Genomic DNA, 69,902 nt, shown 5'->3' with positions numbered 1-69,902 from the left:
GGAAGTTTGCTGTTTAGTGTCCAAAATTTGTTGACTCTCTAGATGTATTTTTATCATTGATTTCCAATTTAATCCCATTATTCTCCCACTCTTCATGATTTAAATCTTCTTAGATTCATTGAGACTTAGTTGAGGACCCAGAACCAGCTCCATGTTGGCGAACATACAACGTGCATGTGACACAATCGTGATGTGGTCACACGTGGTCATTGACAGTGTTGCTGAGAGTGTCTATCTCGTACCTGACTTTGTTAATTTGTTTTATCGGTGGTTGCAGGGGAGGGGGAGAGTAGTCAGCCTTCTTTAGATTACAGCCTGAGTTCCTCCCCAAAGCATGCTTTACATGATGCGACGGTTTTCTTTATTACCCTAATAAAGAAATTGACCATCACTCTGCTACACCCACCAGCCAATTGCCGGAAACGATCATTGTCACTAGTAGAGAGATGTGAATGGGGAATCTGGAAGGCTGGTCAACCTTAATTGCTCCATTCGGAGCTAATCACTCATTGTTTAGTTGAGACATTGGTAGTTAAAGCAGCCTCCACCTGTTAGTCATATGTAAATTCTTGCTGATTGGCTATTATTGGCATTTCCTGCCTAAAGGCTATGGGTATATCTCATAACCTTAATAAAAGGGAGAGCCAGGCCAGAGCAGTGGTAGTCCTCCCACTAGAGGTGGGCTCCCGCCTGGCCCCCAATATTCCCAAATTAATGCTTTTCTAGTCTCTTTTCATTTGTGTGCGGCCTTCTCCAGAACCCAAACCCTGAACCGGAACCCTGAACCACGTGGGACGTGAAAGGGGCTCCCACAGCCAATCAGGAGCGAGTATGCAAATTAACCCAACAAAGTTGGCGGCGGCCACATAGCTGGAGTGAGCAGGAGGCTTGGGTTGCCCCCGGTGATGGAGGAAGCCAAGCTTCCCGCCTGCCCTGGCTGGCCCTGCCCTCCACTCAAGGCTACAAAGTTTCAATTCTAGAAGATAAATAAATCCCAGATACCTGCTTCAGCCAGCCCTGGCCTCCGCTCAAGGAGGCGCTGGGAAAAAAAAAAAAAGGAAAGAAAAAGAGGAGGGGCTGGGAGCTTGGGTCGCCGGCGGGTGGGGCCAGCCTGCAAACAGCCATTAGCCCCTCACCCAGGCTGGCCAGACACCCCAGCAGGGACCCCCACCCTGAAGGGGGTGTGGCCAGCCTGAAAACAGCCCTCAGCCCCTCACCCAGACTGGCCACACCCCCATGGCAGTCAAACATCCCTTGAGGGGTCCCAGATTGGAGAGGGTGCAGGCTGGGCTGAGGGGCCATTTCGTGCACCAGGCCTCTAGTTTATATATATATTTAAAATGTATTTTATTGATCTCAGAGAGGAAGGGAGAGGGAGAGAGAGATAGAAACATCAATGATGAGAGAGAGTCATTGATTGGCTGCCTCCTGCACGCCCCTCACTGGGGATCAAGCCTGCAATCCAGGGCCTCACTGGGGATCAAGCCTGCAATCCAGGCATGTGCCCTGACCTGGAATTGAAAGGTGGTTCATAGGTCGATGCTCCACCACTGAGCCATGCCAGCCGGGCTGATTGTTTTCTTTAAAGACTGGTGAGGGGTGCCCAGCACACGCAGGGCGAGACCGAACTCTGAGGCAAGGCTTCCCAGGCCCTCCCGGACCAAGCCCCGCCCACTCCCCAGCCTCCCTCTCACCAAGCCGCGTGATCACCGTGTCCACGCGGGCCTCACGGGAGGAAGGAACTCCTGGTGGGGCGCGGGGAATGTGGGAGCGCAGGACTCCTTCAGGCAGCACCAGCCCCACCCACCCAGCGACTCTAAGGCCTCTGTGTTGGCGCCTTGAACGCGCCCCGTTTGGGACAGCAACTCCAGCGTACCACCCCCTGTCACCCAGCGATCCCCAACAGGCAGGAGCGCGCCCCCAGGGGCCAGCCTTCGCCCCGGGCTCGTCCTCAATCCGCACAGCCAGTGCGAGGGAAGCAAGGTGACACCTGCGTGTCACACGGAACACGGGCGACGCTCCAGTTTCTGAGCGGGAATTCGAGATTAGATATGTGATCCGCGTTACATAACACGTCGACACAGGAGCAGCCAGTTGGAAGGTGAGTGAGTCCGTGGCCACACAGTGAAGTCGGTTTGGACGGGCAGCGCCGGACCTCGGAGCTGTTCTTGAGAGAATAACTGGGCCCAGTCTCTCCTTCAGGGCGGAAGGCGCTTCCCCTGTTGCTCCCCTTTTGGAAATGAGCTCATCATTCCAAGCCAGGCGTCAATGCCGCCTCCTCCACAGAGCCTTCCTTGATTTCCTTCTCAGAGTGGCTCTCCCGCCCGTCACTGCCCCAGGAGAGTTTGCTCAGATCCATTTTACTGTGAAATGATGGAAATAAGTAGAGGCTCTGGAGACAGGCTCCAGCTTACAGCCTGGGTCTAGCCAAGTTGGCTCGAAGATGGTAAGCGAATCAGTTAACATTTTTAAGCCTCTGTTTTCTCCTCTGAGGTAGGGTAATGATGGGAGCTCCCTCATACACGGTTGTGGGAGTTAAATGAAGTGATATGGGGAGGTGCTGCAGGACCAGGCACAGTAGGCACTCAGCCCATGTTAGCGGCTGTGATGCGGACGGGGTGACAATGATCATGATGACTTGGTTAATTGTCTTGGATTACAGTGATTCTTTTTACCTGTCTCCCCTTTTTTAAAAAAAAAAAATATTTTTTTAATTGATTTCAGAGAGGAAGGGAGAGGAAGAGAGAGAGACATCAATGATGAGAGAGAATCATTGATCGGCTGCCTCCTGCACGCCCCTCACTGGGGATCAAGCCTGTAACCCAGGCATGTGCCCTGCCCGGGGAATCGAACTGTGACCTCCTGGTTCATAGGTCACTGCTCAGCCACTGAGCCAGGCCAGCCGGGCCCCTGTCTCCCCTTCTTAACCAGAACCTCTTAGAAGGAGGAAATGGGTCTGATTTCTGTCACAAACACCTGTTGTGCGCCTGGACCCATGGTACACACGCAGCAAATGTCTTTTAAAACGCACAAGGAGATGAACCAGAATACACCCCCAGACTCTCCCCCATCCCCCCTCCATTTATCGGCTGTGTTTGCTGGAGCGGCTGCCCGCCGGGGAGGGCCGGGGGGAATGCTGGGCGGGCTCACACCTTCGAGTTCTCACTGAGGCTTTGTCCTTAGTTCCGAGTTCCTGTGGTTTTTCATTACAGGATGCAGGGTGGGGCGGCTGAGGGTTTTGAGCCCTGCTTTGGGAGCTGGCTTTGCCCTGTAGTTAAACACCCCCACACCCACCCCCCCGCCCCCGTCTGGATGACCAGCCGGGGAAGGAGCCAAGGCCAGTCTCACACCCCTCACCATCGGTGTCCGCCCCGAGGGAGCTGGCTGGCCTGGCTTCCCCTCCTTGGCACAGGGCCACAGCCGCGTTTGTGCTGCACCCCAGGGGAGCTGTGGCCGGACAATGGTGAGTGATTTATTTGGAGCCGAGTGAGTGAGTTCCCAAGTGTTGCTAAGCCCATGGAATGGCTGTCCTCCTCCCTCGCCCGCAGCCGGTGGTTTCCGGAAACGTCCAGGAGGAATTTCATTAGTCCCGGTGACTTTCCAGGCGCTGTTTTATCCTTCCCGCAACCTTCCCAGCCCATGTGCGGTGAGCACGGTGCCTCCCGGCCTTCCGGCCACGGGCGACCGACGTGATGTACATTTTTAACGTGACAATGTGAAACTCCGCGCATGAAAAATGTTCAACTGTTCCGTGTTAGATCACATGTCTTCGTGATCGTGTCCGCCACGTGGATGGCGTGTGTAAATGTCTACACTGGCGAGATGTCCCACCGGAATGGACCACGGGGCGGGGGCTAATCTTCGGGGAGCACTCTGACTCCCCGGAGGCAAAGCATGGCTCTGAATCCCCGCGTAGTGCACCCCTGTCCAGTCTGCCCGAGGCTACGAAACAGTTAGGAAGCAAAGGAATTCTTCCTTCGGACAATGAGGTTTCAGGAAAAACCCGAACAAAGACCGTGACGCACTGTTTCTGTGAAACGCACGGGACCGGCGGGGAGCTGTCTGGCTGTGGGATATATTTTGAATGGCTTTTTCTAACACAAAGGTGCTGATAATGAGCTTGCTATTTCGTAGCTTTCTCTGTGCAGTTTTCTCGGGTCCTTTCTCCACCCTCCTTCTTAGTGGTTGCAGAGTATTTCATTGACGGATTGTTCCACAATCTATTTGTCCCAAGTATCATTGCTGGACATTTGGGATCATTATATGGTCATACAGTCCATTCATGTATCTGCCCCGCGAGCAGCAGGCATCAGCCGCCAGCCAGGCCTCCTGAGACGGACTCGGCCACCTCGGAGCTCTGTGCCTGGGGAGATCTTGTGGTTGACGTGCCAGGAAAAGAATTCTACCCACAGACTTTTCGGACATGGCACCGGCCACGGGGCAGCCTTCCCTAATGGGCGGGGACGCCTCTGAAAGCCTGCTGTCCCCTCACCCCAAAGCGCTCGGACCCTGACCTGCACCTGTGGGAGGTGGGAGGTGGGAAGCTCCCATCGTCCTGGCTGGTGAGGAATAAGCAGGAATGGGGCTTGAGCGGTGGTTGCTGATCAATACTGAGCAATCGGCTCTCAACATCTATATATATAAAAGCCTAAGTGACCATTATGACCAAACGACCGAACGACCAGTCACTAATACACGCACTGACCACTAGGGGGCAGACACTCAATGCAGGAGCTGCCCCCTGGTGGTCAGTGTGCTCCCACAGGGGAAGTGCCACCCCGTCCTGGCAGCCCACCAGCCCTGCGGCAGCCACTCACTCCCTCAATATCCTGCAGGTCCAATCTCCAGAGAACGAGCCAGGCACCGACGGATCTGAGCTGCCAGCGTGATCCCGACAGCTGGCGCCTCCTGGAGGTGGGCCTTGGGCACCGCAAGGAAGAAAGGATATAAAAGCGGCCGCCAGGTGGCTCCCGACAGCCAGCGCGAACATCAGTGGGATGGATCCAGATCCCAGGCCGGCAAGGGCGTCCTACCGCCCACCCGGAGGGCGGATCATGTCCCACCTCCCCCTGCTCAGGACTCCACCCATGCATGAATTCGTGCACCGGGCCTCTAGAATATGCATAATTGTACACGCACAGAAGTTAGTTATAAATTTCACTGGATGTATGGACGGAAGGGGCCACAGGCTACCCTGACCAGCTCAGGGGAGGCCTGCATGGTGGCCTTGCCAGCTCTAAGACCTACAGTCACCACAAGGATGGTCTGAAGTGAAAACTTGAACTAAAAGCAGTGACGGTGGGTAGTCAGGTCCTAGGCCGGCATCTTCCCTGACAAGGTCAACCTTTACCTTCACGGAGCCTGTTGTCTTTTTGCATCCATGACAGCATCTCGTTGGAATGTCCCAGTAATTTCCCTTTTTCCGGACCCGTCAAAGCACAGGCACCGCTCCGCGGAGACCACACATCCCCTCATTGTTAGTGAGTTAATTATTGACTGTGAACTACCCTGCACCCACCTAAGTAAAAGAAGTGTGCGTCTATCATTTACTTGTTATCCAATCCCAGGGGTCTCCCCGCTCTGCTTACTCCCGCCTCCCTCACCTATCAGCAGTGGAGTTCGTGTCACCCACTTACGTCTCCTCTCTGGACTGTCATGTGTAAAACGAGGTGAAAAGCCGCCATTCTCCGGACATTATCCCAGCCTGTTGAGGTTCTGCTTCCCGGCGATTGCGGACGGTTTGGCTCAAATAAACTCACAAAAATCCTTTAAGGCTTGAATGCCTTTTTACGTTAACAGGTGGGTAGGACGCAGCTTATACATCGTTAAAATCATCTAACTAAAACCAGGGCAATGAGATGCAGGTACTCTCACTGTCCCTTTGTTGGCACCCGACTGGGCCGGGGATGGAGCCCGCAGCCTAGCGCGTGCCCGGGCTAGAAACCCGCCCCTTCAGTGTCGGGCAGCAGCCTTACTCACTGAGCCGCACCGGCCAGGGCAGTTTTCTGTATTTTATGACGCGGTGGCATCGTGGGGCCTTAGGGACCTTTCAGCTGATTCCCGGAGATGGCAAGCCACGTGCTCGCCAGTCCAGGGCCCACATGCCCACCCGCCCACCCGCCCACCCGCCTCCTTTACCAAACCCTCACACACCCAGTCATCCTGGCCCAGCCCTAAATCTCCCAGGGCCGATGGCGGACGCCAGGGACCCCCTGCCGTCCAGACTCTGCCGGAACTGTCCAAACCGTTCAGTCCTGAACTCACTCGGTGCACCCACCATGCCTCACCCATTCCAACCCACATTAACCACCAGGAAGACTGTGGCCGGCGCTGGCCCCGCCCCCGCATCCTGCCCCCCCCCTGCTGCTCCCCCCCCCGCCCCGCCGTGGTCCCCCGGCCACCGCAGCCCCTTCCTCCTGAGGACTGTGAGTAACACACCACTTCCCCACCGCTGTCCTCTCCGTCTGTCCTCTTACCATGCCCGACCCAAACACAATCTTGGATACATTTGAAAACAATGAGGAGGCCAACTGGGCTCCGGAGGCGGCGGGGGGAAGGGCACGGCCCACCTTAGCTTTTCCTCCTGGGCCCTCTGCCCGTGACACCCACACTGGCATCCGCCTTCCCCTGCTTGCTGTCCAGTCCCCTCCACTGAATTCCCCCAAGTCGGCCCAAGTCTAGACTGTGATGCTTTGAGCTAAATTCCTTCAGTTTCCAAAACACTGCTTCTGGGCACTCACTGCCCCTGCAGAGCTTTACACAAAAATTTCAGTAAGAACAATTGCAACGATCCCCAAGGCCACACGGGGCAGGGGGAGGGGGGTGCCCTGTCGGAGGGGGCAGGGGGGCTGCCTGTGGGGGGGGCAGGGGGGAGCTGCCCTGTCGGAGGGGGTGGGGGCTGCCTGTCGGAGGGGGCAGGCTGCAGCTGCATCTGGGAAGCTGACTGGCCCACTGGCCCGAGGCCCCATAGCCGCCTCCTCACAGTGAGGCCGAAGGCACAGGTCTCCCGACCAAAATGCACAGGGCTCCCTGCAGCTGCTCCTGAAGGCAGTGTCCGCTGACACCCTCTGTGGGGAGCCCCGAGGGAAAAGGTGGCCGGGAAACGGGAAACGGGAACTCGAGAAAGTGATTCGGGATGTTCCCTCGAGAAGAAACTGGACGTGTCCCCAGCTGAGCGTCACAAGCTCCGGGGAGGGGGAAGGAGCTGAGCCCCGTGAGCAGCCGGCCGTGCCAGCTGGGCCTCCGCAGGCCGCTCTGTGCCCAGCTGGGACATCAGGACTGTGACCGGGGAGGCCCTTGGGGCTGTGGCGGGCAGGGCACGTGGCCCTCACAGGAGAGCACATGGGGGCGGGTCTGTCTCTTTGGGGTGGGCCACCAGCAGGGCCTTGGAACTGGACCCAGACCCCAGGCCGCCCCGGGGCAGACCAGGGACTCGGAGTCAGACTCTGGGGTCGGGCGGGGGGCAGAGGGGACAAGGAGAGGCTCTCACCTGTGCACTCCAAAGCCCAATCAGGTGCACACAGGGGTTGGTAGCAAGAAAGCAGAGGTTCACTAGGTGAGGAAATGGCCCCAAGCCGGAGCCACAGGGGAGCTAGTCCTCACAGGCCTGGCCCCCGTGGCTCCCGGGGGGTGGGTCACATAGGGGGGAACTCATCAAAGAGTTGGGGTCCTGGGCTCTGCTGATTGGTTGGGGCCAGGGCAGGGAGTGGCTGATGGTCGCATCAGGCCCTGGTGCCTGCCGTGGCATTTCTGTCTGGTTTCCTGAGGGTGTGGTCCGTCCGGAGGGTCGTCCGCTTTCATGGACCTGGGGCTGACACAGAGCTGAAGTCAAGATGTTATCTTCAGCCCTGGCTGGTGCGGCTCAGTGGGTAGAGCACCAGCCTATGGACTGAAGGGTCCTGGGTTCGATTACAGTCAAGGGCACATGCCCAGGTGGAGGGCTGGATCCCTGGTAGGGGACGTGCAGGTGGCAGCTCATCAATGATTCCCTCTCATCATTGACGTTTCTCTCTCTCTCTCCCTCTCTCTCTCCAAAATCAATAAAAATATATTTGGAAGGAAAAAAAAAGATGTGACCTTTAGCTTGACCTCACTCTGTTCCTGGGGTCCACGGTCCTGAGCCTTTGCTCTCCAGCTTGAATCTGATGCCGCAGGGGTCTCGTGACTAAGGAGGGGAGTGGCCGGGCAGAAAGGGGACAAGGTCTTGTTAAGGAGATGGCCTTTCTGCACGGTTACCAGGGGGCCCGGGTCTGGAGTCTGCAATGGGCGGCCTGGCGGAGTCGCCCGGCAGCAGCACGAAGATGCTTGCGTGCGTCACGCGCTGGCGTCGGGAGAGCTGAATGGGGGAAGGCCCATGGCCCACCGCTCCCGCCCCCGTGGCGTTTGTGGGTTGGCAGGTTAGACTCAAAGCCAAGGCGGGCGCCTTCGGCTCCACGTGTTCTCCTGGTTCGCTCGGCTGCAGGCAGCCTCCTCAGCCTTAGCTCGGTGGACAGAGCGAAAGCCCGTGGACTGAAAGGTCCGGGGTTCAATTCCGGTCAAGGGCACATGCCCGGGTCGCAGGCTCGATCCCCAGTGTGGGGCGTGTAGGAGGCAGCCGGTCAATGGTTCTCTCTCATCATTGATGTTTCCATCTCTCTGTCCCTCTCCCTTTCTCTCTGAAGTCAGTAAAATATATTTTTAAAAAAATAAATAATAAAGTGAGGGCCTTGCTTGAGGTCACCCAGTAAGTCAGCAACTCGGTGCCAGCTCAGCCCCCACCTCCACAACCCCCCTCCCCCGACACCCAGTCTTCCAGCCCCCAGCCCCCCAGCCCCCCAGTCCTCCAGCCCCTCAGCCCCCCAGTCCCCCAGCCCCCAGCCCCCCTGCCCCCCAGCCCCCCAGCCCCCCAGTCCTCCAGCCCCCCAGCCCCCCAGTCCTCCAGCCCCCCAGCCCCCCAGTCCTCCAGGCCCCCAGCCCCCCAGTCCCCCAGCCTCCAGCCCCCAGTCCCCCAGTCCTCCAGCCCCCCAGCCCCCCAGCCCCCAGTCCCCCAGCCCTCCAGCCCCCCAGTCCCCCAGCCCCCAGTTCCCCAGCCCCCCAGCCTCCCTGTCCCCCAGCCCCCCAGCCCTCCAGCCCCCTAGCCCCCCAGTCCTCCAGCCCCCAGCCCCCCAGTCCTCCAGCCCCCAGCCCCCCAGCCCCTTAGCCCCCCAGCCCCCAGCCCTCCAGCCCCCCAGCCAGCCCCCAGCCCCCCAGCCCCCCAGTCCTCCAGCCCCCAGCCCCCCATCCCCCAGTCCTCCAGGCCCCCAGCCCCCCAGTCCTCCAGCCCCCCAGTCCTCCAGCCCCCAGCCCCCCAGTCCTCCAGCCCCCAGCCCCCAGCCCCCCAGCCCCCCAGCCAGCCTCTGCATTCCAAAGAGGGAGGGAAGGTAGCCCCTTCCCCAGGGCCCTCCAGGAAAATGGGGAGAATCGCCCGCAGGAGGGTTCCCTCCTTCGGACGCCCCAGGGTGTGACTCACTCCCTCACACCCCGGCTGTCCGCTGTCGGCTGTCGGAGACAAAGCCAGGGATGGAGGCCAGGCCACAGGAAGCCTGGCGGCAGCCCCGGCAACCTTTGAAGAGCTGCTTCCTCCAGCCCAGCCCAGGGCCGGCCACTCACCCCCCCTGCCGCCCCCCCCAGCCCCCTGTCTTCGTGTTGGAGAACGTCTCCCTATATGGTGCCTGTTTGCTCCGCGCTGGCTCCCAAAATAGGAGCTGGGGAAGCAGCTCCTTCGCTCACCGAGGGAAGGGCGGTGTCCTGGGAAGGGAGCGGTCAGAGGGACAAGTGGACCTGGGGTGGTCATTAAGGGGGAGACGTCTGGTCTGTCTAGTGCTGAGGCCTCCAAGCCCATCAGTCAGCTGGGAAGGGGCAGGGGCGGGGCCAGGGCCGGTTCCTGCAGCCGCGGGAGGTGGTTGTGCTGAGGTCTGGTTCTGTCGTGAAAAGGTCCCAGAATCCTCTCTTCTTTAAATTAAGGTGAAATCCATATTCACATCCATTAGCCATTTTAAAGTGTACAATTCAGTGAAACGTAGTACATTCACATGGTTGTACAACCACCATCTCTACCTACATCCCCAAACCTGTTCATCACCCCAAAAGGACACCCTGTACCTGTTAAGCAGTTAGCCCCTATTCCTCTCTCCGCCACACCCCCGACCCCCAAACTCTGGCTGGGAGAGTGAGAGAGAAACATCAATGATGACAGAGAATCATTGATCGGCTGCCTCCTGCACCCCCACACTGGGGATCGAGCCCACAACCTGGGCATGTGCCTTGACTGGGAATTGAACCATGACCTCCTGGTTCATAGGTTAACACTCAACCACTGAGCCATGCTGGTCGGAACTGGACATCCTATATAATAAAAGGGTAATATGCAAATCAACTGAACGGTGGAAAGACCGGTTGTTATGATGCACACTGACCACCAGGGGGCAGATGCTCAACACAGGAGCTGCCCCCTGGTGGTCAGTGTGCTCCCACAGGGGGAGCACCGCTCAGCCACGAGCCGGGCTGACGTTGTCAGTTGGACATCCCTTGAAGGCTCCCGGTCTGCTAAGGGGCACAGGCCGGGCTGAGGGACCCCCCCTCAGTGCACGAATGTCATGCACCGAGCCTCTAGTTTTATGTTCTGAAGGTTCACCCATGCTGTAACATGTGTCAGTACTTCATTATTTTTTTCAAAATTGAGATATAATTTACATGTAACTTTATATTAGTTTCAGGTGTACAATATAATGATTCGATATAAGTATATATTGAGAAACGTTCAGTACAGTGAGTCCAGTTAACATCGATCACCACCCATAGCTACAATTTTTTTCTTGTGATGAGAACCTTTAAGATCTACTCTCTTAGCAACTTTAAAATATACCATACAGTATTGTTAACTATAGCCACTATTCTGTACATCACAGGTGACAGCAGGGGGCGCTCTGTCCCCTCAGGGTTAGCACAGGGCTCGGTGCAAGTAGAAACCACCATGCCAAATCAAGAGACCGCTTTATTTTTTAGGGTCTTCCATGGCATTTTTCTCCCACTTTTTGTTTGTTTGTTTGTTTGTTTGTTTTTAACCAGGGCGCCATATTTTCATTTTGCGCTGGGCCCCCCAAATGATGTTGCCGGCTCTGAGGGCTGGGCCCGGCCGAAGCAAAATTGCCCCAGTCTCTGGGCAACAGACAACAGCAGGGACCCCTGGGGGCGGGGGAGGAGACAGGCTGGTGCAGACCCAGAGTCTCTTGAAGAGAGGAAGTGATTCATGGGGAAATGAGTTTTCATGCTATAAATAGTGAGGTTCCTGGTTCTGGAAGATTCCAAGCAAAAAGATAGCTATAGGAGATGCAGTAGCGATTATTACTGACGTGAATGCCAATGACCACAGAGACCTCTTTTAAGGCTAACAACTCTGCCACTTTGAGCTGGGGGAGAGCAGGTTCGCATCCCTTTTCCGACGCTCCTGTGGGGCATGCTAGGAGCCCTTTTCCCATGCTCCTGTGGGGCATGCTAGGGTGTTAGAAATAAGGCGAGCCCCCAAATTCAGGGGTCCTGGTAGAACACAAAACATACTCGGGAGCCAGGCAGCAAGGCAACCACCTTTACTTCTACGTAGAAGGGTGCGCACACATGGCCTGGAAGCGCGTGCACACCTAGCAGATGGGCTGCTCGGGTTTATAATCCCTTACGCACGTGACCTGTCCCTTGCTCTTGGTTGGAGCTCAGGCGTGATTGGCTAATTCAAAGGGAGGGGTTGGCCTTTGCTGTTTCAAGATGGCAGCCCCCAGGGGAGCTGCAAGCCATGCAGCCAACATGGCGGCTGTCTAAACTGTTGTTTGACAGAAAAGATGACTTGCTTATTCTCACATAGGGGATGTGTATTGGGTTTTTGTCCCTGGTTTCTGACACAGGGATGTCAACACTCTTGGCCTTGTTTGAGTGATAGGAGTGTCTTGCTTGGTTCATAAGCCCCTTTCAACCTTACTGGAGTTTATGCTAATGAGGGTCCTCTTAGGGAGGCCCTAGATGGTAGCTTCAGGATGGGGGCTGGTTGCCAGAGAAACCATGCCTTGATGGGGGGAGGGTTGCAGCATCCAGCCTCAGCCTCCAGACTCCAGGTAGGAGAGAGGGGTTGGGGGTGGAGTTTCATCACCAATGGCCAACCATGTAATCTCGGGTGCGTTTGTCATGGAACCTCCATGGAAACACCTAAGTGATGGGGTGGGGGACTTCTGAGCTGGGAGCACACCCAGGTGCCAGGAGAGAGGTGCACCCCCAAATCCACAGGGACAGAAACTCCTGTGCTCAGGACTCTTCCAGGCCAGGCCTGCGCACCCTTCCCGGGCCTGTTCGTTTGCATCCTTTACATAAACCCGTAGGAGTGGAGTGTTTCCTGGAGTTTTGTGAACTGTTCTAGCAAACGGCCAAACCGAAAGGGAGGCGAGGAGATGGAAGCACCTCAACTTTGTAACCCAGATGGACAGACGTGGAGGCCTCCTGGGCATCCGAGGTGGGGCGTCCCGTGGGACTGAGCCCGTCCAGCTGGGCTCTGAGGCTAAGTCCGGGCAGTTGGTGTCAGCATTGAATGGACTGCATTGTTGGACGCCCGGTGGGGATCCGGAGGGTGGAGAATTGGTGGGTTTTGTTATCGCTGGGGTGACTTCCGCATCCCCACCTGTTGCCGGTGGAAGTGGGCTTCTTGGGGTGCAGTGGGAATAAGAATTTCCGGAGGCCCCCACGGGAGGATGAGGCATGGTGGACAGCTTTATTTCTGTGGGATTGAACCCCTGGGTTTTCAAGGCTCCATCTCCCTCCCTCCCATCCTGGGAAGAGTCCCATTCTGTCTTCAGCAGAAGTAGGATCAAAGCCAGTGACCCGAGTTTCTGGCCCATATTTGCACAGCCCAGCCGGGCATCTGGTTAGGTGAGCCTGTGTTCCAGCTGCAGGCATGCGTGTGGGCTCTGCCTGGGCATGGGAGCACGGGCCAGGGCAAGGAAGCAGGAGCAAAGCAAGAGAAACGAGAGAGAGAGAGAGAGAGAGAGAGAGAGAGAGAGAGAGAGAGAGAGAGAGAGAGAGGGAATTCTTTGTTCTGGGGATTTTAAGTAGGAGCTTATCCAATGAATCCTTCAGGATTGCAAGCACTTGCGGTGGCTCCTCCCCCTCTAGCCAATTATCTGTTCCCCAGGTTAGACTGACAGACAGGCCCCTTCCCTACGGCACCCCGACTTGACTGGGCATGCGCCCACCTCCCCTTTGTGTGACTCCTGCCCCCGTGATCTGCAGGGGATGAGCGGCGGTTCCCTGTGGAGGTTGACGCTGCAGCTTCCTGGCGAAGCTGCCCCCCGCCCCCCCACCCTCACCCCCCGACGACCAGTGCGTAGAATGTCTGGCCTCCCTGTCTCCTTCCCTGTGACTAACATGAGTAACCAGCTCGTGGCCATGGTAACAATCGGAGGCAGAAGGCCCACGCGTTTGGTGTCAGAAGTGTGAGCAAACACAGCCCACCCTGGGATCAGCGACTCCAGCATCAGGACTTGCCTCATTTGAGGAAGAAAACACTGTGTACCTCCCATTGTCAACCTAAAATAATAATAATAATAATAATAATAATAATAATAAAAGGTTACTTTACCAGCAAAACATGCGTTTATTTGGGAACAGCACAGAATTGCCATTCAGGACAGGCAAGGTATAGCCAAAATCCATGGGCAAGTCTAGAGAACAAAGGAGAGGGATGGACTTTTACAGAGAAAAGGATGGAGCGGGTGGAGGGGCTGGGAGGAGCAATTCCAAACAGAGTCCATTGGAGGAGGCCGGGGTTAGGATGAGGGGCGCTCCTTGGCACACCTGCCTGGACCTCGCAACCAGCTGGAGTTTTGTTAAACACACAGACCCTGGGCCCCACCCTGACCTGCTGCGGAGCGAGCAGCTCTGAGCAGGGGCCTGGGAGCTGCATGGTGCACGTGCTCTCCAGGTGAGTCCCCTCAGCGGGCAAGTTTGGGGGTCATCATGCCATTCCATTGAGGTTGGTGAGAAGGACCGACTCGTTTACATTTGGGGGTGCAACAGCCAAGGTCTCTGTTGCTCACATTAAGCCCCTTGACAGACCAGCGCTCCTGGCCCTCGCGATGTCCGCTTCTGGAAGCCACGTCCGCCCTTTGTCGGTGCCTGCGCGTCTCCCAGACCCCGTGCTCAGTCCTGCCCGCTCCCCGCACTGACCGGTGGCGCAGCGCCCACCGCTGGCCGCAGAGCCATCCAGTGAGCACCGCTCGCTTTGCCCTGTCCCATCGCCGGGATCTCGGCAACGGTGGGCTCCCCCGCTGGCCTTCAACCCCAAAGGCCCATCGGTGCAGCTCAGCTCCGAATTGGCTTATTTTGGTGACGATCTTATGATGTTTCTAAGCAAGACAGGAACCGATAGGGTAGTCACAGAGAGGAAGCTGCCCCCGCTGCAGTCCCCTGTCACGGGCCATGGTCGCTCACAAACATTGCGGCCGCCTCCATGGCCACGCTCTCGTATCCCAAACAGCTCGTGGTAAATAGACCGCTTGGCTTTTTCATGTTTATCTCTTTCCGAAGGATGAGGAAATGTGCGGACGGATGGGATATTTTGGGGGGGCGTTCTTAGCCCCAGAGGCTGCCAAGAGGAAGTGAAATTTTTTTCTGTGTGGGTCTCAGGAAACAATCCGTCACATTTGAGATCACTTCAGAAGTATTTGCTACTCGTAAACTTCCTGTCCCTTCCTCCTCCAACCTGTTGATTCTGTGAGATGACAGAGAGAGGGACTAACGGTGCCAACAGCGTGAAATACTGGGCGTTCCCTTAGGACCGCCGCATCTTGTTGTGGAAACGGTTTGGAGCCGGAGCGTGCGGGCCCTGTCACTTGCCGCCCACGGAAAAGTTACTCAATTTCTCTGAAGCTTAGTTTTGTTTTTCACACAAAAAAGGAATAATCATTGCAGTAGGTTACAAAAATGGTCACAGTCCTCCCGGCCTCCCCCGTGCCCACCCTCTGCACTGTGCTTTGCAGGTCCTCCCACCAGGAAGTAGCATCTAGCCCAGCTGGCGTGGCTCCGTGGGTGAGCATCAACCTATGAACCAGGAGGTCAGGGTTCCATTCCAGGTCAGGGCACATGCCGGGATTGTGGGCTCGATCCCCAGCAGGAGGCGTGCAGGAGGCAGCTGATTGTGGTTCTCTCTCATCCTCATCGTTGATGCCCCCCCCCCCTACTCTCTCTCTCTGAAATCAATAATTTAAAAAAGAAGGAGAAGAAGAAGAAGAAGAAGAAGAAGAAGAAGAAGAAGAAGAAGAAGAAGAAGAAGAAGGAGAAAAAGAAAAAGAAGCGGCACCCTGACTGTTTTGGCTCAGTGGATAGAGCATCGGCCTGCGGACTGAAAGGTCCCAGGTTCGATTCCGGTCAAGGGCATGTACCTTGGTTGTGGGCACAACCCCATTAGGGGGTGTGCAGGAGGCAGCTGATCAATATTTCTAACTCTATCCCTCTCCCTTCCTCTCTGTAAAAAAATCAATAAAATATACTTAAAAAAAAAAAAGAAGTGGCATATATTTCCCATATCTCTGAATCTGGGTGGGGCTTTTCATTTGCTTTGCCCAAAAAAATTGACGGGGAACCAGTTTCAAGGCTAGGCTCCAGAAGCCTTGTGCACGTCTGCTCTCTCCTGGAACCCTGCTCAGCTGCCGTGTGAACAAATGGGAAGGCCTACTGGAGGATGAGAGCCTTGTGGAGCAGAAACGAGCCGGGGAGGCCACCCTAGATCAGCCCGCCTCCAGCCTACCCGGCCGCTGAATACAGAGCCGTTAGTGAGCCCAGCTCAGGCTAGAAGAATCTCCCTGCTGAGCCCAGCCCAAACTGTCTGCCTGCAGAATGGGGAGCCACGTACGTGGTCATTTTTTTGAGGCCACTAGGTGGACTCCCCATGGCCGCAGGCAGCCCAACGCTTGACCTGACGAAGGTAGAACTCTTTGTGTCCCTGGGTTTGTCTGCTACATCCCCTGCCTCGCACCCAAACCCAGGCCTTTCCCCACTGAGACAGTTAGCGCACGCCATGGGTGAGTTTGCGCAGCCTGAACAACGCTGACTCGGGGCTGCGCTGCCTTGTGCTCCAATGTGGAGCGGATGACTTGAGTCCATTGCCATCAACAGCTGTGCACTGCGGTCGGCTGTGCTGGGTGGGCAGGACTGAGGATTAAAATTGAACAAGCCACTTGTGAAGCATGTGAACAGCTCCTAATAAGGAGAGGAAACAGTTACAGGGTTCATCTTCCCCAAAAGGCACTTTGTCTGAAACTCTTTGCTGGCCTGCAGAAAACCTACTGCTTCGCAGCCCTTCCCGATCTCCCCACGACCTGCCTGCTCAGACGGCTCTCCCTGTGCCGGTGACTCTAACCACACCCAGACCCTCCCATCATAGCCAACGCCTGCCCCTGCACCCTTGCACAACCCCGGGAGATTTTTGCTTCTGGCTGCAGTGCGGGCTGTAGGACGTTTCGGTCGGGGGCTGGGACGTGGGTTTGGGACCTGGAGCAGAGAGATGTGCATTCGTTTGCTGGGGCTCCATCACCACAGACCACAGCCTGGCTGGTTGGACAACAGAGATTCCTGGTCTCACAGTTCTGGAGGCCGGAGGCCCAAGAGGAGGTGCTGGCAGGGCTGGTGCCCTCCGAGGCCTCTCTTTTTGGCTTGCAGACGGCAGCCCTCCGGCTGCTGCACCGTAGGTCCTCTGTTCTTGAGTTACTAATGGCGATGTTCTCCTGAGAGGAAAGTGGTGGTTTCTGTAACGGGCCTTCGTGAGCTCCCGGGCCCCACAGGAGGAGCCGGCACCCGGGACGCTGAGATGTGTCTGCGGATTTCCGGTGCCGCAGCCTCTCTCATCTGTCTGAAGAGAACGCAAGAAGAAAGACTTGAGCTTCAGCCAAGCCGCTGATGCTGGGCCTGGCACTCAGTAAATACCCGCCAAAGGCATGGATGAGTCAGGATTTAGGTATTTCCCCTGAGGTCCCATGTTCGGGATCTTGTGGGAGGTCTACTTCCCCTCCCCAGTTCCCCGTTACCCTCACTGGGAAGCCTGGGATTCCTCTGTGATCACGTATAGCTTCAACATTGCTTCTTGTCTCGTGCTGTTAACACGCAGGTGAAGGGAGGTCCGGAGGCCAGGTGAGCCTGAGACCGGGGAGAAAGCAGGACAACTGGCCCAGGGGAACTGAGACACAGAGTTAGAGGGCCGAGCCGTTGACAGCCATGTCGTGTAAGGCAACATCATCTCTCTCCTAACCAAGGATGCTTGGGAGTAACTGGTTTGCTCTCCGCCCCAGCCACAGGGTAAATGGCTCTAATCACCCTGCTCAGGGAGACAGAAAGCAGAAACCCACTTGCCTGCCACACCCAAGGACAGATGAAGTTAAGGGAATAAATCTCATTTTGGAGCATCAGCATAAAGCTGACGAATATTCTATGGAGAGCGTCCCCTAAGACAGTGGTCTGCAAACTGCGGCTCACGAGCCACATGCGGCTCGCAAGCCGTGGTTTGCAGCTCTGTTGGCTAATGAGTTTGCCGACCCCTGACCTAAGACCTTCCCTCAACTCCCAGCCTTAAACCCTCAAAACAAAGGTCCCAGTGTGTGCTCCTCCCGAGAGCACACCCGCTCCTCTCCCTCCCCCTCTCCGTCCCCCACAGGCGTGCATCTCCTCAACTCTAAGGGACCCCCGAGATTTACAACCAGGGGTGCAGCGGGCAGTGGCTGCCCATCCCAGGCTCCCCCCTCATCCCGTCTCCAAGGCCCCCGGGGTTTCTCTTTTTCATTCCGACTTTCCCGTGAGTCCTCTCAGCCACGCCAGCTCCCCCTGCTGCTGCTCGGGTCCTAAGCCCTTCCCGGCTTCTCCGTCCCCAGCTTTAATACACGGCCTCTCAGGGGCCCCTGGACGCGTGCTGTGAAGTCTTCCCTGCGCGACGTCAAGAGCCCAGTCACGACCGGCCGCCCGAGGCAGACCGCTCTGGGCCAGGTCCCTGCCGGGACAGAGGAGGAATTCTCCATGCTCACTGTGTCTCCTGTTGTCCGCACCTGGATCGATGGAGTCCTCTGTGGGAGGGCCTGGGAGCTTCATCTGCGTGTTGTTCAAAAAGGGACAACAGACCCCAGATGGCGCCGCTGGTGCTAAGCCCCGTCACAGATGGAGGCGGACACCTAGCTTCACGCGCTCCTGCCTCCCCGGAAGGGGAGTCATAACCAGTCAGGCTGGACGCTCCGGTCAGCACCGGCAGGTCGTCTGCCTGAGAGAGCCCTGCCTCCCCCCAAAGAAAGGTGACATGCCATCAGCACCCAGCTCTTTGCTTGCACAACTTCCTGTCCCGCCCCCTGCTGCCTGTAGCAGTCTACCATTTTGGTGAGAGCGTTGTCCCCATTACGCCAGGGTTGCGGGTTCGATGCCCAGTCAGGGCACAGAAGTCTACCATTTTGCACAGCTCCTGGGAGTTCCTTTCCATTTGCCAGATGGGAGGCTGCCCGATTCGTAAATCGTTGAAGGAAGCCAATCAGATCTCTACAATGCACTCAGTTGAATTTTGTTCTTTTGTTTTTTAACAGGGTTCTGCCACCTTAAAAGGTAGCAGAATCTACCACCGAAAGAGGCAGCAGAACTTGCCACCCAACCTAGGCCTCTTTGGCATGAGGATTATTATTATTTTGGAAAACATTTTTATCGATTTCAGAGAGGAAAGAGAGGGAGAGAGAAAGAAACATCAGTGATGAGAGAGAATCATGGATCGGCTGCCTCCTACACACCCCACACTGGGGACTCAAGCCTGCAACCCGGGCCTGTGCCCTGACCGGGAATCGAACCGTGACCTCCTGGTTCATAGGTCGACGCTCAAACCACTGAGCCACGCCAGCCGGGCGGCATGAGGATTAGTTTGAGAAGCAGCAGATACAATAGAAGTTCTGCAGACAGAGCAGAAGCCACCTCTGTAAGGGCTGGGTCTTTAGAGAGGGCATCTCCGCGGGGAAGGCCGGGATGGGTCTAAGTCGCCAGGACTCTAATCAGCGGGAGGAACAGACGGACAGCTGCGTGGCGACTTGGCCCTCCTGTTTTTCCTGGTCACCTCCCATAATCGCCCCTCCACCCGTTTCTTTGTCCTCAGCTGCAGGCAGCAGCTTTCCGCTGGAGGTTAGGCACCTCAGGGGAGTAATTTCTCCCCCCTCTCCCCATCTCTCCCAGGTGGACAGGAAGTATACTTGTTCATTAATTCCTGTTTCTTGTTCTCTTGGTAATCTGTCCTTCCTATGGGGATCCCAGACGCTGGAGGAAAGCTGCTCCGCGCACAGCAGGCATCAGGAAATGCGCTTGGCCCGCGGTGGTCAGCACGGGCGCCGGCACAGCGGGCGCTCCTGGTGGCTCACGCCGCGGCAGGCGGACACAGGGACTGTCAGGACACTGGGGAGTGAGGAGCGTTGGACCTGGGAAGGCACAGACTCAGGCTGGGCACCGGGGCCCGACCCACCGCTGAGGAACTCGCTTCCAGAATGTTCATGTCCCCTCCGTGGACTCAGCGCCTCCAGAGCAGACCAGGTTTACCAGCGACTCGCGGGGGGACCCTGGCACCGGACCGGCTGCTGCCAGAGAACAGAGGAAGGTGAGGCTGGGGCCGCGGGAGGCCTGTGCCCTCACCTTCAGCACCCGCGTCCCGCCAGGGCCAGGGCACCAGCTTCGCTGAGCATCGGCGCCACGCCAAGCACCGTCCCCGCAGTATCAACCTGAACCCCCACAGTGATCCTGCAGAGGAGGGGTACCCCCACTTTACAGACAGAAGCTAACCCTCGGGGGTAACTCCCCCCCCCCTTTGCGTGTGTGGGGTAGGCAGCAGCACTGGATCACACACGCTCCCGAAGTGCAGACGCCTGGCCTCACTGTGGGCGGCCACATGCACCTCGAGGACACCAGCTGGGCCCGGCGCCCCCTCTGTGCACGGATGATGGAGGAGGCCCATTTTACAGATGAGGAGTGGAGGCTGAGGAAGGCTGAGAGGCATGCCAGAATGATAGGTGGTGGACCTGAATTCAAACCCAGGTCTGTCTCCGTTTTCCCGTGGGGAGCACCGGGCAGGGGCCTCTGGGCGCTGCTGTGAAGTTGGGGGGAAGGAGGGGATGTGTGGGAAGCCCACGCAGCCGGTCTGCTCCCTTTGAGAAAAATAATATAACGGGTCATTCAAAATGGAGTCAGAGCTGCCATCCCAGAGGAGCTGCCTTGCTGGCCTCGCACCTCAAACATTTCGAATATTTAAAGTGGGCAAACTGCCCGCCTGGCATGGCTCAGGGGTTGAGCGTCAACCAATGAACCAGGAGGGCATGGTTCGATTCCCAGTCAAGGGCACATGCCTGCATTGCAGGCTTGATCGTCAGTGGGGGGTGTGCAGGAGGCAGCAGATCAATGATTCTCTCATCATTGAGGTTTCTCTCTCTCTCCCCCTCTTCCTCTCTGAAACCAATAGAAATAAATATGTTTAAAAGGAAACGCTAAAACTTACCACTTGTCATTGTTTCCCTGTTACCCACACTCTTGGGGTTACTCAGACCCATTGTACCTGCGTGGGGGTGATATTATAGAGCAGGTGGCACCGCACACCTAGTCCCATCTCCGCGCTTAGGGACACCGTGTCAGCAGCTTGAAGTGGCCTCTGGTGAAAACATTTACACCCTAGGAATTGGCCAGTGTTACCAAATCAGGACTTGATTTGTTTTCTGCTGTGCCTATTGTCTCTGGACGTGAGAAAGTGATGAAGAAAATGTTAATAGTAAAGATTAAACCTGCAAGTGTGTCCTGGGTGAATATTATGGCACTTACATCGTCTCTCTGGTTTTACAGAGATGTCTGTAGGCGTTACAGGGCAAACCCATTACAGGAATGAAGAGAATTGGGGTCACATTCAGAAAAGCACCACCAGACTGAGTAGTCACTCGCATCATGAACAAACGAGTGAGGATCCCACACACCTTCAGCTTGTCTCACCTGCTAACGGAGAAGAAAGCATCACCCAACGTTCTCCTGGGAACGACTCTCACCCGTCAGTCGAGGGCAAGCACAGCTTGGCTGTAAGTACACGTGTTTGGTGAAAATCAATGAGAGCTTTCTAAGGGAATCAGTGGGTTGTGTATCTACATGTTTATATGCGCGTGCGTGCGTGCGTGTGTGTGTGCGTGTGTGTGTGCGTGTGCGTGTGCATACATATAAATGAAGTCCCTCCTCTTCCTCTGGTTGGTTGATAAGCATTTGGCTGGATGCTTCCTTCCCCAGGTTTGTCCGACCTTTTCCCATTCCCTCACTGTCCTGCTCTCCCGGGGGAGCCCCTCTGGGGCCACAGGTGGTCCCACCCTCTCTGCAGGCAGACCTCAGCCCTGAGCTGTCACCGGGATGTTTCTTACCCCCCAGACCACACAGCTCCCAGCCAGTGCGAGGGGGGCGGGGCCCTGGAGCTCAGGAGGGCGTGGTCAGGGTGCCCTCTCAGCAACAGGACCCCGTGGTAGCGCCCAGGGGGCCACCACCTGGGTTGGGTGGTATGTGAGTGAGACGGCAGAGTTGGAAGCAGCTGAGGGAGTGATGGATGGGACCCAGGGAAGAGAGGGGGATGCCCCGCATGGTCTGGGTGCAGGGGACAGAGGTGATGAGAGGAGGAGCACAGAGGCTTTGGTGGGGAGGATGGTGAACGGTGTGCTGAGCAGTTTGGGTTGGAGGTGTCCTGGGGACATCCAAGCTGGGAACAGACCTGGAGGCTCCCAGGAGAGGCCTGGGCTAGAGGTGCTTGCAGCCTCTGGGAAGATGGCAGGGGAAGCTGTGGGTGTGTACCCGCTGGTCTGGGGCTGGAGGGGGGTGATAGCGGGTGGGGTGCACCCATAGGTGAGCCACATGGAGCACCTAGACCGCACAGGGAGGGGTGTAGCTAGTGTGGAGGCTGAGGGAGGGGAGGTTCAAAATGGAAGGTCACCGGGGGGGGGGGTGCCCAGAGGCGCCATGGGGCTGAGAAGTTGCGGGAGGCAGGCAGACCAGTTGGCAAGCCCCTGCCAAGACCCAGGGACAGGGGTGTCGGGGGGACCTGGGATGAGAACAGTCAGCTAAGAGGGGCGGGCAGATTCCAGACCCTTTCCCAGTTCAGGGGAGCTACCACCTGTGGGAAGTGGGAGAGGAGGGGTCCCGCCTGCACCACGGGCTTTGGGCTTCTGTGATGGACAGCTGGTGCCTTGGGTAAGCAGGGAGCCCAGAGGAGCCAGGGAGAGTGGGGGAAGCCTGCAGCCCGGGCAGGGGGTCTGAGGCAGCCGACCTCAGGCCTGAAGCTCAGGAGTGGTCAGTGCTAGGGGAGCAGGTGCTCAGCCCTGCAGAGGGGGATGGGGGAGGTGGGGGCTGCCTCCACGGTGGAACCCGGGAGCCAGCACCCAGGAAGCTTTCAATGAGTGTCTGTGGAGGGGATGGGGGTGACCCAGGGACTGGCCAGTGGGAGCCCTGGAGAGCTGTCCCAGACGGGAGAGAGTCAGGGGACAGAGGCTGAGAGCTCCCGGGGGGCCTGGCCAGGGTCAGACCCTGCAACAGCCCAAGGCGCAGGGGAGGCGGCCTGCAGGGCCTGCGCTCAGTTCGGCTCCCAGCATGGGGAGGGCGGCTCGCTCAGTGCGCGGCTCCCACAGGAGCAGGGCCTCGGGAAAGAATGGGAAAGGAGGGCGAAAGGCACCTGACAGCAGAGGCTGGTGAGGAAGGAAGGGACACGCAGGCGGCAGCTGGACAGGCCGCCGTGAGAGTGGGTCAGGGCGGGTCTTCACGTGCCGTCCTCCTCCCTCCTCTGCCTCTTTCCAGTGGAGTCGCCTTGGAAAATCCAAAGGATCCTTTGAAGCTGAGCTCCTGCTGTGACATAAATCCCAAATCAAAATGGGATTCAACGTACAGGAACTGACACACACCGAGGCCTGGGGAAGCTGCTGCCTGGGGAACAGGAAGCCTCGCTGCCCCCTTCTCTGACCTCCTGGCCCAGGCAGGTCTGCATTCCAGGGCCCAGGAGCCTGGGGGCCGACGCGGGGAGCCCGGAGCCCCGACATTGCTGCCAGTGACGAGCCGAGAGGAAAACGAGGACTCAATTCTACTCCAACACATTTTATTACAAACACATCCTTCAATGCCTACTTAGGACAATCCCAAAGCACTCGGGAGACAGACCCTGTGAGCATGCCCAGTTCTCAGCACATTAGCTCCAAAGGAAAACCTCCTGAGAGATCCCCAGGCACCAGGCCGAGCCCATCCCAGGAAGAGCACCTTAGCGAACAACAGGCCACGAATGGGCAGCAACCCGGCCACATACACACAGCAGGTGCGACTCCCCACGAGAAAGATGGACGCCAACTGATGTCAACATAGGCTGTCCCCCAAAACAGTATACAGAGGTCAGGCTGCTGATGGACAATGAGTCCCCATTGAATGTAAATAGAGGCTGTCCCCCAAAACAGGAACAAAGAGGTCAGACACGTGATGGAAAAGGACACCCATAGAATGTCAATACATTGGGTGACTCGTCTCCTGGGCCCGCAGCTCCTGAACAAGGCTGTCCCCCCAAAAGTCAGGTACAAAGAGCTCAGACACGTGATGGACCTGTCCCCCAATAAGACAGGTATACCGAGGTCAGACATGTGATGGACAATGACTCCCCACTGAATGTAAATATAGGGTGCCCCCCCCAAAAGGTATACCGAGGTCAGACACATGATGGAAAATTGCTCTCCGTTGAATATAAATATCGGGTGTCCCCCCAAAAAACAGGTATAGAGAGGTCAGACACATGATGGAAAATTGCACCCCACTGAGTGGAAATATAGTGTCCCCCCAAAATGTACACACTTTAACAGCTGCTAAGGCACTTAATTTTCACTCCTTTTCAGGTTTAACCGACTTGAAGAAATGGGTGCAGACAGACTAAGATTTGAATGGAGAACATTTCTCCACGAGGCTTTTTACGGGGACACATACAAGGTAAAGTTTAGGGTACCCAACGCCCAGCAGTCGAGGAATCGAGGGCAGCTGCCGAAAGAGATGCGCACAGATACCGAACCGAAGGAGCGATGCTTGATGTTTGCGGCTCCACGGTGGCGTTAGTCTGGTCCCGGCGCTGCTGATAATGAAGCAATGGAACCGCAAACACCGAGAATCGCTGTGTTCGGTGTTTCTGCGCATCCTCTGTCCACAGCGGCCCTGGATGCCCGGACTGTGGCCCGGTCGGGACCAGACCCTTCATCCTGTATGTGTCCCCATAAGAAAGTCCAGAGGATACACCTTCTTTGTTCAAGGCTCAGTCTGGCCTCACCCATTCCGTCAAATCCGTTAACCCTGAAAAGGAGTGAAAATGGAGTTATCAGCTGTTAAAGTGCGTGTACATTTGGGGGAACACCCTGTGGGACATACATTTGGGGGACACTTCAGAGCACATATATTTCACGAGTGCCTACACAAGTATGTAATACATTAAATTTGGTTTCTATCCCAGGAAGTCACTCAGAAATAAGGAACCAAAGTCTGACCCTCGATGGGGACACTGGGCGCTGCAGCCGCGATACCGATCAGGCTGCACCTGCCTCTCGCACAGGACCCCTCTGCACACTGCGGCCGCTGCAGGGAGGGGCGGGTGGGCGGGCTTCTCTGACCCAGGCCTGGCAGAGCCAGTGTTTGTAGAAAAGTGAGCAGGGGGGCAGGTCCAGGGACGTCCAGGAGCCAGCTGGAGTGAGGCAAAGCCTGAGGACACCTGCCTGGCAGGCCGCCTGGCCCTGGCTGAGGGGCGTGGAGCCAGGCCTGGCAGGCAATGCTCTGGGGAACAGTGAGCCTGATCCAGGGTCCACCCCGGGCCTCGAGGTCTTGGTAGTTTGGCCGGACGGGGCTTCTCCTGGGATCACCAGGCTTCTGGAGACGGAGTCAAGTTTCCGGACCACGAGGGCCCAGCCCTGAGAGCATGCGTGCATGTGTGTATCTGCTCACCAACACACACACGCTTTCGTGGAGGTCCGGTTGCTGACACGTGTCCTAAGGGGCTCGCTCACAGTGTCGGCCTCGGGGAAGTGGGGTTGGCATTGCCCTGCGCGCAGCCCCAGGCCAGCGTGGATTCGGTCCAAAGAGACCAGTGGCTGGAGGGTCAGACGCGTGCTGCCATCGTGGGAGTGTGACCCTGGGGCGGGCGCAGCGTTGTCACTAACAGCACAGACGGAAGCAGCGGGGGACCCCTTCCTCGTTCCCGAGGCGCTCCCGGCCCCTCAGGTCGATGGGAGAGGAGGCCCAGGTGGTCAGAAGGCGCGTCGGGGTCTGGAAGGTTCAGGAGCTGCGGGCCCAGGAGACGAGTCACCCAGGGCCACACTCCATCCTCGGACCACCGTCTGCCGGGCCCACGCTGCAGTGGGGACGCCCGCCTGCTCTCCGAGTTGTTCCCACGACTGATGTTCTCAGGGGTCCGTTGGCTGGGGAGCCACGTTGGGAGACCAGCGCGGGGGCTTGGCTGGGAGCCCCTTTCTGTGGTCCTGCCCTGGACCCGTCCTCTCTGAAAGGCTGAGATCTGCCGGGACAGGGGCCACGGGGGCCACTTGCCCTGAGTGTCGGGGGCTGATGCCGGTCCTGGCAGCCGGGGCTGCGCGGTGCTGGGCTGGAGCTGCCGCCGCCTCCTGTGGCCATGGCGGGCCGTGGCGGATGGCTGCAGGGGAGCCAGCCTCGATTCCTTTGGGGGAGCCAGTGAGAAGGGCCTCCTGTCCAGTGGTCAGCATTGGGGGCCCAGGCTCTGAAGGAGCTGGGGGAGGGAGAGGCAGGGGGTGGCTGGCTGTTTCTCTGCCCCCGAGGCCTCAGAACCTCCGGCTGCAGGGAGACTCCTGTTTGCAGGCCTCTGGCCCACGGGCCACAAGCAGCTGGGCCGAGGCCAGGCTGACGACCCCGTTCAGGGACGCGCACCAGCTGTGTGGGAGGTCGGGGAGCCATGTGGTGTCCGGCTCTGCCCAGAGTCAGGCTCTGGGAGGCGGGGCTGCCTCAGGGTGCACTGGGTGGGCCTCGGCCTCAGCTGGTCTCAAGTTGGATTCACATACCGCCCGCCTCCAGCAGCTTCCCCGGAGGGGCTGACAGTCCTCCTGCGGGCACAGAGCTGGAGGCCTCCTCCCTCCTCTCCTGGCAGGTGGGCCTGCCTGGCACCCAGTGGTCGGTGGTCGGTGGTCAGGAGAGCGTGGAGGTTCTGACCAGGTACCTTGATGGGTCATCAGGCAACTGGGAGTGTCCTACAGAGAAGAGAGGAGGACAGAGAGGCGGGAGTGAGGGCAGGAGGGTCCTCGGAGGGCCCTCCCCCCAGGGCATCCCCTGTGCAGGCCACAAGGCCAGGACCAAAGTTTCCGCTCCTGCTCGGTCTGTTCACAGCCTAGCGTCGCCCCAGCACACACAGCGCCCGTGGTCAGGACGCCAGGGCTGGGGGCTGGGTCAGCAGAGGCATCTGTGCAGTCCAGGCTGCCTCTGCGGGGGGGGGGGGGGGGGCGGGGAGGGGAGGTAGGGGCTCCCATCAGTATTAGGTCCCCGGGGCCTGGGGCAGAGAAATGGGGCTGCAACATCCCAGGCCAAGGGGGCGACCACACCGAGGCCTAGAGCAGAGGCAGCAGGGCACACGGAGCCCGGGGACAAAAGCGGGGCTGCGCCTCACGGCCGTGGTCTGAACGGGAGGCCCTGGCCGCAGACCTGAGCCCAGGCCCGGGAGGCCGCCCTCGCTCCGACCATCGCTCACAGGACGGGCCCTGAGCAGCTGGGAGAACATGAGGGACCAACTCACGAGGAGCCACAAATGTTGGCACCAGGCCAGCACATGAACTCCTGGGCACACCCGCTGTGTGACACCGTGTCCTCAGATCCCGACTTAAAAGCACCCTGACCCGTGTCCGCTCAGGACCACTCGAGACTGTGGTCCGGGCCCTCACGGTCCGGGATGGCACCCTTAGGATTGGAGAACCAAGTCGGTGGCCACCCCAACCACCGTTTGTTTAAGAATCCTCATCTCCGCACGGTGCCGCTGACTGCACACGGAGCTCACCTTGTATTTTGTGCTTTCCTGCAATCTCTGAGTTTTCTGCCATGAACAATACTCTTATCAAAGGTAAACAGAATCCCAATTTTAAAAAGCCATGAGGGAAAAAGCCCTAAAAGACCTTCAGCCACCTCGCAGTGGGACAGGGATGGGCTCTCCAAACACAAGTGGCAAATGCCCGCGGTTGGAGTTCCAGGAGCCGGAGGACAAGGCTGTTTTGCACAGCGTCCGGCTCCAGGCCGCCCGGGGGCTGTGGGCCCGGAGCCCCACCCACTGTCGGGATTGCAGGCCCTCTCCTCACTCTCCCAGGACCTGCCCCCTGCCCCTCAGCCCCTCAATGTTACACCCACTGTGAGGTCTGAAGCACCCTCGTGTTACCACTTGAAATCAGGCATCCACTGCGTGAACTCACCATGAGGAGAGAGAGGCGGAGATGGACAGACAGCAGCCACGCCGAGACACTTCGCGTTTCCAAGTGCGCCCACGGGAGCCCGGCGGAGGGAGGACCAGGCCGTGGCAGCCCAGGAAGCAGGGCCAGCGCCAGAGTCCAAGTAGAGGACACAGCCAGTGACTAAGACAGTGCGATGGGGACTCCTTGGCTTTGATGTGGCCTTGTTGTCATGGCGATAGAGGTTTCCATTTGCTACAGGATCTTGTTTTTTTTTTTCCATAAGTACTGATTTTCTTTGGGCTTTTGTGTTTGTTGTTGTTGTTGATTTTGTTCTTTTTTAAAAATTTTCAGAAATAAAGGGTATGTGGTCAAGACAGGGATAAAGGGAAAGGATCATAAATCTTCGGGTGGGAAAGAGGGAGAGGCTAGTTAGGGAGGAGAGGGTGGGCTGTCTCAACAGGTGCAGAAACGCAGAAGGTTAGACAGAGTCGAGCTGGCCCCTGGACGCTTGTCTTTGACTTCGTCCTTCTTCTTCCTGCTCCAAAAGGCACTCTTTTGTTGCCTGGTTGCTAAATTGTTATCCCGGATAACCCAAGGGAGGAAGGAGAAAAAACACAGAAAACAGCAAATCAATGAATTGAATAATGACCAATGATGCTACCTTCGCTAAATGTGCTTGGAAAATCAGAATCCTGTCCAGCCCAGGAGAGACGGCCACATTCCCCCGGCCCAACCCGAACCAGGACTCGGTGAGCCCCTCCTGCTCTGACTGCACTGAGCTCAGGGCGTGGCGCCCGGGAGCCAGTGCTCTGCGTGGCTGAGAGGAGAATTCTGTGTTGTTCCAGGAGACCACGCGTTAGACTACTTTTCATTTCAACGGGGAAATGATTAAACAAGGGGGTTATTGATTTAGGGCGCGGCTTTTCTTACTCTTCCATTTTCTGGTCCAATGTGTTTTTATTGATTTTCAGAGAGGGAGGGGGAGAGTGAGATAGAAACATCAATGATGACAAAGATGGATTGGCTGTCTTTTGCACGCCCCGTACTGGGGATCGAGCCCGCATCCTGGGCATGTGCCCTGACCGGGAATCAGAAGGTGTTCTCCTGGTTCATGGGACGATGCGCAACCAACTGAGCCTCACCAGCTGGGCTTACTCCTCCATTTTAGTGACAGGCTCCCTGACAACGTGGCTCACACACAACTAACTCCTGCTCCTCTGCGAAGACCTTGGGACACTGAGTGGCATGTTTCTGGCCTGCTGCATGCAGGGAAGGAGTTCACCTGACCTACTCAGTCATGATACTTCTTTTAAAAAGTACTCACGGAGGGTATTGTGCTCATTGATCTTTAGAGAGAGAGTGGAAGGGAGGGTGTAGGTGGATGGAGGGAGAGAGAGAGGGAAACATCGATGAGAGAGAGATACATCCACTGGTTGCCTCTCTCACGAACCCCAACCGCGGCCAGGGATCAATCCTGCAACCGAGGTAAGTGCGCCTGACTGGAAATCGAAGTCGTGCCCCTTCGGTCCTGCGACGCTATCACCACTGAGCCACACGGGCAGTGCTCACTCATGATTCTTGAACATCTAACAGCCTCTAAGGCAGGATGATTTGAACATAATGAAAATACCTCCCTCTATTTGATACCCAAACACCCTCCAACTCAAGGATTATCGCAGTTTAGATCCCGACGCATCCTCTCCTCCGGGTTTGCCCTTCACAACCTTCAAATCATAGTCTCATGAGAGCAGATGAGTGGTCTGACTCCCTCAACATGTCACATACATGAATAGAAGGGATTTCTCCGCGTTCTGATTGAGGATTCAAGTGCAGGGCTGCACCCCTGTTATTTCTTCCCCCACAGCACCACCTGCTGGCCACAGCTCACACCAAAGGAGAAGGGGCCCACTATTCAGTGCGGGTGCCCCCAGGTGTAGCATCTTCAGGGACCAAAGCAGCTTGAAGCGCAGGCCGTGCTCACAGAGGGTAAGAGTTCGGGCCCCGTAACCTGTCAGTCCCGGTTCGGATCCCAGCTCCAACACTTGTCCTCTGGGCCAGTGCTTACCCTTGTCAAGCCTCACTTCCCACTCTGAACAGGGGACAGGGACCGTGCCTAGCTCACCCGGCAGTTAGACTCACGGAGACGGATAAAGCGGGTCAACGACCGAAAGGCCGCTGAGCCCAGCCAGCACCATCGCACGGCTGCTGTTGCTGACATCAACCACGGACCTGCTCACTCAGGGATCCAAGCGACAGTTGGATCCGTCAAGCAGTTTTTTCTCAGAAAGTTAACTCAATTAGGCTGATTATCGCTCACTAACCAACTCAGCCAATCACACAGTTGAGGTGATACTTGTCAAAAAGTTTGAAGGGCCAGTATGAAAACCTGAGGCTGCAGAACCCTCTAGATAAAACAATGTCAATAAGTCAATGAGCTTCAGGATCATTTCCCTGCACGTGAGCGTTTCACCTAATTCGCCTCCCGAGAGGCCGGGAATGCGAGCACCAGCGCCCAGACAGCGTGTCCGCGAGCGCACACTCCTCTCAGCACCTCGGGCGACACAGCAGGACTGGAAGTGGTCACGGCCCCGGAACGGCTGGTGGCCGTCACACTCACAGGGCGGCTTGTCTCCGGCCCTGGGTCCTGTCAGGTCCTGTACCGCCAGCCCCTGGGAGCGCACGGGTCTCAGGCATGGCCCCGTCCTCAGAAAGTCCTAGTGTCCTTCAGCAAATTTAACTTCCCAGGGCGCACGCTTGGCGGGTTTATAGGTAAATAACCGATAAAATGGTATTTCCAAGTGAATTTGAGAACTAAACCGCGTTTAAGGCGATGGCTTTGTTCAATCGGTGGTGAGATGAACGCCCCCCACCACACCTTCCTTCTCTGGAACCAGGATGCAGCTCGGGGCACCTCTCCCAGTCACTGTGGGCTGGTGGCAATGCCGACAAAACCGTCACTGCCGCCGCCCATTCATTTTCGTTCTATGAGCACGAAATGGGGCAGCTGCCAGCGGCCAGCCTCTTAGATCTCAGGAAACGCAAGCAGCACACGCAGCTAGAAATCCACTGGAACCTCTGGCTCACGCCCACCACAGCCCTAAATGCGCGCCCCCTGGAGGGAGGGCTCAGGGCCGGGTCAGGGGGAGAAGAGAGCCCCACCTGCTCTTAGAGGGACGGAAAGAGCAGAGCCCGAGTCTTGCTGAAGACCCGGCAGATGTCCATGACGTGTTACCTGCGGGGGATCCCCCTGCAGAAATGGCTAATCCGAGGCCTGGCAGAGACCAGGAAGCCCACAAACACACTCTCCTGAGCTTGTCTCTGCGGTAACTGCATGGAGATCCGCTCTGGATACTCGAGGACCCACCACAGGGTACGTGATGGGAGGCTTCTCCTGCTGAAGGAACTAAATGGTTCTGGGACGAAACTGCCACCACAGAGACGTGGGTTCACATGTTCTACTTGGCTGTTTACACACCTGAGGGGCCGACGTGGGTGTGTGGGGCACCCCCTTCAGGCTCCACGCACACGTGTGCGCACCCAGCTCGCATCTCCATGCTTCTGCCCTGCCCACGAGGGAGGCCTGCGATCCTCCCCTTCACTGCCCTCCTGCAGCCAGGCCAGCACCTCCTACCTTTTGGCGGGGGCCCACGGCGGGCATCTCTGTCTTCCAGCCAGCACGAGCACGCTGGGGCGGCCTCTAGGGCCCTGGGAGGGCTCTCTGCAGGGGACTGGGCTTGTCCTCTTGAGCTGTTTCTCTGGCGATGGAAGAATCTGAGGAAGGCTCTGCCTCGACTCCAGCGCTTTCTCCTATTAGAAGGAGAGGTTCAGGACACTGCCCACCCTCACTGCCCCTCCAGCCGGGGAAGTGGCCGTTAACTTGGGGTTCAGCACCAGGTTCCCCAGAACGTGTGTCACCAGCACCATGATCGTCGCATGTGGCCTCAGGGGATGGGACACCCTGTGCAGGTCATTCGCACAGACCAGGGAGGGAGAGGCGTTCCTGGGGGCAGAACCCCGCACGAGCCTCTCGGGAAACAGAGCTTCCCATGCAGCCCTCCACCTGGGTCACGGGAGGCCCCGGAAGAGGTCCGTGCTCATCTAGGTGGGTTGACAATGGTCCATCCCAGGGCCACTTCCGGGAGAGCAGGCCTCCTCACTTCCGGCTGAGCTAACAGCGGGTGGAACAGGCGGGCAGACACTGCCCCTTCCTGGCACTGAGGAATCTGGGTGAGGGGCAAGAGGGCAGGGCCCAGGGGGCCACTTGGATGGAAAGGAGTGAACACTGGCCGGCGTGCCTCAGGGGTTGGAGCATTGGCCCAAGCACCTAAGGGTCAAGGGTTTGATTCTGGGTCAAGGGCATGTACCTAGGTTGCAGATTTATCCCTGAGCTCAATGGGGGTGTGTGTGGGATGGCAACCAATCAATGTGTCTCTCTCATATTGAGGTTTCTCTCTCTCTTTCCCCACCCCCAGGTGAGGTTTAAAAAAAATTAAAATAGCCATAGCCAGTTGGGCTCAGTGGATAGAGTGTCGGACTATGGACTGAAAGGTTCTGGGTTCCATTCTGGTCAAGGGCACCTGCCCGGGTTGCAGGCTTAATTCCCAGTGTTGGGCGTGCAGAAGGCAGCCAATTACTGATTCTCTCTCATCATTGATGTTTTCTCTCTCTCTCTCCCTTCCTCTCTGAAATCAATAAAAATATGTTTTCAAATATATATACTGGAGGCCCAGGGCACGAATTGGTCCGAGGGTGGGGTGTGGCTGGTCCAACCCGATATCGGGCCCCTCTGGCCCGGCCTGCCTGGGAGAGGGAACACAGGCAGTGGGCTGGCTGGCCCCGGTCCCGGGTCGAAGTCCCGGTTGAGGGCACAAGTTGCATATTAGCCTTTTATTATACAGGATAAATAAAATGAAATAAAGATAAATGAATGAAAGCAGTGAACGTAAAGGGGAACACACTGCAGCGAACCGGGAAGGGCATCCTCATGTCCCAAGAAGAACCGCATCTGGTTCCATCCTGGCTGCGCCCGAGCAGCACGGTGCTTCCCCAGCTCCCTCCCTTTCCTCATCGATGCCTCAGTGTCCCGTCCCCACAGGGACAGGCGGAGGGTGGGACATTCTGTGCTTCTGGGGTGTCAACAGAGAGGCCTGGCAGGATTCATGGTGATTTGGCCTCAAGGCTGGGCTGGGACAGGACGATCTGAAGGCCCAGCCCCTGAGGCTCAGGCCGGGCCCAGGGGAAGGCCTGCTGGATTGAGCCCGGCAGTCTCAGGGACCCAGCTGGCCCGCCACCGGGCTGCTGCTCTGGAGAAGGGAATGTGATGGTGAGCCACCCGGGGCCCAGAGACCCCAGAGGAATGCAGGGAAGCCCAAGAGGTTCCTGTGCCTGAAGACCATGGTGCTGGCCCCGGTGTCCGGCCCACGCTTCCTTCCCCAAACAGAAACACGGCGTTCCAGGTCCTGAAACCTGGAGACACACCTGAGAGTCCTGCTCCAGTGGCTCTAAACCAGACTCCCTGCCCCTTCCCCAGGCTCCAGGCCAGCTGGCCTTCGCCATCCCTCAGAGGATGGCCCTGAGGGCAGGACGGAAAGAAACTCAATGCTTTCAGAGCTGGGAGGGACGTGCGCACAGGGGACCTGCCACGGAGGGGAAGGTGCGGGCCCACCCAACTGGTCCCTGCTCCACATGGCTTTCCCCACTCGTGAAAGAGCAGCTCTCTGTTCTGTGTTTAAGGTACTGCCGCTGAGATCAACTCACGTCCTGGGAGCAGGAAACTGGGCCTCGTACAGATCTGTAAACACGTCCTCCTCCTCTGCCTTTCCTGTAAGCATGGTCTTCAATGAATCTCTGTAAACAGAGGAGAAAGAGAAAACGATCTGGCTTTAAATAAAACGTGTAAATGGACTCATTGACCCAGGCTGGGACCTGGCCCAGAAGGGCCGGCATTTTCCTGGGACTTAGACATCACGGTGCTCATGGCCGTCATGTTCGTCACGTGGGGAATATGGGGAAGGAAGCACGTGACGTGGGCCTGGGAACCTAACACGCGAGGAGACCTGCTGAAGCACCAAGGATCAGGCTGTACCTCATCTCAGGAGAGCAAGGCCCGAACCATGTGAAACTCAGGGTCACACACCCGTGGCCTTGACAGCTCAGACCTGGGTTCCTCGCTGGAAAATGAGTCCCTGGATCGAGGCAGCAGCTCAGGCTCCTTGGCCAGGAGGCTGCCCAGGTCCCACCTAATCCGAGGGCTTTTCCGAGAGCTCACCGTGAAGTGAGCAGCCGTGAACAGTGATGACTGCAAACCGCTGGGCATAGGACCATGGACCCCGCTCGGCTCCCACCGCCCTTGTCTCGGCATCTGTTCTTCTAGTCTGTTCCTCTCCTCCCACAGCCGTGCTCCTCGGCCTTATGCTAGAGCGCTTCCCTGTCTGGCTCTGACCGACCCCCCACCACTAGGCGCACAAACTCACTGAGGGCAGGCCCCGCAACCCTCCCTGGGCTGGGAAGACTCCCCTCGGAGCAACTCAGGAAGCCGGCCAACTCCCTGGCCTCCTGCAGACACTGTCTAATGCAAACCATCAGCACATCATGCCCCTGGGTCCCAGGCCCCGACGCCTCTGGTTGGCACCTGCCCAACCTCCGCTGGTCATTTGTACGCACTGCGTTACAGAGAGCCAACTCAGGCCACAGTCATTTCTGCCCCAAACTACAGTGTGCCTTCCCCTGTAAACCATCCTGAGTGGGTGGCGAGCCAGCGGGAGCTGAGCAGAAGAATCCGGGAGAACGGTGAAGCAGCACCGTGACCCGGGGGGCTGGGACAGGGACCCTGTGGTCACTGTGACCATGTCCCTCTGCCCCTCGTGGCCAGCCATTCCCCATCACAAGGAAGGACAGTCCGTCAGCACAATACCGAAGGGTGAAGGCCACCCTGGGCCCAGTAGATGCCTCTCGGGTTACTTGACTTCCAACCACAAGGTTTCCAGCACCAAGCCTCTCCCTCCTGCCTCATTCCGGGCAGCTGCCTCGGCCCTGTAGACCAGCCTCCCATAAACACTCACTCCCATGAATCCCACCCCTTAGCGAGGCCTGGGGGCCTTCCACATCTGAGTGCCCCCTGCTCCAGCCTTCCCTCCTGCCACTGCGTGTGCCTTCCCTGCACCCAGACCGCCCGTGCTCTACCCTCATATTCCCCCAACTCCCGCCCCACTGGCTAGCCCTGTCCCCATCCGGGTCAGCAGCAGAACCCCAACTCTCACCACTGCGCGTCCTTCTATACCTCCATGGAGCTCCTCAACATCTGTCTGCTGTGCACACAGCTCTGCTCACATCCCATCAGCCCTGCTGGTGCGTGGCCACCGGGTCACTGGCTCTGTGCACCCGGCAGGGCCTACGCCACAGCCAGGTCCGTGTCATGTCAGCAGAGAGAGGACGATCACTGCGCACCCACAACCCTCTCTCCAGCCCATTGGGGGAAATCAGACACGGAAAGGGCTCAGCCGTGACCTGGATCACTTGCCCAGGTGCCTCTCTTTACCTCTGTCATATTTTTAAACTGAGCTTCACTCAGAAGCAGAGGGAGAAGGGTCTGGCAGTGGGCATGTCTGGTAAACCAGCAAAATCCAACCACCCCTCCGTGCAGAAATCTAGACCCGTTCCTGGGAACGGAGAGACGGGTGCGCTGGGAAGATGGTCTGTCCTCTTGCCCTGGGGACGCCAGGGCGCCAGGGGGCTCTCTGCCCTGAATGTGGAGGCCTGGGCGAGGAGCTGGAAGCCCGGAGCCATGTGGACAGGCGTCCGTCACCCCACGCCCCTTACATGTGGGGAGTCCAGGTCCCGGCACGCGCTTCCAGGAGGCTCTGGTTCAGCTCTTTCAAGGTGTCTATCTGGCTCCAGAGGTGCCGTCTCTCCTCCTCCAAGTCCTTCCTCAAGCGGGTGAGCGACTGGAACAGAGATCCACAATGTCTCCCACACCACGGCCCTGCGGCTCCCCTGCTGGGAAACGGCTCCCCAGAGAAGAAAAGGCCACGCGCACAAGATGGCCATTTCGGTAGGAGCTACACCGTCGGAAGGACCAACACAGCCAATGACACGGGGAGGCCAAGGGCACCGGCCAGTCGGGCAGCCACTGCCCACGTGTGGCCCCTGAGCCCTGACCACGCAGCCAGTGTGAGCTGGGAGGCGCCATAAGTGCACAGTGCACAGCAGGTTCTGAGGACGTCACAGCCGTTTGGAAAAGGAATGTAAACTGTCTCATTCAGAAGCTGCCCGGCGATGTGGCTCCGTGGATGGAGCGGCCTCCCATGCACCCGGAGTTCCCTGGTGAGAGGCCTGGTCAAGGAACACACCCAGGATGAGCGACCGATCCCCAGGAGGGAGCGTGCAGAGGCAGCCCATCACAGATCTCTCTCAGCACTGATGTGTCCATCCCCCTCTCCCTCTCCCTTCCTCGCTCTGACATCAACAAAATAAATGACGGGCTGGATAGGAATTTCGGGCTGAGGTGGTTCAACTCCTGATCCAGAATGTCCTCCGGTGGGAGGGGCAGGAAAGCCCAAGCTTTGGCTGCAAACAAACGGGAGTCCAGACCCACTGCCTCAGAGGTATGAGGACGGCCCCCAGCTCACAAAGGCATTGCGAGAATTCAATGCGAGGACACGGGGAGCACAGAGCACAGAGCTCAGCCGAGAGGACAGAGCAAACGGCACTCGGCTGTTTCCATGCACCGCCCCGACCCTGCAAAAGCAAAGTCAGGCCCGATCCGGTTTAGTGCAGCAGAGAGAGCATCGGACCACGGACTAAAGGGCCCTGAGTTCCATTCCGGTCAAGGGCATATGCCCAGGTTGCCGGCTGGATCCCCCGCTGGGGTGCTGTAGGAAGCAGCTGAAGGATGATTCTCTGTCACAATTGATGTTTCTCTCTCTCTCTCCCTCTCCCGTGTTCTCTCTCAAATCAATAAAAATGTACTTAAAAAAAGAAAAGAGCAAAGGTCCGTGAAAGGTCTTTTCTAACACATCCCCCAGCCAAGGTGCTTGTCCCCGTTAAACGCCTCTGGCTTCCTCTCGGCCTCTGGGTGACGTTCACACACAGGCTTTGGGCCCAGACGCCCATGGGGACCCCTGCGGACCTGGCTGAGCCCCAGGCTGTCAGCCCAGGGCGCACGCCCGGTGTCCTGAGGCCCACCAGCCCCAGGCCTCACCTCGCACTGGACGCTCATCTTGGTCAGGGAGATTTCCTTGGACCGTTGCTCCGCCATCATCTCGTGGTACAAGTTCTGGCAGATCCGGAAATTCTGCTGCTCATTCCTCAGGGAGGCCTGCAGCTCCCGGTTTTGGGTGCGCAGCTCCTCCTGCTCCCCCTGCAGCTGCTCGGTCCAGGAGGTGAGTCTGGGGGTGGAGAGCCGCAGGGCCCAGGGCTCAGGAGCACTCCCAGCCTCTGTCCCAGGTGTGCCCCTCCATCAAACCCACCCCCTCTCTGGGCCTCAGGTTGTCCCGTGTAAATGAGGGCTGAGCACCATCAGCGGTTCTCAAACTGTGTCCGCTGGGGTTCTCTGCTGCCACCCCAACTGCCCCACTAGGGGCTGGGGACACAGGACAGGAAGGCTCGGACCCACTGCAACAGAGCAGCCTGTGACAGCCCTTCCCATGGAAGGCTCTGCAGGTCCGCCTTTTTGGAAAAAGGGTTCTTGCACTGAAACACTTTTGAAAAACACGGAATCAGAACATCTTTGCTCTGAAACTCTGTCCTTGCCCGGCTCTTCTCCCCAGTCCAAGTCCCTTTCTGATTGCAACTCCTGAGACAATAAAATAGGAGGTTCTGGAGCATTATGTAAAGACACTGACATCCGCATCATCATCATCATCATCATCATCATCATCGTCATTACTACCCGACTGGCATTCCCGGGGTAAGGGCTCTACCTGAATCTCCATGACCAGAGGCTCATGGACTCAATGGGAACACAGAGGGGCCCTGTTTGGCCCACACAGGCTTTGGTATTGAATTTCATTAATTAGTTCGTCAATATTTTAAAATGTCAAGTTTCACATCAACACTCAGCTATCGCCCCTCTCGGAGGGCGGGGAGAAAGCAGACAGCAAAGGCCCTGGCAGGTGTGGCTGCGCAGTGACAGCGTCAGCCTGTGACAGCGTCGGCCGCGGGTTGGAGCCCCAGTCAAGGCCATGTACCTGGGCTGTGGGATTGCTCCGCGGCATAGAGGGGGGTGTGCTGTAGGCATCCAGTAGATGGGTCCCTCGCATCGCTGTTTCTCTGTCTCCCGCTCCCTCCCTCCCTCTCACTCTCCCTGAAGGTCAGTGGAAAAATGATCCTGAGATGAGGATTAAATTTTTTTAAGAAGCAGAAATAAAAGGATGACCCGGCAGCACGGGCCTGCCTCCCAGCTGACAGCCCTCAGAGGGGGTGTGTCCTCCACGGGGGCCTGGCCTGCCGCTGACACTCCTTCCCCACCTGCTGGACCTGCCGGGCCCCCGCAGGCACCTGATCTGCCGCCCCCGATGTGTGTTAAACCAGGCTGTGCGAAGGCGGCTTCCCGTGCTCAGCCTCTGGGGGGACACAGAACCTGGATCTGAGTCCTGACTGGGCCCCCGCACTCAGCATTGAAAAAACAGCTGATTTACTCGGAGCCTCTTTCCTCATCTTTTTGGAAAAAAAGATAATAGCGCCGTCCATTCTCACGATTCGCAGGATAATGTCCTATGAAGCCACTGCGAGCACCGATTCAGTGTAACTGCAAACGGTCCAACAGTTCCTGGGAGTCTCTGGCCACATTTTCGTCAACCAATCCAGACCTAAAGGCGCTTTGGTGCACATGCTCACACCAACAGCACCATAGCTCAGGCCTGAGGACCCTCAGGTGCCTCTCGGATATTTTCCCCGAGGCCCAGCGCAGCTTGCACTTGGGACACTAGACAGCACGGCAGCACTCCATTCGGGGGCCATTTCACACGGCGACATCGCCACCGAAAAGCACGAAAATAGAACTCCGTGGCCCTCAATGTCCGCGAAAGGGACGCTCATTTGCAGTGTGAGAGCTGAACCAGGCAGGGGTCAGAGGCCTGTTCCACCGCAGCTGCAAATGTGCACATCAGGAGACTCCCGTGTCCAGCCCTCTGGACAGTCCGCTGAAAGGCCACGGGGACCGATGTGGGGCGACCATGCATGTCAGCGAGGAGGTGAATTCACCCACAGGGAACGCGGGACTGACAGGGAGCGAGCACATGTCCTTCCCGGGACCGCAGGTGTGAGAGGATGGAGGTGCCCGTGCCCCACACAGTCATCACCATCCTCGTGGGGGAGGGGCGGCCCTCCAACCCTGGACCACGCTCCATCCCAGCTGTCACTAGTCCTTCCAGCCCAGCCTCCAGCTGGAGGCCCCTCCCCTTGTGACCATCAGCTGTGACCGTGACGGGGGCGGGGGGTTTGGAGAGTGGGCCTCACTGGAGCAGAGCTCAGCGGGTGCTGAGTGAGCGGGTGTGAATGAAGCCCGGCAGATGCCGCTGCAGGGGCGGAGGCGGTTACCTGGCTACCTCCTGCCGCAGCCTCTCGTTCTCCTCGGTGACCCGGGCCTTGGCCTCCTGCTCCTGCAGCAGGGCCTCCTGGACTTCAGTCCGCTGCTTCTGCTGCTCCCGCAGCTCCTCCCGCTGCTCCTCCTCGGCCTCCTGCTGGATATCGGGGAAAAGGTGAGGATGCCTCACTGGGTGCAGGCCCCGGGGAGCCGCACACTCCGTATCCCTGCACCCCACACGCAGTGAGGGGCCAAGAGCAGGGCAAGCTGAGCAAGGGAACTGGTCACCAGGAATCACTGCTCAAGGACCAGGACACGCTGGGATCCTGGACGCTCCCTCTAGCAGGCAGGGGCGCCAGGGGGGCTGCGCTCTGGAGGGCCTACCTGCTGGGCCCTGTACAGCCTCAGGGTGTCTATGAGTTTCAACAGCTGTCCTTTGAGGGCGCTCAGGTGCTGGCTGGTGGGCTTCTCATTCCGTAGTTGGATCCCCAACTCTTCCACCTGCAGAGCCAAAGACCCAGCCCGGGCCACAGTCAAGTGACAACGTGAACGTGGCTTTAAGGCTAACCGCAACCCGGTCCCCCAAAGGCACACGCGGCCACCGGCTTGCCCATGTGTTCCGGACACCACCCCCGTTACCTGCTCCCGGAGCTGCTGGGTCTCCTTCTGCAGCTCCGTGCATGTGCCGCTGCCCTCCCGCAGGGCCAGGGAGTCGCCCTGCGGCTCCCGGACTGCGCCCTGGAGGGTCTCGTGATTTCCCTCCAATGCCAGGATCCGGCCGGAGGCTGAAGAGCAGAGTGGAGTCAGAGCCCAGATTCCAGGGCCTGCGCTTCCCCGCTCTGTCTCCGCCCCGAGACGGTCATCCCTCCGAGAGGGCCGTCCCCCTGAAGCCTCGGTGTGAAGACCGGGCACGGTCAGCTGGATGGCCTGTTGCTCACAGGGTGCTGTCGCTGTCGGTTGTGGCCCCTCCGCTGGCTCATCTGGGCTCCATTGGGAGCCACCCAGAGCTTAGGAAGAAAGCAGGTGACCGTGGACAGGCCAATACAAACGTTCAAGACGGTGGAACTGCTGGAACCACTTTTTGCCAAGTTCTAACCTGACTGTCAAGTCAAGGACTTCAGACACTCACAGAGACCGCAAAGACATGGCATGGTTTCTCCCAACCCTCAGAGCGGGGGGTGTTGGGGGTCTCAGCTGGGAGTGTGGGGGTGCACGAAAATTGACCGTATGTCTGCGGAGGGTAGAGCCTCTGGGGCGCGTGTGTCCAGTACTTGCCACCCCTGGGGAAGGCCCTTCGGGAGGAGGTGTCACTGAGCAGCCCCTGCCCCGGGAGACAGAGAGCAGAGTGCACCCATCTGTCTGATGATGACATGACCGGAGGAAATCAGCCCAGGCCGCTGTTATAATGCAGGTGAGTGACCGCTGGGGAAGGCTCCTGCCATCCAGAGCTTTCAATCCCCCACGGACAGATCTAAGACAGCCTCTGGGGGTCAGCGTGCTGTCCTCTGAAGGCTCCTGGGACTGTTCACATGGGAGCTGAGAAAACTGGCAGCCCTTACTTTGTAGTTCATGTCCTGACTTCCAGGCTGCCCCACCCTTCATGTTCTCCTTGGGGAGAATGGCAATGAACAGTTCCAAATGGCCCTTGAATAAAACCCTATGGACTTGGGCTGAGGATGGGCTGACCCAGGAGATTCAGAGCCAAGGGCTCAGCTCCCTGGCTGAGGGAGAAGCTGCAGCCAGGCTGGCTCCCCAGCACCAGGGGCTGCTGCCTACCTTCTGACAGTTGGCCCAGCTCCATTCTCCGGTGGGCGGGGTGGTCCATCTTCTGGCCCTGGTCTGCCTCGAGGGCCATGTTGTCCCCCAGCAGCTCCTCAAGGAACTGCTGGGGGATGTGTCCAGGCTCCTAGTGCAGGAAGAGGGGTGGGGTGAGGATGCGCACCAGGGCACCCTCTGGGCAGGCCCTGCCCCGGGCAGCTGCCCTCACTCCCCAGGATGCAGGGCCTCCATGCACCTGCTCCCTTCCTAAGGCACAGCTGCACAGAAGTGACTCCAACACAGGGCCCAGCTGGGACACCTACAGCCACTGAGACATGCTGCCCCAGTGGTAGGTGATGGAGACACCCGAGGTCAGTGATGTGTGAACAAGGTGACGCACAGCACAGGGCTGTAACGCAAGTGATAGGAGGACGGGCAGCTCTGAGCCCTTAGCTGGTGTAACATGTCTTGGAAAGGCCTTGGGGACCCCACATCACAGCTCAACCCACATCCTAGGTGCCAGCAGAGAGCCTTTTTGCCACATCACCCACCTACATCCATCCTTTCAGGAAAGCAACACAGCAGCCAGGCCTTATCTGTTCTGTTTTATTTTTTAAAATATCTATACTAATAAAAGGGTAATATGCTAATTAGACCAGATGTCTTCTGGACGTCCTTCTGGATAAAGCCAAGGTGGTAGGGACCAAAGCAGAGGTGTTAGGGGCTATCAGGCCGGCAGGGGAGAGTAGGTAGGGGTGATCAAACCAGCAGCAGGGGAGAGCAGTAAGGGAGCGGTCAGGTGGGTAGGGGAGCAGTAAGGGTGCGATCAGGCTGGCAGAGGAGCAGTTAAGTGGCGGTCAGGCAGGCAGCCAGGGGAGCAGTAGGAGCCAGCAGTCCTGGATTGCGAGAGGGATGGCGGACTGCCGGTTTAGGCCTGATCCCTGCAGGATTGGGCCTAAACCGACAGTTGGACATCCACCAAGGAGTCCCAGATTGGAGAGGGTGCAGGAGGCCAGGCTGAGGGGCCCCCGTCCGGGGGAATGAATTTCGTGCCCCAGACCTCTAATATATTTCTTTTAAATATAATTTTATTGATCTCAGAGAGGAAAGGAGAGGGAGAGATAGACACATCAAGGATGAGAGAGAATCATTGATCGCCTGCCTCCCACAGGCCACCCCTCGGCATGGAGCCGCAGACTGGGCATCACCCCGACAGGCTGGCCCTGTCTGTTTTGAGGGCCTTCTGTGGTGCCCACTTGAGCCGCTGAGCTTAGCAAATGCCTCTTGGCTGGCAGCAGTCCCTGTGTCCGCAGCAGCATCAACCAGGAGGAGAAAGTCAGGGAAGCGACCACATGAACCTAAAACTGCCCCATCTCCGGTACACACGATGCGAGAGTGCCTGACGTGTATGGGAACACGCATACACGGGATGTGTCCATTGCTCTGAGGGCAGTTTTCCAAGCCTGGCCCCACCCTCGGTTCTAACAACTGGGAGTGGGCGGTAGCTCCTGCTTTTCCATCTCCTGTTCATTTTACCCCAACAACCCAGAACCCAAGTTTCTTGGTAGAAGGGAAGCCATGGACCTACTGCCAGTGGACGCGGTTCTGATCAGTGCCTGGCAGCGGGAAGGGTTTGCTCACAGACTCTGGAGTCACCTGGGCACCGTCTCTCTGCCCATCCCCAGCCCTGTGCTAGGTGCCCTCTCTGCTTGCACTTTCAGTCTTCACAGAGCCCCGAGGGGGAGGCAGGGAGAGTCCCTTCTGACACAGGAAGAGGCTCTGCACTCACCGACTCTATGTCCACCGGCTCTTCTCACACCGACTTTTCACACCGACTCTCCACAAACTGACAGTTCACACACCGACTCCGCACCCAGCTACTCCGCACCCTCCGACTCCGAAACCTCCGACTCCGCACACACTGACTCCACGACCACCTACTCCACGCCCACCCACTCCACGACCACCTACTCCACAACCACCGACTCTGCACCTAACATTCCACTGTCTCCATGCCACCCGCCCATTCCAAACGGCTCGAGGCCCCGCATTCTAAACGGCTCTGCCAGCGGCTCACGCCCCATGCTAACTGCTTTGGAATACTCAAAAATTGTGACACTTTCCCTACAAAACTTAACATCTAGCTGGGCACATGAAATATAAAGAAACATAAAGGTTATATTTATAGATCCTATATCATCAGTGGATACTAACCACTTCATTCTAATGTCTACCCACGTTTTGAAAAATTACTTTTTTCCCAAATTACAAAGTTTTGTCCCATTCCTTTAAGGGAACAACACATTCATTTTATTTTGTGAAGTCTTACCTAGAGCGCTCAGCTCGGGAATTCTTCTCCCCATCGACTGTGAGGAGTTCATACATTAGAACCGCTGATGTCCACCAGTCAACTGCCTACAAAACAATTTGACAGACCACTAACCAATGTGTAATTTATAAGAAAAATGAACAAAGTAATGCTGTGTATTTGGAAAATACTTTATTTATTAAAAAATATATCTTCATTGAGTTCAGAGGTGAAAGGAGAAGGGGAGAGAGAGAAAAACATCCATGAAGAGAGAAGCATTGATCTACTGCCTCCTGCATGCCCCATAATGGGGATCGAGCCCCAACCCGGGCATGTGCCCTGACTGTGTATGGATCGGTGATCTTCTGGTTCATAGTTTGACGCTCAATCACTGAGCCATGCTGGCCAGACTGGAAAATATTTTAACAATAGGATTTTGTACATAGCTTTCTGTGCAAGGAGTACTAAATTAGCCCATGCAAGAAAGACATTTAGAGAACAAATATACAGGTATACTCAGAACAGAATTTAAACATTTAGGCTGCCAGTCAATGAGCTAAAAGTGTTTTAATTATTTCTAAACTAGTAATGGTTTTACTTGGGTCAATTAAAAAACTCGTTCTTACCTTAAGATAAATTTAAATTGTTTTATGTAGATGAAATCTTTGGACTTATGATGGGGGGAAGTACCGATTATCATTTCTATTAATGATTCAACTCCAATAACTGTTATAAACTTACTGAAAGTGAAACCGGACAACCAATGGGTCCAGGCTGCTGGTCACTACGTGAGCCAATGAAGCAGAGACAGGGTTGACTCATATATGAGCATTTATTCCATTAATGCAGCAGAATGGGGAACAGCAGGTCCCCCACAAACATCTGTTGTACCCGCCTCCCCCTACCTACCCCCCAACTCCATAATCCAGCTGCTTATGTTGGGTAGAAGGACAAAGATCCCACAGGAAAGTATAAATTTCAAGCCTGGGAAAGTAGGCAAGGTATAGTGGTTACAGATTACAGGAAGGCAGGCTGGGGAACTGGCAGAGGGTGGGTGTCTCAGGGACCAGATTACAGGCAACGAGGTTGCTAATCTAGAACTTTCTCGGAAAGAAGGGTGGCCTGCATTCCCTAATTAGCTCCCAGGTCCCAGGGCTTACAACTCTCCGCCAGATTAGAACGTGCTTTCTGTAATCAGAACAGAACAATCACGGTTAACAGAGCACCATTAATATTGCTTATAATTATAGCTCGTCCCCAATATTCTACTCCTGCCTCTAACATATGAACAAAAATGAAAAAAAAATTCCACCTAGAGGGGTTACTTTTTCATAACTACCTCAATCCATTCCTCGTGTAGAATCTATTGCATAAATCTCACAGCCTTCATTTGTGGAAAGCATGACGTGATTTAAATTAATGTCCAACAAAATGAGATCTAACCTGGAAACAAATTTGTAGATGTAGTGACCTGAACTGAGAACACAGCAAATAGCATATAATTGAAAGAATCTTGATGTATTAAAAATTATTTCTCTTATCATTATGCAAATCAAGATTTCAAGAACAGTTGAATTGATGAGCTTACGCCAATGAGATAGTAACTGGATGATAAAAATTTAAACTCTGTGCTCCCAATTTTCAGGGCCAACGTTTTAGAGAAATGATGCAAAATGTATGACCTTATGGCTATTTTAAGGAAAATACATAACAGCGACACAGAAAACAGGATGAGGCCCCCTGGAACCACAGAGGAGTGAGTGCCAGCCTGGCACAGCGATGAGCGCGTTGCACACGCTGCATCTCATTCAATCATCACAAAGTCATCAAGGTGTTCCATCAACTCCCACTGACTGAGCTGTAGGCTGGACCTCGGATACGCACAAATCTTAGGAGTCATATAAGGTTTCCTTTCCTCAATTTGGTCCCATGACCTGGCCGGTGTGGCTCGGTGTGTTGGAGCATCGTGTCTACACGGAAAGGCTGTGGGTTCAGTTCCGGTCAGGGCACATACCTAGGCTGGGCGTTCACTCCCCGATGAGGGTGTGTATGAGAGGCAACCAATTGATGTTTTTCTCCCACATCAATGATTCTCTCTCTCTCTCAAATCAGTAAGCATATCCTCAGGATAGGATTTAAAGAAAAAGTGGGTCCATTAGGTCTTAGAAGGTAATTTTCAAATTTTCATTTATAAATTCTTACCAAATTCCCCTATAGGTTCAAAGAATATCTTAAAGGAACTAAACCAGCAATACCATTCTTTTATTTATACAAGCATTTTTACCACCACCTGAGGCTGGTCGGCCTGGCTCAGTGGTTGAGTGTTGACCTGTGAACCACGCGGTCATGTTTCGATTCCAGGTCAGGGCACATGCCCTGGGGGTGGCCTCCATGCCTAGGGTGGGGCGTGCAGGAGGCAGTGAATCAATGATTCTCATCATTGATGTTTCTCCTTCTCCATCTCCCTTCCTCTCAGAACCCAATATATATAAATTCCCTTAAAAAATTACTTTTATGGAAGGACAAAGGACTTCCCTGACTGGAAAGGGCAGTGGGTCTCCGCTGTGGCCCCACGTAAATGTACCTGGGGGGGGGGGGGGGTGACATAGACAAGCTCCTCTCCTGCTAGGCTAACGCCTCTGGTCCTGGTGGGGCCTCTTCCAAAGGGGCCAGAAGGCTCTATGGTGATTCTGCTGCAGCTGAGTCCAGCCCCTCAGGCTAAGTGTGGGGGATGCTTATCTCACAGGGACCCCCCTGTACACGGGCCACTCAAAGGGTCTCACCACAGAAACGCAGATGCCATTCGATCCCTCCGAACGCTTGCTGAGCAGGCCGGGCACCTGACCCACAGTTCCACCTACCTCCCACACTTCCACGGTGGGGCCACGTCCACAGGGAACTCGAAGCAGTTAGGAGTCACAGTGACTCACCTCCGCTCTTAGCAATTTCCTCGGTTTCTCTACAGGCTCAGGCTCACAGCCCAGAATCCTCTGCGTGTCACTGGTCTTCAGTACCAACTGCGTTTCCAGAATACAGCGAATCTTAAGAATATAAACAAAAGAAGGAGAGAGCCATCATTTCAAACTGTCATCACTTCAACATAGGAAGAAACAAACCAACTCTGCATGTGGCCATCACTTCCCAGGCCATTTTCCCCCTCAGAATCCTTCAGGTGCCTCCAGGATCAAAGCCCAAGTCCTCACAAAGGCCTCCGCCCTGCTCCCCTGTGGGCCCCACACGAACCCTCTTCCTGCTCCTCACACACCCCTAGGGGCTTCCTCGCCCTCCCCTCTCTCTGATCTGCAGAAAAGGAAACGAGGAAGGAGCTCTGCTCAGCCCTGTGTTCTAGAAGGGGAAACTGAGGCTTGGACTACTCAGGTCACATTGCTGTCCAGGGGCTGAGCCAGAAGTCCAGGTTGGCTGACACCTGAGCCCTGAGCCACACGGCCTTCCCTTCACATCCATAAGTGACACACTCAAGGGGCAGACTCAGTGAGCACCAAAGCCCCACTGAAACAAGTCCTGCCCCATAAGGGTGTCTCCTGCAAAGCAGGTATTCCAGTGTAGACACAGCAGGTCATCACAGCCAATTGGCATAGAAGGCAATTCCTCCCAGTGATACCAACAGCAATCAAGGCTTAACTACAACAACACTGTGCACACAGCTCGCAAAGGGGTGCACCAAGAGTGTCCATCTCAGGCGATTATGGAGGCTGAGCCACTAGGCCCTATAGGACACCTACCACCCAAGGCCACTCTATCAACTCAAGGAGACTTAGCAGCTACCCAATACACAGAAACAAACACAGGGTAGCAGCCAAAATGCAGAGACAAAGAACCATGTCACAAATGAAAGAAATGGAAGAAAGCAAAATACTGGATAGAGAGTTCAAAACCACGGTTATAAGATTATTCAAGAACTGTTGGCCCATAAAGAAACTCACTATAGACTGATTCATTTGCCTCTCAGCATAACCATTATTGCTTGTCTCATTTTTGGTGCCTATAAGTGTATTCCTAGTATCACATGAGCTCACTCATCTAGGGGAAAAGATGAACAACATAGACTGAAGAACAAGAACAGCATCGATCAAACTGTCAGACCTCAGAGGGAAGGTAAGGGAGGGTGGGGATAAGGGAGATAGATCAACCAAAGGACTTGTGTGCTTGATATGAGCCTAACCAGTGATCATGGACAACAGGGGGGTGGGGACATGTGTGTGGAGGGGTTTGGGATGGGAATGGGGGAGGGGGAGTTTGAGGACAAATATGTGATACCTTAATCAATAAAGTAATTAAAAATAATAATAATAAAAAGAATGTAAAAATTTTTTTAAAAAGATTATTCAAGAATCTTTTAGAAACCTCCGAGGAACTTATTGAGACCTTTAAAGATCTTAGTGAGAATGCTAAAAAATAAAAATAAAAAAATGGAAAAGGACCATTTAGAAATTATGTATACACCGACTAAAATAAAAAAAAATATATGGATATTCAACAGTACACTAGAGGATCCCAAGAATCAAGTCAAAGATCTAAAATGCAAGGAAGCAAAAAACACCCAACCGAAAAAGCAAAAAGAATCTAAAAATATAATGATAGTGTAAGGAGTCTCTGGGACAACCTCAAGCATACCAATATCTGAATTATGAGGGTGCCAGAAGAAAGAGAGAGCAAGATATTGAAAACCTATTTGAAGAAATAATGGCAGAAAACGTCCCCTACTTAGTGAAAGAAATTGACTTACAAGTCCAGGAAGCACAGAGTCCCAAGCAAGAGGAACCCAAAGAGGACCACACCAAGACACATCATAACTAAAATGCCAAGGGGAAAAGTCAAAGAGAGAATCTTTTTTAACTTAATAAGTCTTTATTGTTCAGATTATTACAATTGTTCCCCTTTCTCCCCCCTCCCCATAGCTCCCCTCCACACAGTTCCCACCCCATCCTCTGCCCTTTCCTCCCTCCCACTGTCCTCATCCAGAGGTGTATGCTTTTTGTCCAATCTCTTCCCACACCCCCCAAGAATTGTCAGTCCACTCCCTTTCTATGCCCCTGATTCTATTCTATTCACCAGTTTATTCTGTTCATCAGATTTTTTATTCACTTGATTTTTAGATTCACTTGTTGATAGACATGTATTTGTTATTCATAATTTTTCTCTTTACCTTTTTGTTCTTCTTCCTCTTATTAAAGAATACCTTTCAGCATTTCATATGATACTGGTTTGGTGGTGATGACCTCCTTTAGCATTTTCTTATCTGTGAAGCTCTTTATATGACCTTCAATTTTAAATGATAGCTTTGCTGAGTAATCTTGGTTGTAGGTTCTTGCTATTCATCACTTTGAATATTTTTTGCCACTCCCATCTGGCCTGCATAGTTTCTGTTGAGAAATCAGCTGACAATTGTATGGGTGTTCCCTTGTAGGTAATTAACTGTTTTTCTCTTGCTGCTTTTAATATTCTCTCTTTGTCTTTTGCTCTTGGCATTTGCATTATGATGTGTCTTGGTGTGGTCCTCTTTGCATTCCTTTTGTTTGGAGTTCTGTGTGCTTCCAGGACTTGTAAATCTATTTCTTTCACCAGGTGGGGGAAGTTTTTGGTCATTATTTCTTCAAATAGGTTTTCAGTATCTTACTCTCTCTCTTCTTCTGGAAACCCCATAATTCTGATGTTGGTATGCTTGAAGTTGTCCCAAAGGCTTCTGACACAATCTTCAAATTTTTGGATTCTTTTTGCTTTTTGCTTTCCTGGCTGAGTGTTTTTTGCTTCTTTGTATTTCAAATATTTGACTTGATTCTTGTGGTCCTCTAGTCTGCTTTTAGCTCTCTTTATGATATTTTTTATTTCAGTCAGTTTATGTTTAATTTCTAGCTGGTCCTTTTTCATATCCTCAAGGGTCTTGCTAAATTTATCGGCCTTTTCTAGGAAATTCTTGAAAAACCTTATAACCATGGTTTTGAATTCTATATCCAGTCGTCTGCTTTCGTCCATTTCTTTCATTTGTGATCTGTTTCTTTGTCTCCACATTTCGCTGCTTCCCTGAGCTGGCAGAGTAGCTTTGTGTGGTAGGTGTCCTATAGGGCACAGTGGCTCAGCCTCCCCAGTTACCTGAGGTGGACACTGAGGTGGACACTCTTGGTGCACCCCTTTGTGAGCTGTGTGCCCAGCATTGTTGTAGTTAAGCCTTGATTGCTGTTGGTATCACTGGGAGGAGTTGACCTTCAGGCCAACTGGCTGTGAGGATCAGCTGTGTCTACGCTGGAAGAACTTCTATGCTAGAGACACTCTTATGAGACAAGACTTGCAAAATGCAAAAGCCTCTGGCCTCAGCTTGGATGGGGCGGAGTTTCAGGACGGAGCAGACAGCCTTGGTTTTCCGTCAGCTCTGCCCTATGAGGCCCCTGGGTCTCAAGTGTCCCTCAGTAATCACTGCAAGCACCTCTGAGAGAACGCTGCCCTCGAGTTTGGCCCACTGCCAGACAGTCCAGATTCTCCTTGAATGAGTCAGGGTACCCAGAAACTCGCCCGGAACTGGAGTTCAGCACAGTTGGGAGCCCCTGTCTCCCAACCGCTTTAGAAAGTCAGACACGCACTCAACCGCCCGTGCACACAGTCGCCCGTTCTCTCCACGTACGCGTCTCTGTACCTCAGCCTTTTGCATCTCCTGAGTCTCAATGTGCTTTCCTCTTTTCTTTTAGTTGTAGAATTTCCACTCAGCCAGCTTTCCTGTGGTTCTGGATGGTGTCCGTTTTGTCTTTGAGTTGTAGTTTTGATATTGTTGTGTGAAGCAGCAGTTTAGGTGTTTACCTATGCTGCCATCTTGGTTTCTCCCAAAGAGAGAATCTTAAAAGCAACAAGAGAAAAACAGTTAGTTAACTACAAGGGAGTACCCATATGACTGTCCAGTGATTTCTCAACAGAAACTATGCAGGCCAGAAGGGAGTGGCAAAAAATACTCAGAGTGATGAATAGCAAGAACCTACAACCAAGAATACTCTACCCAGGAAAGCTATCATTCAGAATTGAAGGTCATATAAAGAGCTTCACTGATAAGAAAAAGATAAAGGAATTCATCACCACCCAAGCAGTATTATATGAAATGCTGAAGGGTATTTTTTAAGAAGAAGAAAGAGGTAAAGATAAAAAATTATGAACAACAACGTGACAACAAAAACATATCTATCAACAAGTGAATCTAAAAATGAATTTAAAAAATCTGATGAACAGAATAAACTGGTGAATGGAACAGAATCAGGGGCATGGAAATGAAACAGAAGGATGATTCTCAGAGGGAAGGGGGTGTGGGAGGATGCGGGAAGAGATTAGACAAAGATCTTATATGCATGTATGCAGTAACCATGGACACAGACAATAAGGTGGCAAGGGCCTGCGGTGTGGTGGGATCCAGGTGGAGTGAAGCTATGGGGGGAATAAGAGGGATATCTGTAATAATGTTAACAATAAAGATTACATATTGTATGTGAAAAAGAAAACAGGCCAAAAGCCATCGCAAACACCTGACAATCATGGCAGCGAGTTCCTCTCAGGGACCCTCCTTTCCAGCCAGCTGAAGTGTTTGTGCTGGAAGAGTCAGTACTTTTCAAATCAGCACATGAACACACACACAGTAGGATACACACGCCCAGAGGGCACACGCTTTAAGACCCGCTCTGAGTGTGCAGCATTGCTCCAGGGCCGCAGGGACTGGTGGATGCAGCACAGAGCAGCCCGCCCCGGCACTGGCACCTGCCCGTAAGCACACCCTCTCGCCTTCTAAGTCAAGGTGGACTGCCTCGGCCAGCAGCCGTCTGGCTCCATGGAGAAAGAGCACCGCACAGTCTGTCTGCAATGCTGCACATCCAACAGCACTCCGTCTGAAACGCACACTGAGCCCGGAGGAGGCGCTGGGAGCAGGGTCCGGTGGGCCATGGAGCCCTGTGGAGGGGGCAGTCTGGAAGGGACACCTGCCACAGGCAGACCTGCGGGACCAGCAGCTGTGCCCAGCCACGCAGCCACTAGATGGAAAAGATCGAACTCTGAGGAACGGGAGCTGGAAGAGGAAACGGAGGGAGGGTCGTGGAGTTGGGAGCCCCCGTCTCCCTACCGCTTTAGAAAGCCAGCCGCCACCAGACAGGTCAGAGTGTCATATACACGTGTCACTGCTGAAGGGCAAACTCTAAATGCTAGACGCCTCCAGAGAAGGCGCAGATGGGCAGGAGGGAACCATGGCCTCACAGAGGCCAGCGCCCATAGACAGGGCATAGTCTTCATTTAATAAATAATAAATGTAACCTGTGGACTCCCTATTGGAGCCCCTTCACTGAAGATCAACCTGAAGAGCAAACCATGAACATGACGTCATGTTCAAATGGAACTTAAAAAAGAGAAATTAGCCCAGCGGCATGACTCAGGGTGGAGCATCAACCAAGGAACCAGGACCTCGGGGTTCAATTCCTAGTCAGGGCACATGTGTGCGGGTTCAGTCCCCAATGTGGGGTGTGCAGGAGGCAGATGGTCCATGATTCTCTCTCATCATTGATGTCTCTCTCTCTCCCTCTCCCTTCTCTTAAATCAATAGAAATAGATTTTAAAAAACAAATTAAAAAGCTGTAGTAGTGAAGAAAATTCATGTATAAAATACTATGGTGGAATGTTTTCAACACAGGAATGGATTGACTCGAGTACATCACATTCCCTCGAATGTATGTGACGTCTTCAATAGAAAACATAACTGAGCAGAGCATTGAAAACGAGCCATACCATCCATGCTGCTGACGTTATGTGAGCACACACAGTCATTCCGGCGGGACTCGCACACAGCTCTGCAGAGACCTGATGTCTGATGGACAAATGAGCAGGAGCAGCTCCGTGAGGGACCGTGGGCTTGGGGCGCACTCTGGGTCCCTCGAGGCCTCTCCTGGCACCACAGACCTGGAGCTCCATGGCGCCCCTGGCGTCATTTCCGGTGTCCGTCCCGCCGTGGGGAAGGCTGAAGGGCCCAGAGGTCAACGACCTCCTGGTCCCAGGTCCAATGGACGCCTGACCTGCAGCAGGTGGTCGGGTCCGTGGCTTTTACTTCCCTCCGGAACCGAACCCTTGGGCTGAGGAGGATCCGGGTCCGACACGGGAGGCTTTGGGCCGGGAAGGCCCTGGAGCAGTGCCCTGAGCAGGGCCCACGCGGGGCAGAGCAGGCGCCGGGCTCCATCGCCCTCTGCGGGGAGGGCGGCCTGGCCAGTGCGGAGGAGTCTTTGTCAGAAAAAAACCCCAACTCCGAAGGCGCCCCCTCGGCTGCTGGAGCAGCAGAGCGGGGCCGATGCCCGGAAGACCCGGAGCCCGAGCTGGGCGGTCCTCAGCCCGCGCCCCAGGGCCCCGCGGCCCCCACTTGCCATCTTCCGCAGAAGCTGACTGACTCCCCGCGGTGAGCACTTCTCCCCGCGGGGCTGCCCCCGAGGTCGCCTGCACGGCTCCTCCCCGCTGGATCAGCCGCCTCAGGGCCCCGCCCGCCACCCCCAGGCCCACGTCCGCCACCCCCAGGCCCACGTCCGCCTCGAGGCTCCCCTCGTCCCGCGCTGCCTGAGGCCCCTCAGGTCAGACAGTTCTGCGCCCCAGGACGCTGCAGCCTCTGGGTGCCTCCAGCTGACTTCCGGGAGGGGCGGGACTTCCGGGCGGAGCGCGGAGGGCGGTGAACTGCGAGGAATCCGTGGCCGCCCCCTGCTGGCGGGTGGCGGCAGCACAGGGAGCAGCCCAGCCGCCAGGTGGTTGTGTTCACCAGGATGGCCCAGAGGCCCGTCCTGCCCCTCAGCTGAGGTCCCAGGGCTGATGGGCTCCGGTCCGCGGAGAGGAAGTGGAGCAGTCTTTCTGGTTCTCTTTTCGTCACTGTCACTCCCCAAGGAGGGACGCATTCCCGCGCTGCCCTTGCCGAGGGAGCCCTGCTGGTGAGGGGGGAGGGGCCTGGTTCCCAGGGATTCCACCAGGAAACGGAGCGGCGTGACTTGGGGCTGAGCTCAGGGCAGGAGGCAGGGCTGCCGGGAGCCTGAGGAAGAGGAGGCGCCGGGCGCTGGCGGGCCGCTTTTCGGTCGGTCTGTCTGTCTGCCTGTCGTCCTTCAATAAGACAAAGCAGTGATGCCCAGGCCCGCGGAGAGGAGGCCCGAGGGCTGGGTTCAGCCCAGGACCCCCGCTTACTTCGTGGGGCAGGTCTGGGTGCACGCGAGGACGTTTTGATCCGTTGCCTCTGCCCCTTAGGGCCAGTCCCCGTGTGGGACCGCAGCCATGGAAGGGCACCCCTTCGGGTTGTCTGCTGGTGCCTCCAGTGATGGCCTGCCAGCACCCAGCCCAGCGGGTGCCTTGGCCTGTTCACGTTCCTGATGCCACACTGCCCCCTGCTGGCTGCGGCCCCTGTGTTTTTCCAGGTCGGGGTGAGAGATGGTGCCCCGGGGGCAAGTTTTAGGAATGAATGAAATGCGCTGGCGTTTTCTGGACCAGGCAGGATTGTGAACGGGTTTCTAGACGGTGAGCGTCAGCTTGTTCTCTGAGTCTATGGGCCACGCTCTGTTTTGTTTATCGTTTTGTTGTGAGAACACTTAACGTAAGATCTACTCTCAGAGCCAATCGTAAGTATACAATACAGTGCTGTAATAGACACTATGTTTCTTAAGACGTCACAAATATGGCATTATTTAATTATTTCTTTTGCTCACGTATGTGCCCCAGGTATCGGGACTCGTGCGTGGCACACAGCAGGCGCTCAATCAGTGACTATTGAATAGGAGAGTACAGGAGGTTCAGTTTTCTTTCCCAAAAGCTGGAGACTTGGCCTCTGGCCTGGGCTGCCTGCCCGCTAGGGAGCCGCTCCTCAGGTTCCCTCACCCTGGCCCCAGGCCTCCCACTGTCCACACTCACACCCTGTTGTCTCCAGCTGACCTTGGTACCCCCGCCCGCCCACCTGCCCAGCCTCCAAAACAATGAGGAGGGGCCCTGCCTGGTTCCCAGAGCTTCCCAGTGCCCCGCCCAGACAGGTGGTGGTAGGGCCGGCAGGTGTTGCTGGGAGAGCGCCAGCCAGAGGATCAAAGCTGGGTTGGAAAGTGCTTTGCAGCACCCCGCAGGCGCTGGTCTCCGTGACCGTGGTAGTTGATGTTATTTGTGTGGTTTGCAGAAAAGGCCCCCGCAGCGGCTTCTATAAATATTAATCACCAGGCCAGCTCCCCGCAGGAGCCTGAGTAGTTGGTGTCCGATGAGGCCCAATGGAAAATTCCCCTCGGGCTGGGCTCCCGGTCACTGGGGGCTCGTCACTGTCCCTCTCTCCCTGCTCTTCCCGAGCCCCTCCAGGCTCTGGCGGCTCCCAGAGGTGATGGGGAGTGGCATCCGCCAGGCCTGGCTGCCTCTGCCCTCCCAGCTCCTCCTGTCTCTAGATTCACCCACCGTGTGAGGATGAGGCTGTGCCATGCCTGGGCTGGGCATCGTGGGGACACAGGGTGACCCCAGGGGGTCTTTGCCAGGGCCCCGCGGCCCCCACTTGCCATCTCCTGGGACGGGCAGGCTTGTCCAGGAGAGGGGAGCACACCCGCCCCTCCCCCCAAGCGGCTCCTGGTCCAGAGGGAGGAGCCGGCTGTCTGACAGGTTATTTATAAATTTACGGGCCAACATTGCGTGTGACAGTCTGCTCCGGGAAACCCGCCCCAAACCGTTCAAACACCCAGACTCACTGGCAGCGGCAGGTAGAGTGATCCTAAGCATCCGTGAAGCCAAAGGTTTACTAGGAATGCCAGCTGGGGGGCGGGGCGCAGAAGGGGTCAGTGTGGAGCAGGGGCCGTGTTTGGGAGGGTCTGGCCTCGAGGTTGCCTCTGAAAATGTGAACAGCAGCACTGGGCTGTGGCCGCCGCCTTCTCCTGAGAAATCTCCCCTCTAGCTTTCTTCGTCCTTTCAGAGCAATGCTCCTCCGTCTTGAGAAGATGGGCTGTGGGCTGAGGGTACCTCGGCTTCTCCGAGAGCTTCGTGCTGGGCAGGGGGACCCGGGGCTGTGGGCTCCAGCGGGGGTGGGGAGGGAGGGCGCGTGGAGAGGGAGGGGCAGGTGGAGAAGGTCTGAGAGGCAAAATCGGGAGTCACTGCTCAGCTTCCTGCCGCCTCCCTGTCCCAGGCCCAGCGCATGGGCACATCCCATTGCACCACACTCCCCGATCGGGCATTCAGGACACTGCCTTGGCCTCCGGGTGCCAGCCTGGCTTCCTGCCCCCTCCCCCGCCAGGCCAAGGCTGGGGGGGTGGGGGGCACATCTGCAGCCCAAGGCTTCTTGGTCATAACACCCTTGACCTTGGCCCATGAATCTCGGGTCTGGCACACCCCTCCTGCCCTGCCCCCGAGGCGGGCCCCTCCTCCCATTTAGGAGGCCCAGTCTCTAAGCTGGGACCCCGAGCTTTGGGTCCAAGCTCCATGAGCTGCTCCTGCACATGCCACTGATCCAGGCAGCCCTGGGCCCCTCCGCTCCCGCTTCAGTGGGTCCTGGCCCCGTGGCGGACCCCCTTTGGGGGCCTGGTGCGGATTCTTTGGGAGGGACCTGGGGCAGAGCCCACTGCGGGGGTCCCTATGTGTTGCACATGAAACCCCTGACGACACTGTTCGTGCCCCCTCTCCACATCGTGTTCTGGGGTGGGGGCTGCTCACTGGCCCAGCACCCCCCTCCTGGCACGGCCCCCAACAGTCCATGCCCCACAAATGCTGAGGGGGCACTTACAGCCACCGTAATGTGGACACAGAGTCAATCCTGGACTCCACTCACCAGCGACACGGTCTTGGTGAAAACCTCTCCGTGCCTCAGTTTCCTCATCTGTCCAGGCGGGCTAACAGCATGCCAACCTGATACAGTGCTGGGAGCAAGGGGGTCACTGTGTGTGATGAGCTCGGGAGGGCACCGGACACCCAGTGAGGGCACTCACTGTCCCCGCCTGGGTGGACAGGTCCTGGGCGGGTCTTACAGCTGTCACTCATTCATTCATTCCCTGAATGCCCACCAGGTGTTTGCTGTGAGCCAGGCCCTGGGCTGGGCGCAGGGGCTGGCTCTCAGATGACTCAGAAGGGGGGCGGGGGTGGAACCGGGAGATGGGCAGGTGAGTAGCGCTCCTGGGATTTACTACAGGCCCAGGATGGGGAGGCGCAGGGGTGCAGGGGACCGCCCGGGGGTGGGGCAGAGGGGCAGCAGAGGGGAGGGCAGGCCGGGCTGAGTGTAGAGAAGGGCCGGCGGACCCCTCCTGGGGTAAAGCACAGGGCGGACTCGGACACGTTCCTCCGCTGAATGATCACAGCACAGCCACGGGGCAGGCCCGGCGCCGGCAGCCGGAGGGCCAGGTGCCACAGCCCAGCCTCACACCAGGAAGCCAGATGTTCCGAACCCAAGGAGCACGGGGGAGCCCACGCGAGAAACAGCCTCTTCGCCGCAGAAGACGCTCTCCCTCCCCTCTGAGCAGGGGCTGGGGCAGCCAGGACCGAGAACCACGGCTCAGATGCCTCCTTTATTCAGTAGGGGCTTACAGTCACCAGGTGACTATGGAAACATTAATAAAACACAAACAGTTCCGGAGCTCGGGGAGGAACTGGTATTGGAGGGCGGCTAGTTACAAGAACACCTTTTCTGTAAAACTTCGGGGAGTACAGAGAGGAGGTGGGGAGCCTACGATTGGGGAAGTAGGGGAGGGGGGGGGGGAGAGGGTCAGGAACGAGAGAGATGTGGGTTTGCCCAGAGGCGGTCAGGCACCCCATTCCACCCCTTCGAGGCTTTCCCACACGCCTGCTTCTGAGGTCCCTCAGGTCATTACTAGGTGGGGGCGTGGGTTTCCTCCCTCCAGGCTGAGACTGAACTCAGGCAGCAGCCGTGGGGGCTGCTTTGCTCTGAAGAGCTCACACTCATCCAAGGACTCACAAAAGGGGGAGAGGAGACCTTGGGGAAATACCAGTGCTGGGATCCCTCTGGTTTCCCAGCCTCAGCACCACGGGTGTTTGGGGGCCAGAGGATTCTGTCGCGGGACTGGTCAGCGGTGTCCCGGCGCCGGCCCGCTGGACCCAGCAGACCCAGCGCCGCCCCTGCAGGCTGTGAAGACCAGAACTCCTGCAGACAGCGCCTCGGTGCCCGGGGACAGTGTCGCCGCTGAGCAGCACTCGCCTGGCCCGCAGCTCAGAAACTGTGGACCCGGCCTGTCTCCTGCTGGCCTGCCTGGCCTGCCAACCTCCCCACCCTCTGGGAGACTCCGTGTCCTCGGGGGTAAAAGTGGGGGGCCCCTGCGCACCAAGTCCCGGGCCGCGGTCAGGCCTCTGGATCGTGGGGACAGTGAGGGGAAGACGGCTAATGAGACAGAAGGACAGACGCTGGTCACGGGTGCCGCTCAGGCACAGGGAGGGCTGGGGAGGAACGGGGATGGAGCGGTCAGGCAGGAGCCAGTTCAGGTGGGCGCCATGCACTCAGTGCCTCCCAGGAGCCGGCCCCTGTCCCAGGGCTCCCTGCCCTGATTAGGTTCTTGACAAAAACGCTGACTTCACAGGGACTCGGAACAAACAGCGCAAACTCACACCCAAATGCACGTGGTCGGTGTGTGCATCCCGGCCACGCCAGCACGCTCCTGGACCCGGTTTTCTCAGGCTGGGCAATCCCTCCTCCCCTGCACCCCACCTCCCACAGGGAAAGGACATGCAGAAGGTGGAATCTCGGAGCGCCTCGCAGGGACAGCCTGGCCTCGTTTCCTCTGCTCCTGGGCTCCTTTCTGCTTGGAGATGAGACTCCGGCCCTCGGCCCTCGGGGCTCTGCTGACCCATCCCCTCCTCCGCCCCTCTCACTGAGTGACCAGGTCAGGGCCGTGGAGCGGGCGGGGCGGAGAGCTGGCCATTCCGCTCTGGCTGCTCCTTGGCCGTCCGTCCCGTCAGCCCAGCCCACTTGCTCCGGGGACCGTCAGAGGGCCTCTGCCAGGACGTGGCTGGCGAAGGGGCAGCTGACAGGTGGCAGAGAACAGGATGCCGGTCCCAGGGCTGGGCTGGTGACCCAGGGTCCCCCCCGTGCTCCCCTGGAGCACCCAGCACGCTGGGAGGGGGTGCCTGGGCCAGGTGTCCAGCCTCGACAGCTCCCACTAACCTACTGCGTGGCCCCCGCTGCCCTCCCCAGAATTACAGGCCCTCAGGCTGGGGACTGACAAACGCACACCCAGCTGGTCCCTCCTCCGGGGCGACGCGGCCCAGCCGGAGGCCGGCCTGGGACAGACCATTCCAGGGGCTCGCTCTGGAGGGTGTGGACGCAGGGCGACGCCAGTGGCGAGAGAGGGGGGCGGGGGTGGGGGGTGCCCAGCCTGTACCGCCCGAAGAGGAGGCCAAGCGCAGCTCCTGAGCTGAGGGTTCCAGGCACAGCGGCCTCAGCTGCACAGCAGAAAAGTGGGACAGTAACGACGACCAGTCCTTTCTCCGAACCCCCACTCCTGCCCCAGGGAGGACCTTTCTCCACACCCCCACTCCTGCCAGACGGAGGAGATGAGATGCACACAGCACACGGCACAAGGCAGATGCGGCCAGACAACAGCGGGAGGAGAATGTTAGTAACATCACCACTGAGGGTGGAGGGAGGCCTGCTCAGGCCGGGAACCACTGCGGGGCAGGAGCCAGGAAGCATCGGGAGGGCGGCGCGCCTGTGTCCCGGGTGGGGGGGAGGGGGGAGTCACCTCTGCCCAGGCCGCCCATTTAGAACGGGCTGCAGATGGCCTGTCGCTGCCCCAGCCGAGGGACAGCCGGCCCTCCCTCGGATCCCCGACAATGCTGACGTCTAAAGGAGATGTGATCACCTCTTCCTGGGGGGCGGAGGGGGTCAGGGGGTCTCATGTGCCTCTTGACCTTGGCCTCATGGAAAGGGGGAGGGGCAGCGTGACAGAGCAGGAGCCGGCAGAGCGGTCACCGTGCCCGGACCCCACAGGGGTGGCATCCCCTAAGGGCACGCCAGGCTATCGTGTCCTCCGGCCTCTCCACCGAAGCTCTGGTGACGGGACTCACCACCTTGCACAGCAGGCACTGCTCTGTTCAGCGAGGTGCCGCTCACACAAACATGGCCCGGTGGGACACCTACAGCTCGCAAAAGGGAAAGGGCGTTAAAATGTGCACAGAGAACATTCCAGAAAATGCAGGACCCTTTCTCCGAGGAGCAGCCGCTGCAGAGGCCAGCCCCACCTTCTCAGCACTGGCTCCTCGAGTCAAGCGGGGCCCTGGGCCCCTCACCCAGGAGCCCAAAAGGGAGTCCCAGGCTGGGGTCTGAGAGAGCACCTGCCCTGCTGGGCGGGGGTGGGGGGGCTGGGGTGCAGCAGGAGGCCTGAGCCCTGGCCGGAACCCGCATGCCACCCGGACCGTCCACACCCTTCACAGCGATTCTGGCTGCTGGAGCCTCACCCTTGGGGGCTCTCGGGGCTCCCCTCTGCATGCATCCTGGGAAAGCCAGACTCTGGGGGCTTCTCCGGCCACACAAAGAGGCTATGGTCAGCTCTAAAGAGGGGGCAGGCTCCAGATCTCCCCGCTGCAGCCTGGCAGAGAGAGGGCCCCACTCCCAGGAGCCGGAAACTTCTCCTGTGGCAGCCACGGCTGGCCTAGGCCACACCTTGGGAATGACCTCTGCACACTCAGGGCTGGTTTGAATGTGCCCTGGAGGGGCCACCGGCCACTGACAGCGGCACCACCTGGTCTCCCCATCCCAGCTCTGACCCCCCGCCTCGGGCTAAGAAAGGCCTTCCTCATGGGCCCTGGGGCTTGACGGCGGGCACCCCGTGGCTGACAGCCAGCCCAGGCCCCAGGCTCAGGGCTCCAGGCCCCAGGCCCCAGGCCCCAGGCTCAGGGCCCCAGGCCCCAGGCCCCAGGCCCCAGGCTCAGGGCCCCAGGCCCCAGGCTCAGGGCTCCAGTCCCCAGGCCCCAGGCCCCAGTCCCCAGGCCCAGGCCCCAGGCTGGTGTTGCAGAGAGCAGGGCCCTGTCAGTGGCTCCAACATCCCTCTTTCATGTCACGCCAGCTCTCCACACCCCTGACCTAAGTGGAGCTAAGCACTGCGGGTGGCCGCGTGGCCGCATGACGGATGGGACCAATAAGGGCCGGCGGCCATGGGGCAGCGCTGTCTGGAGGTCGGGCTGGTAACCCCGTTGCCATGGCAGCTCTGTGCTCACCTCCCAGAGGTGAGTGGCTGTACCCACTGAGCCACACTGGCCAGGGCGCATCTCCATCTAAGGATGAGGACCCTCCCCGGCAGCAGAGCACACGGCAGAACTGACTTGACAGTGTGGGTGTCTGAACGCCCTGCCCACCTGGCACGACCCCGAGGGCGGCTGAGAAGGCAGCAGCCAGCGCGAGGCAGGGCTCAGCGAGAGCCTGAGCGGAGTCAGGGCCGTCCCTCCGACCTGGCCCCTCCATGCCGGCCGGCGGACCGCAGGCAAACGGCACCGGCCCCCACCGCACCGGCCCCCACCGCACCGGCCCCCACCGCGTGCGGGGCGGACAGAGCCCTGCTCGCCTCCCATTCTGCGGTTTCGCGGGGAACGACGTGCATCTTCACGCGGGGCCTGGACCCGGTGGCAGATCTCAGTGGGAAGGTGCCTTCTCCTCTTTTCAGAAAGAAAAACCCACCAGCAGGTGAAAACCGCCACCGAACCCCCCCCCCCCCCCCCCGTGTCACCAGCAGCCTCCCCCTCCTTGGGGTGCCTGCGGCTTTGGGGTCTCCTAAGGGGCCGGGTGTCTGGTGACAAAGGGGTCGTTTGCAAGTCACACGAGGAATATTCCAAGGCCCTTCAAGCGGCCCCCAGCCATATCCCGGGGGCTGAGGGGGGTGGGGACACTCAGGCTCTGAGGGGGCTCTTGCCTGGCACCCCACCCCCAGGCGTGGCGAGTTGGCATGGAGACCAGACAGCGAGGCGGCTATTTGCTGCCGGGGAGCCATCGCCCCACGGTGTCTGTGCCGGGAGCCCAAGGGGCGATCCCTGGAGTCTCTTGTCCTCGGGAAGCAGTTACACGACGTCCCCACCCTGCTCCTCGGCGGCCTCGTCCCATCGTGCCCAGGGGGGCTGGGCGCTCGCACGCAGGGGCTTCGGGATCGGCCTGACCACAGCGGGAGGGATTTGACATGAGGGCCGCTGGGGGCAGTTCCAGACGCTCCGTCGCTGCCCCTGGGGGGGCCCTGGCCTGGTGGGAACTCCTGGCTCTGGACCGTGGGTGCGCCCCAGGCCCCAGCCTCGCCCGCAGCGGGTGCGGGGTGCCCCTCAGAAGGTGAAGGCGTACACCACCCCCACCACCACGATGTTGCCCAGCGTCGCTATGATGGCGATCCACAGCAGGACGGCGTCGTTGGAGGAGCGCGGGGGCTCCTCGGGCGGGCCCTGGCCGCCGGAGGCCGCGTGGATGTTGGTGGAGGAGTTGAAGAGCGAGTACTCGGTGCTGAAGTCCTCGTTGGGCGAGTCCATGAAGGCTCCTCCCATCATGGGCAGCTGCGGAGAAGGAGAGAGAGAGTCACCGGGGCCTGGGGCTCGGGGAGGTCGGCCCACCCCAGGGACTCGGCCCATCAGCCCCCCCAGCCCACCCCGCGCAGTCCTCCCCCGCCCCCCAAGGGCTGCTCAGCAGGAGGCGGCCTTTACTCCCCAAGTGTTCCTGCCGAGGCGGCGAGGAGACGGAGGTTACATAACCCCCCAAGCTGGGCGCCTCCGGAGAAGGGAACAGAAAAGCCTTTCAAAGGGAAATCTTCAAAGCACGAAGCCAGCCCAGCCCTCAGAGGAGGCGAAGCGAGAGAGTGGGCCTTGGTGGGCGGGGGCTCGGTGGGGTGGTGGGCTTGCGGGCCTCACCCTGGGTCCACCTCCTTCCCGAGGAGCCACCAGCAGGCCCTGGCTCGGCTGCAGCCCGGCCACAGCAGGCATCGTGTGCTCCTGGGCTGTGGGTCATAAAGTCAGGTTTGTACGGGAGTGACAGGCCTCCTAGGAGCCAGGAGACCAGGGTTCTGGCCCCACCAGAGCCGTTCCCCCTCTCCAAGCCTCGCCCCCTAGGGAGTGACCCCCAGGGTCAAGGCCAGTGCTCAGAAGTCCTTGCCAGGCCCTGCGACGGCAGCTGTCGGTCACAGATGCCCAAAGGTGGAAGCCTGGAGGGCGAGGGTCGTCAGATAAACCTTAGAGGAAACCTCAGAGAAAAAGCGGGCACCCAGTTAAATTGGAGCTTCGGATAAACAAAATACTGTGTGTGTGTTTTTAGTATAAGTCTATCCCAAATGTTGCATTGGACATAATTTGGTAAACATTGATACGTGCCCAGCCAGTGTGGCTCAGTGGTTGAGCGTCAGACCCATGAACCAGGAGGTCACCGGTTCCGTTACAGTAGATCAGGTCACATGCCTGTGCCCTGACCGGGGATGGAACCGGGACCTCCAGGTTCATAGGTTGCCGCTCAACCTCTGAGCCACGCCAGTCAGGCCGGATCTTGTTAATTTTAAACGAATTCCGCTGGGAACTGAGGAAAGACGTGGAAGTTCCCCAGAAGATAAAGGGCCATCCAGGGCGGTCCCCTGACCGGGTCTGCAGGGGAGGGCGGAGCCTCAGGGGAGAAGCAGGTACCAGCTCCCATTCCTGCCTCACTGGTCAGCACAGGCTCCTGGAGGCAGGGCGGGGGGAGGGAAAGGGGGGGCGTGGAGCGGGGGGTCATACCAATTCTACACAGTCTCTTCCGGAAAGTAGAAGAGGACACTTCCCACCTCATTTCAGGGAGCACTTCCCACCCCGTGCTAACGATGCCAGCATCACCCGGCCGCCGAAATCAAAGCTATGACAAGAAGCTGCAGATCCCTGGCCCGATTCCACACAGACGAAAAGTGGACACAGATACTGGCAACGAGAATCCAGAGATACAGAAAAAGGATGCAGGCTGCCTCCACATTCAGACATCAACGGCTGTGACTCACCACACGGGCAGAAATAAGAGGGAGCCATGCATGGTCACCCGGTATATGCAGAAAACGCGTGACAGAACTAAACACACGTTCCTGGTAAAAACTCTCAGCAAACTGTACGTGGAAGGGAGCGCCCCACATCGGATAAAGAACATCTACAAGAACAACAAACAAACAAGCAGCCCAGAGCTAACATCAAACTTAAAATATATTTTAAAATGAATGGTATTTCTATATGCGAGCAACAAACAACTGGGATTCAGAAAAAGTCCCAATTACAAGAGCACCAACATATAAAACAGTAAGTATAAATCTAACAAAATATGTATGTGATCTATATCCTAAAAACAATACAATATTGATGGAATAAATAAAAGAATATCTAAATAAATGCAGAGATTTACTATGGTCATAAGCTGGGAGATTTAATGTTAACATGTGAATGTTTCCCCAGTTGGTGTCTGCATTCAGCACCACCCTAATCAAAACCCTAGCAGGCGTTTTTATACATATAGACAAGATGGTCCCAACGCATATACGCAAAGACAAAGGACCAAGTCTAGCCAAAATGGTTAGAAAAAGAAAAACAAAGTAGATGAACTCAAAGGACTTTATTTCCAGACTTACTCTAAAGCTACGTTCTCCCAACAGTGTAGTGTTGGCAAAAGAGAAGGTACACAGATCAGTGGAGCGGAGAAAAGGGCCCAGAAATAGAGTCAGATAAATATGGCCAATTGATTTTTTTGTTTTTATTTTTTTGTTGTTGTTAATCCTCACTCGAGGATATTTTTCTATTGATTTTTAGGGAGAGTGGCAGGGAGAGGGAGAGACAGAGAGAAACATTGATGTGAGAGAAATACATTGATTGGTTGCCTCCTGCATGCACCCAACCAGGGCCAGGGAACCTGCAACCAAGATACATGCCCTTGACCGGAATTGCCCTTGAGACCCTTTAGTCCTTGGGCCAACGCTCTATCCACTGAGCCAAACTGGCTAGGGCCAATTGATTTCTTTAAAGAATTGTGGTTGGAGGCCAGAGTTACTGCTCTCCATCCCACAGAGCACAGCACAGCCCCTGACACACAGAATTATCCGGCCCCAAAGGTCAATGCTAACGCGGGGGGAGGGCCGTCCCCACCTGTTGCTCCTGGCATGGGATTCTGTGACATCCCAAGAAAAGAATTTTCTGAGACGTGCACAGGAGAATGAGCGTTCTTATTTCTGTGGAATCCAACCCGAGTTTCCAAGGTTTCCTTCCCCTCAGTCTGGCCGAGGAGGAAGTCCTGTTTGCCTCCATCGGGGCGAAGATCAGAGCCAGGGTCCCGAATTTCCTTTATGTGTCTGCACGGTCCAATACGGCCCCAAGGCTTCCCCGTGCTGTCTATCATTCCATTGCACGAGGGGTCCACAGGCCCACATAACGAGAGAGAGAGAGAGAGAGAGAGAGAGAAGAGAGAGAGAGAGAGAGAGAGAGAGAGAGAGAGAGAGAGAGAGATCCTTTATTCCCAAATTTCCCTGTGCTTGTGGTGGCCATGCGGAATCTGGCCAATGATCTTTGTTCCCAGGTGTGACTGACAGGCAGGTGCCTGCTCGCTGTCACCCCAACATTACTGGGCATACGTCTGTCTTCCCTTTGTTGGGTCCCAGTGTTTTGCGGGCACAGGCCGTGGCTCTCTGGGGAGTGCAAAGTTGCAGCTTCCCAGCGAAGCTGCCCGAACGGACAAGCCCCCCTGCCTGGCTCCCCCTTTGCGCCTTTCCTATGACCAGCTGGTTACCACGGCAGCACCGATGGTGCGCAGGCTGGAAGGCCTGATGGTTATGAGGCTCAGGAACAGGATTCTCGTTGCCCTGGGGGGACGGTGAAATCTGGGAGGAGGCAGGAGGGGGTTCCGGGGCGGGGGCTGGAGGGCTGCTAGTTCTGATCTGGGTCCTGGTCACACGGGGACTTGGCGGAACGGCATGAGCTCACGCAGTCCTGTGTTTATCCTACGTCAGCAGTGGTCCTTTAAGAAGATGCAGGGAGCCTGGCCGGTGTGGCTCAGTGGGCGAGCTTCGACCCAGGAACCAAGAGGTCACGGTTCCATTCCCACTCAGGGTACATGCCCGAGTTGCGGGCTCGATCCCCAGTGGGGGGCGTTGGGCAGGAGGCAGCTGATCAATGATTCTCTCTCATCACTGATGTTTCTATCTCTCTCCCTCTCCCTCCCTGTCTGAAATCAATGACAACGTATTTTTTTAAAAATCAAGTCTGCACTGTGCTCCGCAGGAATCCTGCCTTTTGGAGAGAAATCATCTCAGAAGCAAAGAGATGCGGGGGCCTCGGAGGCTAACCGGCCCAGGCACGGGGGTCGTGCTGACAGCCCTGCAGCGGAGCGGAGAGCGCACTGCAATCCTGTGGGAAACCCTGGTCCGTTTCTGCTTGGAAAAGGGCTCTGGGCCTGTCCCCGAGGGGCCTGGCACGGGGGCACCCCCGGAGCGGGCCCTGAGAGGCTCTGACGCTCCCCAGCGGCTGGAGGGAGCCGGGAGCGGGAGTCTCCTAAGTGGAGGTTGAAAGGCCTTTCCCATCGGAAAGGACAGCCCTGGGGTGTCAGAGGGTTAGCGCAGCACGCGGCCCGCTTTTGCACAGCAGGGGAGAGAGAAGAGAGGACACACGAGGGCGATACCGAGATCCATTGGTCTTTTTGGCTTTTCTTTCCTGATTAACGGGGAACCATCCGAGACGGTGATGCTCGTCACAGGGTGGAAGGGGAAAGGGGGGGGCTGGGGTTCAGCCAGGTGCCAAGGCAGGGGCTGTCCCACGGACGGGGCAGCCACAGACGTGCCAGCTCACCCACGCCCGGGTCCTCCCCGGACCTGGGCCAGCACCCCGCCTGCCCCGCGGCGGGCAGGGGAGGCCAGAGATGATGTGGGCACAGTGGGCACAGTGGGGGGCTTGCCGGGGAAGCGGGGAGCAGAGGAAAGCTGCCTGCGAGGGCTTCTGACTTCAAACCACGCTGGGGCCCAGGGCAGCGGGAGAGAGGATTTGCCTTGGGGGAGCGGAGGAGGGATGTGCCTCCGAGACAGAGATGAAGCCTGAGGATAGCCGTCCTGTGGAGGATCAGCGAGGACGCCGTGGGATTATGCTGAGGCGCTTCGCCTATGCACCGTGCTCAGCACCATCTGTTCTATACGGTTACACGGTGGATAAGGAGCTCTCCTTGGAAGGAAACACGGTGCTACACACACACTCACACACACTCACACACTCACACACACTCACATTCACACACACACACACACACACACACTCACACACACACTCACACACACACATACACACACACACACACACTCACTCACACACTCACACACACACTCACACACACACACTCACACACACACTCACACACACACACACTCACTCACACACACACTCACACACACTCACACACACACACACTCACTCACACACACACACACACTCACACACACCCTCACTCACTCATATCTATCACTGAGCCCAGATGTCTGTGACACCCAGCCCTACCAATCTGCTGTTTGTCAAAGACTTAAAGCAAACAGCTGCTCCAGTGAACTTACGGCCTGAAATATGGGGCAACCGCACACATGCTCAATGGTGACCAAGGAAACCAAACCCCGTGAGGCCAGCAGAGAGGAAGTGCAGGGCGAGTTACTGGGCCATCTGTGTTCCACGTGTGATTTGGCTCCCAAGGAGCTGTGTGACTGCGGACCAATCCATCACCCTCTCTGAGCCTTGCTTTTCTCATCTGTAAAATGGGCTGATATCACCTCCCGCATTAGGATGCTATGAGGACTCAGGAGCCGACAGATGTAAAAAACCTGAGCTCAAGGCTTGGCACGGGGCCCTACACCAGGTGGGTCAGAGTTTAATAAGCTGTCACATGTCCCAGTGCCCTGGAAGAAACAGGCTCATGCTGTGGGCTCATGAGCTCGGTATTCTCCTTCCAGCTCCAGCGTGGCAGCCATTCGGTGGCGGGAGGTGGGCTGCTGCCATCTGCCGTGCTGTGCCGGTTGCAGGACTTATTCCTCCTCAGACAGACATTGGTGATTCAAAGAATGAAGACGGAGTTTGGCACAAAGGCCCCGCGGCATCAGCCTGGTCATTCTGTGGTCTGGGCACTTCGCTCCCCAGCCCTGGAGGGGTTCGTCCCCAAAGGGCCCGAAGCCAGCGGGCCCAGCATCTGTCCCACTGTTGTCAGGACAATCCCCCCCCCAGCCCCCAGCAGGCTGCTTCCCACACCCTGACCGCCACGCTCACTTCAACTAGCCATGACCCACCCACTGCTGCCCAGCTCTGGCACCTGGGCCCTGGGCACAGACCCAGCCCGGTCTTATTGCTCCCACCTGGGGGACTTCGGGCCAGACCCTCAGTTTCCTCCTCTGTGAAATGGGCGTGTGATAGATAGCACCGCCCCGCTGGGTGGTCATGGCACAGAGACTTGCAATATATGAATATATCATTATGTTGAATACCTTAAACTTATACAATGTTATATGTCAACTGTATCTCAATACACCTGGGGAGTGGGAGGGGGAGAAAGACAGAAAAATTTCCAAAGGTACAGGTAGCTCCCAGACCCTAAGCACAAGAAACATGAAGAAAAGGATACGAAGGCACATGTAGTCAACATGCTCAAAGTCCCTAAAGAGAATACTGTAAAAGCAGCCAAAGGAAAAAAAGACACATTGTGTTCGGAGGAATAAAATAAGGATGACAGCAGATTTCTCATGGGCAACAATGCAAGCGGGAAGACGGTGGAGTAATATATTCAAAGTACTAAAAACCAAACTGTCAACCTCGATTTGATGCCTAGTAACAAAAAAAACAAAAAAACAAACAAAAAAACGCACACACAAAAAAGACAAAAAAATAAAATAAAAACCTTTCAAGAATGAAAGCCAAAAAAGGTTTTTCCCCAGATATATAAAAGCTGAAGGAATCTATCACCAGCACTTCTACATTACTAGAAATGTTAAAGTCTGTTAGTCAGGAAAAACATACTGCCGTGGGGAAATCTGAATATACAATGGAGTAAAGAACATTGGAAATACTCATAAGGGGAAATATATAAGATTTATTTCTTACTATTTAAATCTCTTTAAAAGATAATTGACTTTTAGTAAGCATAATAATGTAGTGTAAGGTTAATAACATATGTAGAAGTGGAACTTGTAACAATAATAGTACAAAAGCTGGGAGAGGAGAAATAGACGTATCTATAACAATGAAAGTGTAATATGCTAATTAGACCGGACATCCTTCCGGACGAAGCAGGGGTTTCAGCGTGGGATGGAGGCAGCCACCAGTGGCTGCGAGGGAGGGATCCAGGCAGCCGCTGTGCCGCCATGGCTGCGAAGGCCTACTCTTGCACGAATTTCATGCATCCGGCCTCTAGTATTAAGAAGGCGGAAAAATAGAAAAAAGAAAACAAAGAACAAATGGGACCAATAAAGCAAACAATGAGACAGTAGATTTAAACCCAAATCCAGAAACACATCACATTAAATGCAAACGGTTCAAATGTTCCAATCAGGAGGTAGAGATTGTCAGATTAGATTTTAAAAACAAGCTGACGTGGCACAGAGATCTGGGTTTGTAATCTAGTTGTGTGCCCAGGGCAAGTGCCTCTGCCTCTCTAAGCCTCAGTTCCCTCATCTATAAAATGGGTCTTAAAATTATCTATTCCACGGAGCTCTCAAGGATTTAGTGAGACTCTGTGCATTGTTCAACAGAGGGCCTGCCTGGTACCCCTCAGTATGTGATACATGGCAGCTATGAGAAGAAGGTACAGGGACATCTTGAGGGGATAGAACGGAGCGAGAGTGAACAGAGGTGGGTTTCCATCATCTCAGAGAAGCAGGAGGTGGGGTTCAGACCCCCCTCCAAAGCAGGGCTGAGCACACAGAGAGTGCTCTAAAACAGCGGTCACCAACCTTTCAGACCTCACGGACCACCAGTGGTCCGCGGACCACCAGTTGGCGACCGCTGCTCTAAAACACACTCAAGTTTTTAACTGGAGACTTGCAATCCTCCTCGCCTCCAGATGCCTCAGTTTTCTTAGCTCTGTGGGATACAATTATTGCAAGCAAGACGGAAAGCCTTGGCTCTTAAAACACCTCTGAAAATCTGGCCCACAAAAAGCACTACAGAGTTTTACTTTTTTCTTAACTGCTCATCGCTCCCCTGCAGACAGGTAGCCCTGTATTCTCTCCTGAGGCTGGGCTAATTAGAATCCTATATAATAAAAGCCTAATATGCAAATCGACTGAATGGTGGAACTACCGGCAGAACAACCAGTCGCTATGACACACACTGACCACCAGAAGGCTGATGCTTAATGCAGGAGCTGCCCCAAGCCCGAAGACCCCAGGCCAGCCAAGGCGGGTGCCAGTGAGGGGCCCCTCAATTGCCCCGCTGGTCGCTCCACAGATTGGCCCTGATCATTGGCCAGGCCTAGGAACCCTACCCGTGCACGAACTTTGTGCACCGGGCCTCTAGTGATAAAATATTTAAATATTTTCAACGGGGACTTGGAAGTGCAAGAAGGCCCTACTGTTAAAAAGGTTTGCGAGAACAGACAGTTTGTATTGTAAAGATAACACTCGCTTTAAGAAAAAGGAGTAGCCCCTGGCTGGGGAAACGTTCTCTGAGCAGCAGCTTGCTGGACTCCGTAGAATTCTGTTTCTGGGCAGTGCTGGGTCCCCCTGGGCGGAAACAGTCCTGCTGCTTTCCTGCAGAAATCTGGGAATGATCCCACAGCCCCCGCGTGTCGCAGGACCATTCCAAGAGACAGCACCATCCCTTCAGCAGATGTCTTCTGTTTTCCTTGCCTCCGGGAAAGTGATTAAAATGCAAATTAGCTGCGAGCCTCCCAGGAGCCAGAGGGAGGGAGAGATGGAGAAAGGGG

At 56.6% G+C, this 69,902-nt stretch overlaps 2 protein-coding genes across 2 annotated transcripts; both read right to left on the bottom strand.

The window, feature by feature from the left end:
• Nucleotides 1-35,281: 35,281 nt before the first annotated feature.
• LOC129148938 (protein Daple-like) lies at nucleotides 35,282-52,003 on the bottom strand. The gene is made up of 7 exons (XM_054715398.1): nucleotides 51,992-52,003; nucleotides 40,768-40,897; nucleotides 39,631-39,776; nucleotides 39,376-39,492; nucleotides 39,006-39,148; nucleotides 36,667-36,853; nucleotides 35,282-35,410 (listed from the first exon to the last, which is right to left on the bottom strand). The coding sequence occupies exons 1-7, from the start codon at nucleotides 52,001-52,003 to the stop codon at nucleotides 35,282-35,284; spliced, it is 864 nt and encodes a 287-aa protein (XP_054571373.1).
• Nucleotides 52,004-61,306: 9,303 nt separating this feature from the next.
• Nucleotides 61,307-61,954, bottom strand: C5H14orf132 (chromosome 5 C14orf132 homolog). The gene is made up of 2 exons (XM_054715397.1): nucleotides 61,883-61,954; nucleotides 61,307-61,531 (listed from the first exon to the last, which is right to left on the bottom strand). The coding sequence occupies exons 1-2, from the start codon at nucleotides 61,952-61,954 to the stop codon at nucleotides 61,307-61,309; spliced, it is 297 nt and encodes a 98-aa protein (XP_054571372.1).
• Nucleotides 61,955-69,902: the final 7,948 nt, after the last annotated feature.

Source organism: Eptesicus fuscus, chromosome 5, assembly GCF_027574615.1.
Source record: "Eptesicus fuscus isolate TK198812 chromosome 5, DD_ASM_mEF_20220401, whole genome shotgun sequence".
Taxonomy (NCBI): Eukaryota; Metazoa; Chordata; class Mammalia; order Chiroptera; family Vespertilionidae; genus Eptesicus; species Eptesicus fuscus.
This window is presented reverse-complemented; position numbering and strand designations above follow the sequence as displayed.

What these genes read in the sequence shown, in the direction of transcription:
- LOC129148938 (XM_054715398.1), bottom strand. An exon ending in CCCAGCAGCTCCGGGAGCAG is followed by an intron (nt 39,493 to 39,630) that starts GTAACGGGGGTG and finishes TTGGCTCTGCAG; the next exon opens with GTGGAAGAGTTGGGGATCCA. An exon ending in AGATGAGCGTCCAGTGCGAG is followed by an intron (nt 35,411 to 36,666) that starts GTGAGGCCTGGG and finishes TCTCTGTTCCAG; the next exon opens with TCGCTCACCCGCTTGAGGAA.
- C5H14orf132 (XM_054715397.1), bottom strand. Translation starts at nt 61,954, where the DNA reads ATGCCTGCTGTGGCCGGGCTGCAGCCGAGCCAGGGCCTGCTGGTGGCT. An exon ending in GGGAAGGAGGTGGACCCAGG is followed by an intron (nt 61,532 to 61,882) that starts GTGAGGCCCGCA and finishes CCTTCTCCGCAG; the next exon opens with CTGCCCATGATGGGAGGAGC.